The sequence below is a fragment of the Molothrus aeneus genome, chromosome 3, assembly GCF_037042795.1.
Source record: "Molothrus aeneus isolate 106 chromosome 3, BPBGC_Maene_1.0, whole genome shotgun sequence".
NCBI lineage: Eukaryota > Metazoa > Chordata > Aves > Passeriformes > Icteridae > Molothrus > Molothrus aeneus.
Genome location: NC_089648.1, coordinates 30,343,459 through 30,404,406, shown reverse-complemented (window position 1 = coordinate 30,404,406; position 60,948 = coordinate 30,343,459). Strand labels below are relative to the sequence as shown.

General features: G+C 43.1%; 2 protein-coding genes and 1 long non-coding RNA gene across 4 annotated transcripts; 2 read left to right on the top strand and 1 right to left on the bottom strand.

The window, feature by feature from the left end:
- Positions 1 to 4,805: 4,805 nt before the first annotated feature.
- On the top strand, positions 4,806 to 23,410 carry RSPH9 (radial spoke head component 9). Its single transcript, XM_066546583.1, has 5 exons — positions 4,806 to 5,040; positions 5,216 to 5,378; positions 6,104 to 6,233; positions 6,799 to 6,951; positions 23,150 to 23,410. Exons 1-5 carry the CDS (start codon positions 4,814 to 4,816, stop codon positions 23,308 to 23,310), a joined length of 834 nt encoding a protein of 277 aa, XP_066402680.1. The 5' UTR covers positions 4,806 to 4,813; the 3' UTR covers positions 23,311 to 23,410.
- Positions 23,411 to 24,668: 1,258 nt separating this feature from the next.
- On the bottom strand, positions 24,669 to 47,402 carry MRPS18A (mitochondrial ribosomal protein S18A). 2 transcript variants are annotated; one of them, XM_066546586.1, is made up of 7 exons: positions 47,285 to 47,402; positions 47,081 to 47,112; positions 43,538 to 43,642; positions 35,457 to 35,580; positions 34,625 to 34,691; positions 25,309 to 25,475; positions 24,669 to 24,828 (listed from the first exon to the last, which is right to left on the bottom strand). In XM_066546586.1, the coding sequence occupies exons 1-6, from the start codon at positions 47,382 to 47,384 to the stop codon at positions 25,331 to 25,333; spliced, it is 573 nt and encodes a 190-aa protein (XP_066402683.1). In that variant the 5' UTR covers positions 47,385 to 47,402; the 3' UTR covers positions 24,669 to 24,828; positions 25,309 to 25,330. The 2 variants fall into 2 exon arrangements, with proteins under 2 accessions (XP_066402683.1, XP_066402681.1); XM_066546584.1 differs by having other exon boundaries at positions 24,669 to 25,475.
- A 119-nt stretch (positions 47,403 to 47,521) lies between these two features.
- Positions 47,522 to 50,846, top strand: LOC136554549 (uncharacterized). Its single transcript, XR_010783350.1, has 2 exons — positions 47,522 to 48,665; positions 48,782 to 50,846. It is a non-coding gene; the product is annotated as an uncharacterized lncRNA (long non-coding RNA).
- Positions 50,847 to 60,948: the final 10,102 nt, after the last annotated feature.

Here is a 60,948-nt window from a genome sequence, read left to right as displayed (position 1 = left end):
GGAGATGGCTAAGCTTTGCTGGCAAGAGTCAGTGCCCCAAAGATGGGCATGCAAACACCTCTCTGCATGTTTGATGCTTGGAGGACACAGACACTTATCTGAAGCTGCACACCCCACCTGAGCTGGTCTCAGGCTCCTGTACATTTTTAAAGGTTAAAAGACATAAGCAGGTGCCTTAGACTGAGTAGAAATTTCATATTTAGAGGTATTTTCTGAGGGAAAAAAAACCCTGTTGACAACAGCAATCTATAGAAACTGAGAAAAGGCCAGTGGTCTCTGGCTATCTGGCAAAGAGAGACATGCAGATGTCTCCAACAGGAATAAGCTCTGCCTGGATAAAAACCAAGACTACTACAAGGAGAATATTTTCTGGAAACTGTATCTTTAATTAATGAGATCTGCCCCATCAATCGTTCTATCCCAGAGCTCCCCTGCATGCACTTCCTTACTTCTGCTCTGGGCTCTCTGGTGCTAGGCCAGAAACACACATCCCATCATCAGCTTGCCACATGCATCAGGCATCACCCCGGTCTTTGTTGCTTTTTTGCTTAAACACTTTAGAGAGATTCTGCCTGGAGCCACCTGAAAGCTTCAAACTTGTTGAGCTCTCTTCCAAGGACAAGTTGATTAAACCTTGTTACACCAAGACTGTGGTTAATGCTGGCTGCTGATTCATTACACTCTGTGATGTGCAGTCTTGGTCATGGCTCTGAAAAGCCTAAATCAGTCAGGTCCCTGCATTATAAGGCATGCTCTTCTACCATTTTGCTGTAGCAACTTCAGCTTGTAGAGTTGAGTGTCAGTCCTAAAAATTGAACTTATAAAGACCAGGTTGCTTCCAGGGAATTGCCAAAACAATTTAGCAATATTCCATGCACTGCTCATCCTTGTAGGATGTCTGAAAAATCCTGTATTAGTTATTTGTAAACATATTAAATCCTAGTGCCAAGACACCAAAATGATGGGCTGGATAATACCCACACCAAAGTGGATTACACCTATACCAATGCATTAAATCCTCCTGAAGCCTAACCACAGTCAGAACTACACTGACATTGCAATTTCTCCCTGTGCTGTTCTGTCTTTCCCAGGATTCCTCAACAGCACCTTCCTGCTCAGGCTGTCAGCAGTCCAACTGGCAGCATGGTATGTGAAAAGTCACAGTGCTACATCTCACCCCTCTGGGCACCTGAAAAACAACCAAGACAGACACATGTGTGCTCAGCTGTCAGCTAGAAGTATCACAGCAACTCGAGTGATGCCCAGGCACGATGATGTAATCAGCACATTGGTTTTTCTTACCCCAGAAAACTCTACTTGTCCCCTGTGCCAAGAGCAGTCAGTATGATAGATGCTGTTAGGGGAGTGATGAAAAGCATGAAACAAACCTTAAAGACATAGAAAATTTCATGTCACAAAATGACAAAGCTCTTTGGCTCTCGTGCTTGTCTTATCCTGAGTAAGGCAGGATAACCACCTTTTTTGGGCATATTGCCTGCCCAGGATTATGCCAAAGAGAATCTCCAGGGAAGGCTTGTGACAGTCATCCTGCAGATTTTCTCTATATCTCAGCACATCTGCTCCCATCCTGACCTACTAGCCAAATTTCTTGCTGAGTTGTTCCTGAGAGTGATATTGCAGGCATTCCAGAAGTGGAGGAGTCCAGCTCACAGCACACACTGCATTTTCACCCCCTCCTCTCTGTGTCTCCCCATGACTGCACACAGCTAGCTCAGGCCCACTAATGGAGAAAATGGCATTGGTCCTGGACAAGCCAAAAGACCCACAATCTTTTCCTTTGAAGAGTGGGCAGTCAAGGTATTTCCAGCATTTTTCCTTGTTTAGTACAATCTCCAAGAGAGAGGAGAGTGTCTGCACTATATCAGGTAGGAACACTCCTGATCCCTTCTGTTGCTGTTAAACAATCACTTGGCTCTAGTTCCTTACTTTTTATGCTCAGCATAGCTCAAGGCTTCACTTTGCAGTTCTTGAAGTTTGCTCAGCTGTTTGTCATCCACAGTCTCCTCCCCTTCCAACAAGCAGCCATCTATCTTTCCTTCCTTATTGAGAAAAATCCCATACTTTCCTCTCTGGCTTACTATCTTTTACTATCCTTAGCAGCAATGACTTACAAGCAGGAAAATTATTCAAAGCTGAAATGTTTATGAAGTCAGAGACAGTCTGAAATTTTGAGATTTTTTGAAGGAAAATTAGATTTTATATTCAACACACCTGGGAGGAATAATGCTTATCCATTTTTTTTGCTGCATCAGAACCAACTGCAGATTTGCCCCCACGGCACAAAAAAGCAGGTGATGGATAGCACTATACCTTGTGATCAGTGTCAGCCCAGTGGATGCCCAGGACAGTGCAATAGTTGTTCTGCAAAGGGATTTTGAGGACAGCCTTATTAATATCTGTACCAGCAGAAATGAAAGTGACATAGCTATTTTTCTTTCTTTGGGGATGAGGTATACTAAAGGACGTGTAGGAATATGAGTTCACTTCACACATCACTAAAAGTGTTTTCAAATATTTTGTGAAAGGTGTGCAAGCATCCAGGAGCCACTGTGCACACACCAGCAACTCACACATATTTAAAGATGCTCAGTTCTGTAAGCTTTGCTACCTTGCCTGGGATGAGTGGAAGGGAGCCTGAGACTGTTTTCTCCCCCAAAAGGATGCCAGCTCTAAAAGGTGGAGCTAGGAGAAGCAGAAGCTGTTTGGTACACAGGTATGTGCATGTTCTGTGCAAAGGCAGGAGAACTCAGTTCTCTGATGGGAGCTGCTGGATGGTGGACATCTCCCTTGCTGAAGCAGGTGTCTCAGAAATGCCACCTAGCCAGCTGCCAGGTGAATGATGCCTGGTGCCTTTCTTCCCTCCCATTTGCCCAGTGCTGAGCAGCTCCTTGTTTCAGCCTGGGATGGCAAGGAATGAGAGAAACTGCTTTCGAACTGTTTAATAACAGTGATGGTAACCTTTGACCTTACTGAATAGCAGCGCTTTTGACCTTTCATTTGTTAAATAATGCAACCACTTACTTCCCGATCCTTATCAGTGTTTAGTAATTGGGGTCAAGACAAAGGGGAGCAGAGTTACCCACCAGACTTTACTGAACCAGGAAGAATTTCCTTAAACTATAGATATTATTTTTGATAATCGTCAGTCAGGGCAGGCAAAGACTAGAGACTAGGTGGCTTGGAAGATCCATAACACGCTAAAGAGCCTCTCAGCTGTTAGCATCTGGTTTGAATCCAGCTGTGGTTGACAGTGGAAGAAATTCATTATGATCTTGGGTTGCCTCTCTGACTCATGTGAAATGAGTCTGGCTTGCAGTTCTGCTGTTCACTGGACAATCGTAGCCCTAACATAAAATACTAACCCACACTCCTAGAGAAATCAGTGATTAAATGAGTCTACAAAGCCTGAAAATTCCTATTCCATTGAGCAAATCAGGCACAGGTAGTTGGCAGCGTGGACAAAAAGTCTGCGGTCACTCCTGTGTGTTCTGCCTGATTCCCGTCAAAGAAAAGGTGGTTAATCTTCAGGAATCTGAGTTGCCTTTTGTACAGGGTAAGTAAAGCTAATGGGTCAGCTTGTGTGCTGTACAGCCCATTAAACATCTCACTTGACAAAAAATCAGGTGACAATTGTTACGGGCAGCGGTCCCAGGATCAGTGTTCTCCTTAGAAGTGAACAGGAAACGGATGAAAAAGAAAGAATTTATGACTTTACAATGGATTTAAATGTAAGTGCATGCACATATTTATTTATATAACACACATATATAAAAGCTTAAATTTCCTGAAGACGTCAAACAGAAATTCTATTTGTCTAAGCAGCTGCACAATCTCATTACTTATTTATTGTATTTTGTGTTAAGCCAGACGGCAAGATTTTTAGGGCAGGAGCTGTTTCCTGGATGTCTGTGATTCAGCAAAATGAGCTGCCAAAGAGCAATCCAAATGCTGTAATTTATAAATAAGCCATTTATTTATAGAGGTACATGAGCTAGATAAGATCACAGAATCATGGAATGCTAAGGGATTGGAATGGACCTTAAAACTCATCTAGTCCCAACACTCTCTGCTATGGGCAGGGGCACTTCCCACTAGACCAGGTTGCTCAAGACCTTACCCAACCTTATTCAACACTGCTAATTGGGGCTTCCACAGCCTCCTTGGGCAACCTGTTCCAGTGTCTCACCATGCTCACAGTAAAGAATTTCTTCCTAATACCTAACCTAAATTTCCTTTCTTTCAGTTTGTACCTGACATTCCTTATCCTATCACTACAGTTCCAGATGAAGAGTCCCTCTCTGACTTCGCTGTTGGTAGTAGAAGGTTGCTGTAAAACCTTCTCCAAGCTGAAGAGTCCAAACTTTCTCAGCCTGTCTTCTTCGGGAAGGTGCTTCAGTCCTCTTATCAATTTTGTGGCGTTCCTCAGGATCTCTAAGAGTGACATTGTAAATAGTGAGCTTCAGAAGGGGTTATTTTTCCCTGTTGTCCATGGAAGAAATTAAGCAAATGGAGCCCTTTGATGTATCCCGGTGAAAGCGCAATACAATTGTATGCCCGCCTGATTTTGGATTTGGATTTGGGCCTCCTGAAACTGAGGAACACAGCGCAGGCAGACACCCACGGCCGAATCCCTATTGGGATGCTGCTCGTCAGCGTCTCTGTGTCCCGGGCGGGGCGGGCTGAGGCCGGCACCTCCGGTGCCGCCCGCCTCGTCCGTGGCTGCGGCGGCGGAAGCGCGGGGTGACCCCGGCCGGGCGGGCCGCGGTCTCCCGGCAACGGGGACGCGGAGCCGATGGAGGCGCTGTCGCTGCCCGCGGCGCTGTCGCTGGTGGCGGGCGGCGGCGCGGGGCTCAGCCCGGAGCTGCGGGCGGCGTTGGGCGCCTCGCTGCCGCTGCTGGAGCGCGACTACCGCTTCGAGCGGGTCTGGTTCTGGGGCTGCATCCAGGGCGTGCGCGGCGCCTACTACATCGCCCAGGGGCTGGGCCCCGACCGCGCCGCGCCCCGCAGCCGCCTGTACAGGTGCGGGGCCGCCCCGGGGAGAGGGACCGGCCGGGCCGCTCTGGGGCCCTGCGAGTCGGGGGGTGCTGACCGGATCCGGGGAGGGAGTCCCAGGGAATGCCCTCACGGGCCTGGCGAAGTTGCCTCGAGCCCTGTTCTTTACCGGGCTCGACCCTGTCGTGTTTGTCGTTGGCAGCTTGAACTGCTTGGACTGGAGCCTCCTGACGCCAGCCACCGAGGAGATGCTGGCACTGGCTGAGGAGGTGAAGGGCCGCTTTCAGGGGGATCCTTCTTTTGAGTACAGCTTGGCTGAGATAAACCCAAAAGCTGCTGCAAGACTGGTTCAGAGTGGTAAGGAGGTAAATACAGCAAAACGTTTTCAAACTCTGTTCACTACATTTGTGCCCCTCACACTGCCCAGGTGGTGGCTTCTCCTCTCTTGTAATGAACAGCATGAGCATGTGGTCAGGCAAAGGATACCCAATTTCCTCTTGGTTAGAGCACAGTGCTTATAACCAAGGTTGCTTATAACCAAGTGCTTATAACACCAAGGTTGCAGTTTCAATCACTGTATGGGCTGTTCACCTAAGAGTTGAATTTGATGATTCTTATGGGTCCCTTCCAACTCAGAACATTCTGTAACTCTGTCTGTAATTCCTCGCTGTCATTGTGTAGCAACAGCTTCTTGATTGAACTCTTACTTCGGTTTTTGCTGGAGTTCAACAGGCCTCAGAAATAGTAAATATGCTTTATTATGCACAACTGGTATAGATCGTCACTGCGGTTTCTGAAGTTTTAATAGTAACTCCAGGCAGCATTCTTTATAAATGAATACATAAGTTATAAGTAGGTGAATTGACAGGGAGGAAAGAACAGATGAAGGGATGGATAGTTAGATCTCTGGTGAGTCTAAACTGTCTGCTTCTAACTGTGTTTTCTGTCCTATGTGATGAAATGTCTTTTGAGGTCCTCTTAGTGCCATTGGACTCCAAGATGATAAGCCTATTGTGTCACCTCAAGTTTATTTTCAGAAATGGAAACAAGGAAAGCCCTGCCTTTAAAATTTCCCTATTTTTCTTTAAAGCCTGTGATGAAGGAGGAGGCCCGCCTCATAGCTACAATAGAACAGATAGACAGAGCAGTTGGCATCGTCCCCCGGGGGGCATTTGTGAAGACTCCTCTTGGGTCTGTGCATGAAAACAGACACTTTGAAGGTAAATTCTGATTGTCTTTATCAGGATCAACTGTACTTTGATCATAAAGGCTGTAAACTAAGATAACTTTCTCTAACTGATGTTTTGATTTCAGTTGGGTTTTTTTCCCCCTTGGATAAGACGAACAGTGAGGAGAAAATCCAGTGATCCAATGCCACTAATGTTCAGGTGTATGAAGGTGGGAAAAGAGTCAGTAATAGTTCTGAGTCATTAAACTGAGTAATTTGTCTGTATAAGCTGTAGTTCATGGCATAGTGTTTAGCAATTGCAGAAGTAGTGAATTGTCCATTTAGATATAGGATATGACCAAATGGGCACAGAAAGTTGTCCTCAAGTCAGTACTCATTGGTTATCTGGGGCTGCAGTCTGTATGGTCTCCAATGCACAGCATCAGGGAGTGCTGACCCCTGTTTCTGACAAGTCTTCTGTGGAGTCTATTAGAGAAAGATTGTGATTCTGTTCTGGGCTGTGGGCATTAGAGAAACAATGTTATACTTGATAGTATAATGAGTGTTATCCTAGTTCTTTCATGTATGTAGTAATGTTCACCAATGGCTGTTCACAGGTCTGTCTTTGGTGGAGGCAAAAAAGTTAAGTTCCTATTTCCATTTCACTGAGCCGACTAACCTGAAGAATAAAACCCTGCTGGAAAAGGCTGACCTGGACCCATCCACCGACTTTCTAAATTCTCTGGAGCATGATATCCCACAAGGCAAAGGTAGTAAAATCAACAGATGCAATGAGAGGGAGGCAGTAGGGAAGTTTGAGTAGCCTTGGAAACACAAGGGACTGGTGGGGTTACTGTAGAGGTGGTATGAGAAGCTTCTGTGACTCTGTAAAGGAACTTTATCCTTTACTAAATATTGTTGTTACTTCCTGTTTTAAGCAATTCTAAATGCTTAAAATGGAAAGATGTAAGTGTACCAGGGCTGTCACATCCTCTCAACAGGTCTGACCACACTGCCTCAGTGCCATATTCCCTCCTGACTTCTGTAAAGCCTGTGACAACTGGTGACCCTATTGGGAGAGATAACTCCACCAGTGATAGAGAGAATTTATGTGGTTTGAAGTATTTCACACCTCTTGTTCCACCCAGTATTTCTCTTCTTTATCTAAATGGGCTCTCATTAACACCAAGCTGATATCTCGAAGAGGGTGAATTCAAATGTTCCTTGGATAAACTTTGTTGGAATAGTCTGCACTGTGGCAGGATTATACACCGTGAAAGCAGAAAAAGATACAGGCATACTGGATTGTATCTTCAGTTTACATCTCTGCTGTTCTGCTGGACGACTGCAAATATATTTAAAGTCTCTTCCAGGGATCCCTCTGGCAAGATGTTTCTCTTAAGAGATGGGAGCAGCTTGTTATTTGTTTCTGTCTGGCTTTGCTGATTTGCTGCAATTTTTTGGATTGGACCAAGTGTTTTCATGTCCTCTGTTTAGGGAGATTCTAGGGAAACAATTCAAACTTAGATTTTTTATTTTATTCCTGTCAAGGAGTAGTAGGATAGGATACTAGGTGACTGTGTCAGATGGAATTGAGTGGATGGACAGTGAATTGCCAGTGTTGTAAATAGCTTTTGAGATTCTCTCTCCCTCCCTTCCTCTCTCTTCTTCCCCCCTCCTCCCAATCGTCCCTTTGGCAAAAAAAGAACTGGGAATGTAAGCTCCTGCCTGAATTCTGAACATTTTTGACAGACCATAAACCGCTAAAATCTAAACCGCTCTTCAACTTACTGGGAGTGTCCTTATGCAGCCGTTTTCCAGAGGTGTAGTCTGGACAGACTGCACATTTTTACATACACTGGCTCATTGAGGTGGCCCTTTTGACTCAAAGCAGAATTGCAAGAGGGATTAGATCCTAGACAGCTCCTACAAAAATTTTAGCTGCAGTTCTGTATGGTAGTTCAGGTTTTGCTATGTTTGCCTTCCACTGCTCCCTCCTCTTTTTCCCTCCCTCCCTTGTGGTAGGGAGACACACCATGTGTTAGACATGAAGATGGTGGCTTTGTTAAAGTCTTCAAATAGAATTAGTCTTGTAGCTGTATTTTACCTAGTGGCAGATAGAAAGTGGGGCTCAACTGTGCCACTGTTGTGATGGTGTTCCTGTGGCAGATTGATGTCTGTGTAAGCATGAACCTTTAGCCCCTTCCTGAGTGAATGTTGCTGTTAGTGTAGATTTCAGTATCCTTGAAAAAGTTGCCTTTGAAAGACTACCTGAGTTAAAGTGCAGCTGAGTGCTTCTTAATGCAAGAGAAGATTCTTCATGGTGCCTGTGCAGCTCTGCCTGCTTTGTCCTGAATTGGGGGATAAGGTGAAGGAGGTGAGAGAGCTAAGACAGGAATTGGTTACAGGATCATCAAGGCATGTAGCCTCTCTAATTGCATTCTATCACATGCAGATAGGAGCTCTGACATTAAAGAAAGATCAACCTAGCCTCCTTTAACAAGCATTCAGTTTGCCTAAAAGTACTGGTTGCTTGTGAAAATGGGGGGGGGGGGGGGGGGGGGGGGGGGAACCAGGACAGACACAGGCTTTCTGCTGATTTTATCAGCATGGCTTTGCCAGATTCACTCCTGGTTGTGAGATACTCAAACTCTGGTTCTCAGATTACTTTCCTTGAGCTCTGACAGTGCATGTTGGTCCTGACAGAGAAGAAAACGTCGACAGTGCTTTTTCTATTTACTGACATGTTCATAGCTCTAGCAAATCCCCTCATTTTGATCTGAAGTTTTTCTTGCCTTTCCTGGTTAGATCCTGTCTTGAACAGTTATTGCCAGAGCAGAAGCAGGAATTCTCAAATTTATTGTATCTAGAATTGTGACTGAAGCTAGAATTGTCTCTTTTCTCAATAAATACATAAGAAGTGATTTGGGAGTGAGCGACATTGGAGTGACGCTCCCAGCCTGCATTGGCTAAATTCCCCTAGCATCTTAAAAGACCTAAAGAACAGAGCTGAGAGATTAAGGGCTGATTTTAACCTGTCTAAAAGTAACAACTCTGTTGGAATAATTTTCTCTATTAATTGGAGACTTAGCATCTGTGATGGCTGTCAAGGGGGTAACTGTCATAAGATATATGGTGTGTCATTATAGGAGAGCAGAGGTGTCTTACAGAATGGAAAGTTGGAGGCAGAGAGAACATTTTATATGACAGCTGAGAGGTGGGAAGAAAGGAAGTTAAAACTGGGTTGAATAAAGGCAACAATGGTAAAAGCAGAGTTTAGTGCAAAATTGGAAAACCTGGAGTTTTGTAACAAAACTGTCTGCCATTCTTATCTTTACCAATGATATCTGTGGTGTTTGCAGGTTCCAGATTCTGTCTGTGTGTCTATCAGGTTATCTGTGCACTTTAAAAGTTCGGAATATGTTGCTGCTCCTCCTTTAATCATTCTGTCTTTTTTTTTCCTTGGTGTCTTAGCTCCCACAGACAAGCAGACAAGTGACTGACTTAGCTTTTTTTTTTTTTAATGCATATCTAAAATTTTTTCTAGAGCAAAGTGGGAAATGAGAATCTTTTATCAATAGCATGAACATGGAGGGGTTGTGATACAGATCTTCTGTCACCACAGTATCAGATCATGTAATGCTTAATCCTCATCCAAATGGCCAGCTGGCCAGAACGTTGCATGCTGGGATCTGTAGGTTTTGCTGGCCATATGTCTGCATTAAAGATAAGCTTGTTTGCTCTAGTCTAAGCAGACAATCTGCTCAACTTTATGCACAATTAGACGTGGCCTTTCAGCTGCTGGCACATTGCCAGAGTTGTCCTTTCTGCTGCATGGAGCTTGGAACCATGGACACAGTATTTCAGGAACTAGGGCTGTGGCAGTTTTACATCTGCTTGTAAATAATGGAATGGCAAAGCAAATAGCAATAATTCCTAGCATGCCTACAGCATTTTCACTTGATGACTTAATGTAATGATAGACACATTTCAGGCATTGATAATAATGGGGGAAGTGAAAATGGAGGGGGAAGGTTGATCTCAGTGTGACCCTGGTATCAGATCAGACTGTGCCCCATTCTGCAAGGATAAAGAAAGAGGATGAGTGAAAGCCTGAGGTAGGGTGTAGAATGGAAAGCTTGGAAGGAAGTGAGACAAGGGATGGAGAATTCAGGTCTTTGGCACTTTCAAACTGCAATTCAGAAAAGCTTGACTCTGAGGGTTTGTTACAGATTACTGAATCAGATCACTTTGATATGGAGATAAGGGACACCAACAGAACACTGATAAAAACGGATGTAGGCAGGGAGGTATGTCTAGATAGGAAAAGATATGAGTGGAAATAGGCTTTATATGAGAAGACTTTCTTCAAAAGTCATGACCCCCAGTTAGTGAATAGCTGCTTCTGGCTGAAAAGCTATCACAGTTCACTTGTAGATTAAGAGTAGAAATTAGAATAAAAAAGACATATAAAAGGAAATGCAGAAGGTTTGGAATGATTAATGATTGATATAAATTGGAATTTATAATGAATAGAGAATGACAAAGGGAGCCAGAATAACTAGAGTAGTCAGTGACAATAGTAAGGCAGATATTTTTTTAAACTATATTGAGAAGAAAAGAAAGCATAGTAAAGGTACTGGAAACTGTCACTAAATGGTGATGGTAAAAAGACTGATAAGCATGTGGAAGGGCAGAAGAGCTCGATTTTTTTTCTCTTTTCTTTTTGGAAAGAATACGGACTTGTATCAAGCAAAGACAATGAAATACTGTTTCAGACAGTTTTCAGACTGTTTGCTAAGGGAGGGTAGAGTTAAACAACATTTACTGTGGATCAAAAACATTAAAATGGCAGAGTCAGATCAGTTACTTCTGAAATCATTATCTCAGGAGACTTGCGGCATAATAACATTTAATAAATCCGGCATTGCAGAATTATTCCCCTAAATTGAATCTTCCTTAGCAGCTGTGATTCAGAATTCAGTGAATGGGTGTTTCTGGGAGAGGTCAGAAAGGGACCAGTGCCAATATTGATATCCTTCAACTTATTTATAAATGGTCTAAAAGTAAAGGGTTGGTGGAGAGACAAATAATGACAAGGCAGGATGGATACAGACATCTGGAAAACTGGGCTTACTTAAATACAGTACATTTTGGTGTACATACCTGCAAGGTCACATGAGGCAAGTAAGGACTGAAAGTCAGAATTTGGGAATTGTATTCTAGAAACTGTGGCTCTGAAAGGAAATCCAGGCACAACCCACTGAACATCAGTACGCAGGCTGATCCTGAGACTTAAAAGGGTGACTTGATCTGCAGATACATAAACAAGGGTGTGGTAACTAGGAACGGGGTGGGGGGGGGGGTGACTTTACTTTTGCATATACTGTTAGTGGAATCATAACTGGATTACTGCACATTGAAAAACTAGAAAGAGTCACAAAATGATTCAAGGGCTGGTGAGAGACATAAACAGTTCAATCTGTTTATCTTGAGGAAAAGCCTGTGAGAATGGCTGTGTTATACTGTGTAAATACTCTGTGGAGTTTAAGTACTGAAGATCTATTTATTATAGCAGAGAACGGCATAACAGGAATCAGCAGCTAAAAATTATATCCAGAACTAAAATGAACAATGAGATACAATTTCTAAGAGTGAAAAGATTACCAGTTAGCAAGGGTAATGGATGAGCCTATGTGTCTTGATATCTTAACATCACACTGGATGTCTTCCTGGGAATTGTGTTTCAGTCAAATGCAAATACATGTTGATAGTCCCAGATATGCGTAAGTGACTTGAGTTTAATGGGCAGTGGTTTGTAGGAGTCCAGATTCCTGGTATGCCTGGCCATAAACTTGATGGCAGCCATGGAGGGTGATGTTCAGCTTGGACTTCTTCATTGTCAGTAACAGTAACACAAAGGTGACAATGGGTTCCAAGTGCAAGTCAGCTCATTTCGGCTGGCATTGCTTTCTGAACTATATGTGACGGCTCAAAAGAGGGCTGAGGAGATTCCTGACTTACTGCCTGACTTATTGCTCGAGAGATTTTATAGCATCAGTCTAAATGGGTATACAATGGCAGGATGAATCAGTGAGTCTTGTCTACTTGCCATTTCAAGATGAAGGTAGGGTAGAAGAAGTGCCTAGACAGAAGATCATTCCAGCTCCTTTACCATTTGACTGTGGAGAAAGTGACAGCCACTTGGATTGTAGCATTTTCTTCACCCGAAAGTGCAGTGGTTTTGGAGCACTCCTTGTACAGCATTACAGACAAAGAGATTTGTGGCCATTTCTTTGGCTGAAAATTTTAGCAGGAGCTTTTCTGTAAGCTTGCTGAACAGTGGCCTCAGCTAGAACAGTAACCTCCTGTCATCTGAGATTCATTAGCACAGTCTTTATCGGTTTAGGAAAAGCTGGTGCCTAATGGATCCTTGAAGATGGAGGGGCTGCCTTTCTAAGTGGGAGATAGTTTCTGTGGCGGCTCTCAAGGGCCATTTTGGTAGCCCCATCATGGCTGTCCCAAAAGTCAGGGTGCAGGAAGGAGGAAGGCCAGGAGGCACGACCCTGCTTTATCTCCATACATTAACACAGCTAATTAACTTGCTTTCGATCCCCTTCCCCCCTCCCTCCTCCTTTCTAGGCGATTAATCCCCTATCAGCCTCGGTCTCCAGCCATTTGAAGAGTCTGTGTCTGCAGAGGTATTTACAGCCCTCAGCCAGCCACCAGAGGCAAGGGCCCTTTATCAGGGCTCTAAGACAAATGGCTGCCTATCTCCCTAGTGGCCTTGCAAAATCCAGTGAAGTGCTATGCTGTGCTGGCCACCTACTTTCACCCAGCCTCCCTTCTCCACTAACATTTCACAGATGTGACCTGAGCCCTCCCCTTTCATTGCTTAACAATAAGCAGCACCTCCCCAGCTCTGTGAAAGCCGAGAGCAAGAGCACTTTACTCCTTAGCCTGCCAAGAGCCACACGGGGACAAGGCTTTTCAAGCTGTCTCACTGAAATCCAAACTAAAAGACTCATAATAAATGAGAGGGCAGTACTTGATGTTTGCAAGGACAGAAAGAGGTAGCGAAAATGTAGACTGAAATACCTAGCATGGCTCACAGCTATCCTCATTCCTCGTTAGGAGATGTGATCCTTAGGCTTGGTGAATGTGTGAAACTGAGCTACAGAATCCCATGGCGTTACCTGACATTAATACAAGTAGTTTTGACAAACAAGCTTTAAAATACAGTGTTAGAGAATGAGAAAACCAGATGAGCGTGCATCAGAACAGTAGGATTTCTGATCTGAAAATCAAACCCAGTAGCTGGCTTAGTGGATTGTTAGTAAAAGCATTGGTACCTGAATTTCTCCGTTCAAACTGAAGTCAACCATCCCTTGAAATAATTCCAGGATGACTCTAGCTGCTGCCTTCCAGCAGGGTGCACTATGGTGCCAGCATTGTCAGTGCTGAGTACAGAAAAGGAAACCACGAAAAAGTAAAATGAGAAAGAAAATCACCAAGAGCATCAAATCAAGGAAGAGGTATGTCCTGAGTTTCCAGACTGTGTGTGGCATACTGGCCTCCTGAACTGTAGGTATAGAGAAGATATTCTCTCCCTTTCAAGCTTAGCCAGTTTCTGGAATGGTCACTAAGCTTTTCTATGGCTTTCTCAGCATCCTTAGAGATCACATGCATGTGAATGGACATACACAATATATGTCTCCTACATTCTTCAAAAGTAGGGTCACTCTTAGTTTTTACCAGTGATATGTAGATGCTGTTAAGGCCATTCCTGCAGTGACCCAAGAAAGTTGCCTGGGAGCAAGACAAGATGCTATCCCTCCTACAAGCTGGGTTGCTGCCTGTTCAGGAGTTCAAGATCAGACTGGAACCTCTCATGTGGCAGCATGGTAGGAGGACTGCTGGGCCAGCTAGTATTAGAGCTTCTGACTGGCTGATCATGGTCTGCTTTGATTACTGGAAAGGAGCTGTTTTCCTTGGGCTTTGTGTCTATGGGTAATAAAGCAGCATATTCACTGCTTTGGGGTCCTGGGTCTGTATCACCTCAGGCTCTTGTTTAGTCAGACCTTGGATGAGTTTATACTGGAACAGGGCTGCCCATCAACTGAAAGCTGTGGTGGAGTCCTTCACCCTCCAGACTGCTGTAGGGAAAGAATGAGGACAGAAGCAGAGTTTTCATAGTAACTTTCCAGGGTTGAAAAGGGTTTTATTTAAAGGTTTTTTTTTCTCCTCAGTGAAAGAAATCATGACCCACCCTGTCTCCATTTAAGCTTCTGGTTCCTTGGACATGAAAAGGAGATGAACTTCTTGCTAAAATGATGGGAAATGCTGCTAAAGCCTTATAGAACCAGAAGCTGCAGGTTTATCACCACATCAGTCTGCCTTGGCCTAACCTTTTCTCTAGGGAATTAGGAAAAATTACTTGTGGGGGAAATCCTAGGACAGTTTGTGTGTCACTGAAGTCAGAACGAGGTCAGCTTTTGCTAGGAGGGATCTGTTTCTGAAGGGGATCCAAGGAGTGGCAGCTCCTGCCTGTGCAGTCATTGGCATGGGTGCCAGCCCTGTGTACAGCTTTGCTTTGCTGTTTGCTGCCCATTTGGCCACAGGGCTTTTGAAAGGAAGAAGCCACATAGCATCATCTTGTTTTACTGTACACAAATATCATATCGATTGAAAATCTGAATGCTGAAGGGGTGTGTGGCAGTGTGTAAAGGGAAAAGGACAAGTGACAGTTCATCTTTGGGTATATTTGTACAGCAGTTATGCTGAGCAGAAATAGCTAGGCTATCACAGGCATTAAAAAATGCTTAGCCTTTAGTGTTCAAAATTAGCACTGCACTGTGCTATGTGTGACATTATAATAATGTCAGTGTCAGAATAATGCTCAGTGTGACATTATTCTCAGAAACTGGTAAACTCTTTGGGTAATTTGGTCCAGAATTCGTATCTAGTTTAGTACAAAAACATCAACAGTTTATAATCCGTGCCATCTGTTCCTCATCCCAAGCTCTTTTAACTAGCCTTGCTAATTTGATGATGAGGTAAGAATTACAACTGGGGGATGGAGAGGGCTTGTGGACTTGCCCCTCCTGCAGGAAAGCGAACTGGATGTGCTCTAAGCATTTGGTGGGTTTTGAATCCCAGCATCCACTCCTTTGTGTTTTCTCAGAATTCAGAGATCAATGTGAGGTTCTTTGCCCCTAATCCAGCCCCTGTTCATCATTATCACCTCCTCAAAGTGGCCAGTGCTTTGTTACCAGGAGAGGAAAAATCTTACAAGGTGGCCATAATCTCCTCTGAGAGTCAGACAGATATTCTCCCGTGGGTAAGAAAGTGACAGTGACCAAAAGCTCTAGGGGAAGCAGGCTAGAACAAAGCTGCCCATTGCATCCTTTCATCAAACTGTTAATCTTTCTTTCAAAGACATCACATTTGTTTGGTGACAAAAGCCCCAAAGAAGCTGAATTGAGCCTGAAATCCTGTAGCAAGATTTAGAGGAAGCGTTTTTCATTCAGAGCAGGGAGGGGCGAGAGACTCCTTTTTCTTCCCACCAGCCAATGGGCTCAGAGAAACCCACGAAGGTGACGGATTAATGCAGGGGCTCCCCAGGTAGATGCTACGTGACTCCTGGCACGCTCCAAAAACGTTTCCACAGCGACCAGCTGAACAAGAAATATGGAGTGTGATGAGACCCAGCATAAACTTGTGCTTTGGAAGGAGCTGATTTGCCACTCTGAAAGATTTCTAAATTTACTACAGAAAACCCAAGATTCAGTGATTTGTACTGTAATTGTCAGAATACAAATAGCATGGATTTTAATCAGTTTTTCCTACTCCTTATAAGTTTTGATTTCATATGGTCTTGCTGTTTCCTCTAGTGCACAGCCCTATTCCAAGTCTTTATTCTAATGCTTTCTGTGCAGTCTATGTCTTTCTCTTAATTAGAATATTTTTGTTTCATTTTGATTTGTTTTATCAGGTGGATTTAGGACTAAAGGGCAAACTAACAGGGCTATAAGGGAGGCTCTAATTTGATGTGTATTACTTCAGTGCTAGCTTTTTCAGTCCTTCCCATCCTCTGGTGCTCATTTATTTCTGTGTATTGTCCCTTCTTTTGTGTTGGCATTACTGGCTGTGCAGATTCCAGCTGGAAAAATAATGTTATTTCTCTCTAGTATATTTTTCAGCCAGATTATTTTCCCTACCTGACTCACCAAGCAGTAAATAAACACTTTTGTGGTCTCTATGATGGAAGAATGATGAGGGTGGGAATAAGGGCAGAGGTTGCTTCAGCTGGATTAAGCAGCACTGTTGTCAGATGTCTAAATATCATTTAGGCCTGAATTTCATTTTTACTTGGAGGTACCTGAATACCGTGTATCTGGGACAGCACTGCAATCCCTGGGTCTTCCTTGTCAGCAGGAAACAGGTTCTTCATGTGTAAATAAAAGGCCTGGGCCTGTTGAAATCATTTCTACTGCAGAGGAATCCCCAGTGGAAGAGGATAATGGAGAGGAAAAGCCTCTAAAGTATGACCATTTTACTTTGGGTTTTGGGCATGGCGGTGTTTGTGTGTCAAGGACATGGCAGGCATTAGGACCATGCATGAGCCACTTGGCAGCATCTGACTGTAAGCTGTGCTTTCTTGGCTCTGGAGGCTTTTAAAAATAGTACTGAACCTGCAACCAGTCTGTGTTTTTATTTAATTATTATTAAATAGTTATATGGGGAATTGGAAATATTGACAGCAGTGTTAACATATGGGGTGCAGGTGGTGTGTCAAGCAAATGGAAGAGATTTAGTTTGCAGCCAGTAAGTGGCACGAAGGAGTTTGGGCCCCACACAGGACTGTTTGGATGTGTCCTTATGGCTGGTAGGCTGTGCGTGAAATGTCGGTGTGGCACAATTTATTGAGAGCCAAAGCACGGTGACCTTTCCTTACAGCTGCTCTGGTTTGCAATTTGTCTTTGTTCCCTACAGACAACAAATTAGAAGTAGGAAGCACTTCCCCGTGTAGGATTTTCTGTTGGAGTGAAATGGCAGCTAAAGCCCATGGGTGTAGTGAGGCTTTGTCAGCTCTAAGTGCTTGGGGTCATGCAGCCAAGCAGCGGCTGCTTTTGCAGAGGGAAATGGTTATGTTGTCCCTCTCCGGGTGTTAATATTTGTCCTGTGACTCCATACTTCACTCTCACTCAGGACTAACTGCAGCAATAGATGTTCTAACCTGCTCTTGTGGCAGCATGATGTGTTAATGGTAAGTGCAACCACACTGTGGCTGCTTTTCCCTTGAGACATTTCCTCTTTGAAGAAGAATTGATAATGTCACTTTTATGACCCTCTGTGAGCTTTTGCAATGTGGAGCCTCTCTATCAGGCTGTCTAGCTCTTAAAGCTGTTTCTTCTCAAGCTTGCACTGAGATGAGGCACTGCTGAATCACCTCCAAAGCAGCAGTGTTATGAGAGGTCATACTGCAAGTGGACCAGTTACAGCAGGAAAGTTCTGCAAACAGCCCTCTTGGAAGGGTTTTGTTTAAAAGCTCATGTCTCACGCACCCTCTTGCTTCTGTGGATTACAAGATTCAGCCCATAGCTGAGGCAGACATGGGGGATGAGACAGGGATTTCTATTGGCGACTGGAAAGGAAGAAGAAGCTGAGAAGGAGGTTGACTTTTGAAATTCAGCCCTGGTGTTCTGGCAGCTGTTGAAGGGCCATAAAAAAGGCAGTGGTTTAACACAGGGTGAGCATCAGGATCTTCAAAGCACTTTCTTGTTTGGGAAAGATGTAAGGAACTCCTCAGAATTCCTGCCTGTGTTTGGAGGGGTGGAGGCTGCAGCCTGATCCAAAGTGGGATAGGAAGCTCCAGATCTTCATCCAGCGGATACTTTTCCCATGCTCTTTCCTCCCACACAGCAGCTCCCTCCCTTCCCTTCTGGAGCAGCAACAGGCAATACTTTCAGCACAGAAAGCCTGCTTGGCTTTCTTAAGTTTGCTGGGTGCAGCCTAAATATTAACTTGCTCTTTTAAGAAACGTATTTTGAACTTTGGGAACCTCACCAGAGCAGTGTTACTGGTAGGAATCTCTTGTGTGAGAGCAATGAGCAGTTCCCTGCACCTCAGTGAGCTTTACATGATGTGTGCATTTAACTCTGCTGCCTGATTTAGAGACAGCACACATGGAGATGCAAGTTAAAATCGGTATTTAAGTCTAGGAAATCCAACCTTAGCTTGCTGTCTCCTAGTTTTAGTTGTATTTTCTCCAATGAAAATAATATTATTTTAAAATCTTTTTTTCTTGACAACTTTTATCTAGGAATCTTGGTGTACCTTACAGACTGATGGTTTGAGCTTCCCAGTCTCTCAGTAAGAGACATATTGTCTGACACAGGGACTGCCATGGAATATTCTCAGCCAGTGATGGAAAGGATTTGAACTCAGCAGCCTAATTCTACATTTTTATAGTAATACAGACCTGAAGCTATCTATGTGATGGTTTTACCCCAACAACCATCTGTAATAGCACAGAAGTTTAAAAAACAAAAGAGAGAAAAAGAAAAAAAGAGGATGAAAGTAGCATTTAATTTTCATAGTTCTCATTAATTTTTATATTGCATTATTAAATGCATTTCTAAGACTTTCTCTTAAGGAAAAAAAGGTAGTATATTTATTTTAAGCTATTATTGCATACTGTTCAATACTTACTGTTCAATACTTACTGTTCAATAGTTACTTTTCTATTTTTGCATACTGTTCAATAGTTACTATTTTCTGTCGTAAATAGTAATTTACGACATCAGTATTTCAAACTCCGACAAGAAAGGTTGGGCCCTCCCAAAAAAAAAGCATATTGTTTGAGTATTGTAGTATTGTGAGGTTTGAGCTGTGACAGAAGACAACAGAAGTGTCCTGTATCTTTCTGAGAGAACAACTCTTCCTCAAATACAGCTGATGTGGTGAGGTATGGGGGGAAAAAAAAGTAATGAGATAACAGGTTCTAATTTTTCTTCCTTTATGAAAAAGTCTAAAGAACCCAAAGAGGTTACAGAACTTTAGTGTAATCTCTTCTTAGAAGATACACCAGCATTGTGTATCAAATGCCGTTTTTGAATGGGTTTTGTGTATTGCAAAAGTCCAGTCTGGAAAAGTATATTGAAAAAACACCTTTGATGATTAGAATAGAAAAATGTCTCTAGAGATCCAGTTAGTAGAAGGTGGAAGTTGGCACTGCTGCTACCCTTTGGCTCTGCAGAATAAAGAGCAGCTCTAGGATTAATCATCATTGTGGCTGAAAACAGGATGCCAGTGAAAATGACATTACAGTTCCAGACAGCTTCTTGTAAATTTTTCCTGTTCTCAACCTATGTTGTGCTGGTCCAGATGGGATTGCCCTTACGTAACCTGCCTGTTTTTGTTCAGGCCCTCACTTCACAGGAAGGCTTATGCAGCATCAGCAAAACTTTACTGTTCATATTTTGTGTAGAACTACGTGCAGAACGAAGGGCCAGAGAAGAGCTGGAAAGTATAACAATAATAATTAATATTCTCCAATGGTCTCACCTTTATGAAATGACAAATTCAAGCTCTTTGAGAATTGGCAGCTTGGACGGATGATAGGGAAATGTAGAAACTGTACATCACAGCCTTCAGAGATGTAAGTGAAAGTGAATGGAGCCATCTTCAATTGTATCTGTCCATTTCTGCCAGGTGTGAAGGTGCATGGGAAGTTCCTTCGATCAGCAGAGTTAACTGCTGATGAATACTCTGCTGAGATTGATAAGCCTGTGTGTCACTGGGTAAATGTTCTGAGGAGATCATGGATCCATGTACTCTATTGCCCCAGAGCACAGACATGGGCATTTAATTATGTTGAACTTGATTTACTCTACCTCCTCTGTGAATTTATCCAACAAAAAGATGTCTAAATCCAGATACAGTTCCTAAGAGCATTGAAAACCCTGTTCTCCCTCTTACCTTTCCCAGTTGTCATGCTCCAGGCATTTCCTTTTGTTCTGTAAAAATGGTTTGGGGCAGAGGTTCATCTGTATAGGTGAACATATATAAACAAGCTATCACACGTACCCAGGTTATTAGATGCTTCCAGTATGTTGAGAGGCATTAACAAATTAGATAATCCCTAAAGGTTTTCACCACCCAGCAAGGCAAGGCATAGTCCTATTCTTGACAGACTTGCTTCTCAGAGGACTGGTCCTAAATCAAAGACAGTAAGAGTTCCTTATTGAATTATCTTTTTGTCAGAGAAACTTCATGAGAAGTTTACGGCGTGTCATCATCCCCTTCCCCAAAAACCAGTGTGTAAAGCTGCAGCAAGTACCAACAGTATTTGGAAGAAAGACTTGTAGGTCATTTATACAAATTCAAGCTGAGGAACCACATGCTGGGAGCAATCATTCAGAGAAGAAATTGAGAGTTACTTGTCACTATTACATTCAGACCTAGTTGCCTGCTACTTGTTGATCAACACTCCTACACATGGTCATGCTACTGTCACTAGCAAATGCTGGAAATTTTTAGAGACAAAGATGAAGAAACTGAAAGCTCATCCTTTGACAGCAAATGGCTGCAGTGCTTCAGTCACTGGATGATCTGCCTTGTAGCATAAGTGTTCCTCATGTGGGTTTCCATGCTACCCAAGTGATGGAATTTCTTAAGAACACACTGATCCCCTCAGTCAGGATTTGTAATCCCAGTGGCTGAACCATAACAGACATTTTTACTCCAGGTATGAAAAAAATCCAGGCCAGTTTGTGTCCATAAGAGTGGCACTGGAGAGACTGGATCAGAGATTGGGGTTGCCTTGTATGTGAAACCACTGCTTGTGAAGATATTAGCTCATGTTGTATCTAGGACTTGTGTAAAGAATATCACAAGTGGAAGGTGGAGAGATGGCACACACCTGTTTTGACTGTCTGATATTAAGTAGTCCTCTGCTTTACTGCAACCCCAGTTGTTTGTCTTTAGTGGAAATGTGGAAGAGAGTGAGTTAGAAGTAAGCTCTCCAAAGCAGAAATCTCTTGACTGTGAATGTCTGTTTTGTACTTCTGTCCAGTCTGTCAGGAAGGAGGTAGGCATTCTTGCTGTTCACTGAGTTCCACATTTGCACATGACTGAAGAGGGTCCTTTGAAAGGCAGCACATCAGAAATGACACAGGACTTGCATATTATAGTATAACAAACATGTGGAATTTACTGAAGGAGGAGGCAGAGGAAACAGTGGTGTCCAAGAAACTTTTGAGAAGTACAGAGATAGGAAGTGAAGAGTTAGGTAACAGGTGAGCAGCACAATTCAACACCTGGTTTTACAGGGTTTTGAATTGTATTGTTCCTTTCTGATTCTGTAGCCACCACATTAACATTTCCCCTCAACTCCCCTCCTTCCCTCAGCTACTGTAGTTTGCCATGAACTGCACGTGAGACAACATCTACTGCCAGGGAGCACACAAGAGCCCAAGTTGCACGAACGTGGATTGCCCAGCTAGCTGCTGTCTCATGGCTGCAGGCAGGCCTGACAGCCTGTGCTTCCTTGCAGCTGCTGGAAGACCAAAGCTCCAGGAGCTGCAGTCAGCCCTTGGGAGACCTGCTGTAGGAACCTGGGGTGTTAAAGCCCTTCAGCCCTTTGTTGGATGTGACTAAAATTGGCCCAGAGTCACGAGTGAGTGGGAGCGGGAGGACACGCAGCTGACAGCAATCACAGAAGCCCTTCCCCAGGCTAACCGTGACATGAGTAAGCATGAATCATAGCATAAATTGATGAGCCTAAAATTAATGAGCCTAAAATTATCTACAAAGATGAATACTGCCTAAATAGCCCGACACATTATGTGCTTTCTGCTTATTCTGGAATTGGCAGATTTTGGCTTTGGGTACAGAGAGGCTGATTGCTTGACTCTAGGCCAATGGTAGCCTGACAGTTCCAACTACATTTTTTTAATTTGGGCCTGCTCCTGTTTTTTTTAGATGGAGATTCAGGAGCACCTTTCTTCCCTACATTGTAGCCTCTAGGTATTACTGATTTGGTGCTGAAGTTGGTATTTTCTTCTCCTGGCAGCTCCTTGCCCTCCAGCACTGAATCCAAGCTGATTCTTCAGCCCCCTCCTCTGGCACAATTCCCAAGCTGTCATGTCAGATGCAAAATAAATACTCAGAGGCTCTGAGCTCCTTGTATCCAGAAGAAACTGCATTTTCACACTGGCTCTGAACCTCTTCTGTGGAGCCAAAACAAAATTAATGTGGAAACTAATCTCTTTGCCCCTACCACGCACATCCTCTTCAACGGTGGAGCCAAGAAAGACTGAAGAGAATTAACCTTTTCCATATATTTCTCAAATAGGAAATACCCTACTTTTCATTCTCTCATTTTTTTCCAGTTGCTGCATCAGAGAAACCAGTCTTCCCTGAAGAAGGAAAGCACCTTCTTTCTCTTCCCACTACTAATGCTAGAAGTTTATTTTAAGGTCAAATTTAATTCCTATGCAGGCTTGCTATAGCTCATCTTGCCTCTCTACAGCTATTAGCTACATCAAGTAGGTGGCAGAGCTTGTTGGAGTAACTGCTCCCCACTCAGATAGAGCCAAGAATAGCTGCAGCCTCTCCTGAGGATCAGCTATACCAGTCTGGAGCTTGAGGGTCCCTTCCTGTGACGCATACGACATCACCACCATAGCCATGGGAATATGCTACTATGTGAACGCAGACAGACATCTGGAAATGAGGGCAGCCTGCAGTGCTGAACTGACAAAAGGAAAACAGGGCATCGAGGTTTAAGTTGTCCCCAACTTCCCTCCTTTAAGGTGTCACAAACCCCAGTGCAGCCTTGTGCACTGTTAACAGGTCAGGCAGAACCCATGGCAGCCCTTCTCTCAGCTTAGGTTAACTTGCTTGCAGGAGTGCTGCCTCTTTCTCTTTTCTAGGGATTCACTTGCACATCTTCTCACACAGGCTCCTGGAGTATCCAGCTGGAGAAGGGAGGCAGTGTGGTGGTGCTGCGGAGCCTGCTGTGGCTGGGACTCACATTCTACCATGTCCCAATGACCAAGCAATTCGGCTACGTCTACTTTGGCACTGGTGAGAAGAATCTCGATCTGCCCTTCATGCTGTGACTCTTCTGTCTGGGAGAAGGACTCAAGAACTAGAAAATATCTACATTTTATACTTAGGAAATTTTGTTTACTGCTTGTTCTAATAAAAATGTGAAACCTCTGCACTTTGAGCAGGATTCTTCTGTGCCTGGATGCTGGCCCTGGTTCTTTTCCTAGGACTTCACTGTATGCAATCCTCCCTGAACTCCAGATGGAATTCAAAGAATCACAGAATATTCTGAGTTGGGAGGGACGCACAAGGCTTGTCGAGTCCAGCTCTTAAGTGAATGGCCCATATGGGGATTGAACACAACCTTGGTGTTATTAGCCCCAAGCTCTCCCTGTAATGTGTCACTGCAGATCTTATAGATAATGACAAGTGGCATTTTCTTCCCTGACAGGCAAGCTCTGGGTCAGAAATCAAACCCAGGCCATCTGTCTGATTACAAAAGCACCTTGCTTACACAAGAACTAATCTGGAAACATGAATGAATACCTGCTGTCATCTATGAATGACAAAAGCAGGGCAGAAAGCTGATGTATACTGTAAGAGATCTGTATGAAACCCTGAACTCTAGAAAGGCATACTGAAGACAGTATTTCGCTTTTCAGATGTTAAGATTTCACCAAAATTAGAGGGGTCTTTCCACCTCATGTCACTAAACTGTAGGAAACAACCAGCAGTAGGCATCACCTGGTCTTGAAAAATGTGCTTTTTCAGGTTCATCTCAAGACAATGGTTTAATCCAGTGACTTTTCTTTTAGCAAAGCTCACTGAGTAGAGCTACCTGGGCTAGAAGACAGAGTAACTTCTGTGTGTATAAGAATAAAGAAAAATATTTTCCTTTCTGAAGGGTTGTAGCTTTCAAAGCTTTATAAAACAGATACAGTCAGCCAGAGATTTTATCTCAGTATGGTTAATGAAGTCTTGGCTCTGTCTCCCAAAGCAAAAGGTCTTGGCCAGCTCAAGGGGCTGAATCTAGGGCTTTTATTTCACAAAATAAGGCTAAAAAGAACCATTTAAATCTAATTTGATTTCCTGGATAATACAGGTTTATCCTTACCTTTTGTTCCTGTCCATGCTGATGGTATTAGCAGATGATTCCAATAAAAGCAATACAAGATTAATTGGCATAGTAGTACATAAAAATTTTGTATTGATTTGTAGCCCCCAGATAAATACCAAAGAAATGGAGCCAAAACAATAATGACCAAGATAAATTTAATGAGCCTTTCATACCAGGCCCATAATTAGCAATGGTGACTAGGTGGAAGATCTGTATGTGTACTACAAAGGGAGATAAATGGTGCCACCTTTTAGTTACAGGATGGATAATCAGTTCCAAACTATCCCAGGAAGCAACCATATCACTGACAGGGAAGATTTATGAAAAATTTATTTGCCAGGGGGAAAAAAAAACAGGCGGTCATCAAGGATGTCAACACTGTGTATTTGCCAGATTCAGGAGTGAAAAATAAGCCAGGAATTCTTCAGGGGACACGTAAGATACACACTTGTTTGCCACTGCCACAGGTGTTCTGCTGAAAATTATGGATAGAACAGATGATAATAATAATAAAAAATTAATTTCAGTAGTCAATAACAATTTCTTTTACTGCTGAGAAAATACAGTGCTGCAGAGAAATTTTTCTTCCATCTGTGTCACAGGTACAAAAGCTCAAATGAGGCAAATCTGACTTGAAACACACCTCAATGAGGAAACACCAGTCACTGCTGGGAAGAGAAGGAAACATCCTTTTCCAAACCTATTTGTGGAACATAAAGAAACAAAAGCCTACAGATCCTTTCTGGCTTTGAGGTAGAAGCCTTTGACCCTTGCTTTTATCAAATCATCCTACACACTGAACTTTGCTTTGATGGCTCTTGTATTCTCCCAGAGGAAAAGATTACAGCTGGACACAATATAGAGTACTAAAGACAATTTTGGAATAAGAAAATTGGAGATATTGACAAACTTGAAAAAAACCCCAGCAGAACAGTGGACAACATGTGCTTACTTGACTATGCTAGTTCTGGCCACTAGTGGTTTAAACAGAGAGGCTTTTGTGTATATTTGATATTATCCTTCAGCAAAGGGTGTCCAACTGGGTAGGGCTTTTTGCACCACTTAGGGCCCCTCTTCCAAATGGGCTTTGCAGATCTGATGGGCCAGCGGGTCAGGTACCTGTCAAAACAACACAAACACATTTCAGTTTGAGACTGATCACTGAGAAAATGTTCCAGCTGAAGCAAGGCACTATAGCCTTTGCCTCCCTAACACACATCTTTATAAAAGGAATAACTATGAGCAGAGCTCTCTCAATTCAGAAGGGACCACGGGAAAGGAATTTTTGTTTGTTTTGGAATTTCCAAGCTCATCTCTCTACTGAACCCACTGGCACCTGCTTGCTTCCATTTTCACAAAACAAATCAGGTGTAGTCTCCAGGCTGCTAGCAAGTTGTCCACCTGCAGCGAAACAGGAGTGCCAAATCCCTTCATTGCAACTAAGTCCAAGACTGAATGCATCCAGCCTCTAGGGGAAGTGTTATTTCAACAGCTGGTCTCAATAAGGTAAACTAATTACAAAGGCTAAATTCTGTGAGAAAGCTTCTAAAAACAAATACATTTACTTTGGGGGGATAATTAGCTATTACTTCTGCATGCAATGGGTTTCTGGCCTAGTCTTGTATTTTTATATGTCCATATTTGCTCTAGTGTTCTCTGTACAATGCTGTAAGAGCTTGCTAGTGCAGGAAGTCAGCACCTACAGTGTAAGAGGTATTAAAATGGAATTATCATCACAACTACAAATCTCTGTGAAGAGCAGTATCTGGCAAATATCCTCTGCTTCTTACCATTTGAAGTTTTAGACTTGGCTTTGCAAACAGGCAGGGGATTTCAGATCCAGAATCAGTTACTGGAAATCTTACCCTGTGGCTGGGTGGCCTGGAGTTTTGTTAGGCTTTAAATCTTTTGCTACCAGTAGAGAGGGGAATAGAGGTCCTTAGAGAAAGAGGAGTCTTTTCAGACAATGAAGATCCAAAGTAAAACCTTAGCATAATCTGTACAAACAATGCTCCAACAAATTAGAATTTGGAACAGACTGATAAACTTTGTCCAACAATGTTTGCACGCCTCTGTTGAGTAATCCCATGGTCTTAATGTAACCTCAATCACTCATCCCCTCCACAAAAAGCTTTGTTACCTTTTATTTGCATCGTGCAAATTTGAAATATTAAGAACTTTGGACAGAGACATTTGTTTGAAGGCATTTGGCACATTCCTGAGAGCTACAAAGAAAGCCTGCTATGCCAGGCAGCTACAGACTGCAGAACAGCAGCCCATTTAGCACTTTTCTTCCTCAGTTCTCCCTAATAGCACAAACTGAAAAATTAATCACATGTGGAGCTTTCTGCCTCTGAAATCAAGGCACTTTCAAAATGCTTTGCTTTGAGGAGTGTAGGACAGTTAAAACACCTAGAAGTACCAGCAGGAGGGGTCTGGGTGACAACACATAGCAAGATCCAGCCACTTGTTTTCCTATACGTGCATTAAACTCATCCCTTCTGACCTGTAATGCTATGCTAGTGCATTAGTGGAATCCCTTACATAACAGCATTGGGACAGGAAGTGGTAGAGACTTTCCTGTCTCTAATTTCACATGCAAGGGGAGTTCAGGGAGACCAAACACAGTCCCCAGTTTGGAATGTGGCAAAGGACTATGCCAAGACAGCTTCTTTGGGAGAAGCTGAAGAGCTATTAGATGAGCACATGAGCTAGGTCCTCCTTTTCATATTCCCCTTGCTGCAAGGGGGGTGCTGTAGCACAAATTTTGCTATTGCAAGACTACACTTACAGAAAAGGAGGGAAAAAATCCCAAATTGTTTTAATGCATCAATGTGCCAAGTGCAATTCTGGTCACGTGTCCACACGATTATGGGAAAGTGCTCCTGTGATAATAAATGATCTCACTGGGAGAGTAGTGAATGTGTGAATGTGAGATACACATCAATGCTGTATGCAGGTTTAGACAGACAGTGGCTTTTTAAGAAATCCCTCTGTTTCTGTGTGGGGGCTGGAAGTGCACACCCCAATTCTGCATAGGAAGGAGGATTTAGTAATGGCCTGATTTTAAAGCTTTTGTTATTTCTCTTTTGAGCAGGTCTAATCCAGCCCTCTGGTCCAGGCTTTTTGCTTCCTTTGGGGACTGCAGGCTGGGGCTTTTCATTGTTAGCTGAAACAGACATTTGGACGCTTTCCCTTCCTGGAGCACATTTGCTTTTAGGTCTTTTAATACTTGCTTTGTCCCAAACTCAAACTTGTCCTATTTTGTTTGCTGCCTCTTTTTTTTTTTTTTCTTTTACCTTGATTCAGCAGGGCAAAAGCCTAATGCCTGGGAGCAGTCAGTCTACAAAGTTCCTTCTCCTCTTTGACTAACTCCGTTTCCTACCGATTTCACAGATTTGGGGGTTTTTTTTCTGTGGGTAAAAACAATCCACAAAATTCACAGAGGAGAGCTCCAAAGCTTAGCACACAGGACTTCCCTGCAAACTGTGCCATCCATGTAAGGTAGGGTACACCCTTTTCTCACCAAGTGCCCCTACTTTTCATTGTATCTTAATAAGGTTTGTCTTGGGGAGTTTTTATGATCACCTACAAACACACACTGGCAGAGTGTTTGAATTTTCTCGAGTAGCTGAAGGTTGTCAAGACAGACTCTTCAGGTGGATGCCAAATGAGGCTGGTCCACAGTGTCCTCACCTGTCACTTCAGTGTGCACAGCTCCCACTTTAGGCCAAGGGGGACATAACTGCCAGTCTTGGGAATTGTGACTCACCTCAGGGCTCTGCTTGCCCCCTTGACTAAGGCAGGGTCCTGAGCAAGAACAAGAATTCCTGGACTCCAAGTGCACAAATTTATGCAAAAAAACCATGATAGGAACTCTGGTGGGATTTCCCTGATGGGAAATGGCAAGATATAATCAGGATGGAAACAACTGTGGTTAATTCACCTGCGGTCTTTGTAATAGCCTAAAATCTCTGTAGCATGTGGAAGTCTGTTTTCATGGATTCTATTCAGTGGGCAGGCCTTCCCACTTGGAGGCTGCCACTTCAGACCTAGGAGCAGGCACAAGGCTTTCATGTGCAGGGTAAGGGAAATGGGAAAACCACATACACAGCTCAAGCAAAGGCCATGTTGGTACAATTCAAGTCTGAACTTCTGAACCCTCACTGAATTTTTTCAATATGGCTTTTGTTTGGATTAAGAGCAGAAGGCAGAGGGCTACAGACTGCAGGAAGCACTCGATCAAAGTGCTGGCGAGACTGCCTCCTCCCTGCCACATCCCTTCCCATGACACCTCTTGGCTTTGCTCACCTGCAGCCCCTCTGGCTCTTTGCTTTTGAATACACATGCTATGCACAACACAGTTCCCATGCAGATGAGAGGAACCACACGCTGCTGGAGTGAAATGCTGATAGCAGGGAAACCAGATTCTGCTCCCAGGGATGAGAGGTGTCCACAGAGCCTGAGAACTTTGTAATTCATGAGGAATTTGTAGGGAGCTTGCCTCTTGCTTAACACAGAATCACTCCTCCAGTTCAGGTGATGGAGGCGGGATTGACTTGGATACTATCTGTGCCAAGTTATGCTCTTCCAGTAGGAAGCTGGAAATGGAGTGGCAGCTGAGCAGTCAAAATCAAGTACTCCATAATCTTACAGCACCTCTTGCTGACAGACCCCAGAGTCAGGGAACCTGTGATATCCCCTTGTCCTTTTGGATAGGGAACAACTTCACAACAGTGTTGTGCTTTAACCAATACTCTGGACTTGCCAGAAGAACATGAGTGCTATATTCATATTAAAAGAGCATCTAGATGCTGGCTTGAATTCAGGGACTGTTCTGGATAGACTGTTAGTCCACATTTTCCATGCAAAAACTTCCATGCTGAAAAGAAAACTGCTGAGCTATTCAGGTTTCCATTACTGAAAGGAAGACGTTTGACCTACAGCTGAGCTTGACTGTTTCCCAAATGGCTCTGGTGTGTGGTGGCCTGCACATACATTACTCTGGAGTATGGGAACAGTCTGTCACCCTACACAATGCTGGTGAAATCACTTAGAACTTCCTCAGCCTCACAGGCTAGTGAAAATATTTTGTTGCTGCAGCACTTAACTGGAACATGCCAGGCTGGAGCATGAACAAATGCAGAAATAACAGCAGGAAGTTTTGAAAGGGAGAATACAGGCTGAGGATGAGGGAACAATCCTTGGCTGCATGACAAATTTGCTTGTGAAATGATCCCCTGGAAAGAGTGAAAGCCCCAGACTGGGCCAAACATGAGGAAAATTAACTGTAGGGAGTAATTCTGCATTGACAGGGTAAACTTCATTTGTTTTAAATGTCCAACTTCTGCAGACAAATGATACATAAGAGAAGGTGAGGACATGAGACTCAAGAGTTCATGGATGATGTGGGTTACTCCGACGGCCAATTCTTCAAAAGCAGCATAGCTAGTAAAGCAGTTAACTGGTAACATTCATGAGCTATCACTATCAAAAATGAATCAGGCAGAAAGCAAAAAGGCAAAGAACTGAAGTCCAAGAAACGAGAAACATCATGGCAAGTCTCACCTGGACAGTGTTCAAACTGCAGAGGATAGAAGAGGGAGATTTGGAATGCTCCCCAGTCGAATTCTGACCACAAGGTGTTCTTATATATCTCCTACCACCCTCAGCTTAGCTGACCACAAAGCTTAGCATTTCACTTTCATCCTCTGCCTTCTTCTGCAGTTCCCAATCTCCTCCTCTGTGTTACATTACATCATGGATGAATGTTCCATACTATGCTAGACAGCTATATAACCAAGTACAAGGCAGGATTGGCAGGACAGATATTCTCAAAGCATTCTGCTCCTCTTGAATTCCAGAAGTGGACACAGGATAAGGAGATGGAGTGGGTAGAGGAAGGCCAGCTGCCAAATGACCCAGTACAAAGCAGGGAAATCCTTATCGCTTTGCAGAGAAATCTGGGGCATGTAGAAGGGAATGTCCAAAGTTCGTACAGTTGAGATAGTACAACCAGTTCAGAAAACAGAGCAGGAATTCTGCTTTTTGGAAAACATCACTGAATAAGCACCAGAAGAGCACCTTCTTGAGAGGCAGAGGGGTTCTGCATGATAAATCCACACTTCACAACACTAAATCGATAGCATGTCAGCACCCCTGACCCTTGTTAAAACAAGGCAGTTTGCTGATAGCTCCATATGGAGGCATGATACCTTTTAATCCCAGCTAGGTGCTAGCCAGTGCATGCCAGACTCTTTGGATTTGAAGTAGGCTCACTTTAATCAGGGTGACAGTGACATGGGCCACACATTCTGGCCAAGACAGCCACAACTGCAGTAAAAATATAACTGAGGAACAGCTTTTTTTTTAGTGCTTTCAAAAGTATACATTAATGCAGCTCCTCAGTCCTTTATATACTTCCTTAGTACATTTGCCCAGGAGCCATAGAGTTCCTCCTGTGTAGCTGGCCTTAGACAATGTACACATCAATGTACACATTGTATACATTGTCTACGGGACAAATCAGTTTTTCATCAGGCTCATTTGTCCCTCTTTTGGCAACAAATGAAGCTGCTCTCAAAAATACTGACACGGCCTTGGAAGAAGCCTGGCCACAGGAAGCACCAACCAGAACTTTGCCAAACAAGAAAAAAAATGCAAGGCTCATCCAAATGAAGTAATCTGCCACACTTCAGCCAGACCAGAGTTGCTGCTCCTAGTCTACATGCAGTAGTTCAATGCTCTGTATCATGGCAGAGGCACTGGGCTCTGAGTCCCAATTGACACTGAAGTGATGAATCTCCTTCAGTCTCAGGTGGTGTGAGCAGAATCAGTCCCTAAGGCTATCTTAGGCTTTAGTCCTGTCATTCTAGCCATTGATGGTGTAGTATGTCAAGAGCTCTACCATGAGCAAAACATTCTTCACCTCAGTGTAAGATGGCAGGCAGCTCCCAGACATTACAAATTCACACAGATGTGAGTGAGGTAACATCTGGAGTAGACAGTGACTTCTCAGAAGCCCTTCCTTTACAAAAGTGAAAACTTTCTCCATTCAGAGTAAAGAGACAGACAACAGATTGCTTACATTACCTGTGCTTGTCTTGGAAAAGCTTTAACAAGGGGCCCAAACATATTATGAGGCATCTCAGTTTCTCCCTGTTGACATTCCCAGGGCCATAGCAGCAATGCAGAAAGGCACTGCTACCTCTCATCTAAGCAGAGTGGTAAAGATGGCTAGAACAGCCAATACAGTGATCTCAAAAAGAGATGAAGCTCAAAGATTTGGAAAACACATCACTTAACTGTGTAATGCACTGCCTGCTATAATGGGCTCTCTTTAGATCCTGTTGATGTCTTCTTGGCACTTAAAAATCCAGTAGACATAAACACAGTGAAGGAACAAGCTATGTCAGGTGAATAGCCCTGATATTACATGTTTAGAGGATGATGCAGACTGATGGCATTGAACTGTAGCAAACCCCATAGATTTAGGAAAAACACCATGGAGAATATGAACAATAGGAATGCTGAAACAGCAAAAGAAAATTCCTGTTTCCCTGTCCTCCGCCCTTAACCTATCTCTGTAACCCTATAAGGCAATGTCATGTTAACCTCTTGCCATTGGTCAAGCTTGGATCCTTTCCAACCCTATAAAAGAAGCATACTGTACCCCATTAGGAGAAAGAAGAAGAGCAGAGACCCTTCACGGACCTCCCCAAATAAAGCCATCTTCGTGGAACAGCCTGCGCCTTCTCCTTCTCCTCTCTCCCCATCTGCTGCAGCCTCCAGCCCGGGGTACCACTACCTAGCAAGCAAAGCTGAAATCCTGAGAGCTTGCAATCACTATAGAGCTCATAATCACCATGCTTGCTAGATGGCAGCCCCGCGGCGTTGGCATGAGCGAGCTAGCCTCGGGCACCCGGTCCCTACCCAGGGACTGAGCTCCTGAGCCCTACTGCTCTGCTTTATAATAACGCCAAATCAGAGGCTTTATTATTGAACAAGGCAGCTTGTTTGACTCCAAAGTTCAAGCTCACTTCTGCCACCTTTCTCCCCTGTCAGTTCACTTGCATTTAGCAGCACCACAGATTGAGTGCTTCCCAAGTTACTGCAGACTCACAGGAAGCTTCGGAAACAAGTACAGAGGCAAAGACAAGGTAAGCTTGGACAAGTCATTTATGTGGGAAACTTCTGATAAGAGCTCTGGCTTCATTCCCAAAATAAGTACCAGCTAAATGACTTCAGTCATTCAGCATGTGGGTGCACTTCAGGCTAGAGGAAGGAAGCAATTTGTAACTCCTGCCTTATGCCATGCCAGCTACTGCTCCAGAGAGCAACGAGGGAAGTACAGGTGGGGGTTCACATGGTCAAAATTCTTACAGAATGGCCAAGATTTTGCAAGGCTCCAACACACAGAGCTTTCCCCTTCCAACAGGCTGATAAGACAATATCATGAAGGAGAAGGAGAACAGAACTCCTGAAGTACTCCTGCACTTTATCCTAGTTCTTGGGATACATTTTTATAGTGTCAGCCCCACCATCAAAACTTTCAATCCCATTTCTTGATCTTATTCTCTTATCTTCACTCAGACCCCAAGGTCTGCCTTCTTCAATACTACTCCGTATTGTCAGCAAACAGCTCTGCTCTCTTTTTCTAAACTGCTTCCACTGGGCCTGCTACATTCCCTCTTTGGGAAGAGAAAAACAAGGGTAGTGTAGGGAGGGGCTAGCAATGCAGTAATCTCTAGTTTAATTAATTTAGAGGTGTAGCACACCTACTTGCATGCAGAATGTATCCGGAGGTATTCAGTCTTTGCTCTTACTAAAGGTCTATAGAACAATTTGTAAGAGTCAGGGCATCAGATCTGGAGTCCTGGTGTGATTTCAGCAAGATGCTGCATTTACCATTTCCAGTCTCAACCTGCTACTCAGGGTTGCAATGTGAATGCTAACAAGATAATATGCTCCACCCCACAGCTGCCAGATAACACAGAGATACTAAATACTCAAGACTTGTAAGACACAAGGAAGAAGTTATTACAGTTGAAGTATCTGATGGCTACAGGGCTGCATCAAATGTAGAGTCCTCTAATTTGACCCTCACTGATACCCATTATGCAGCCTGCCAGCATTTCCAGGAGCCTCTCTCAAATCTCCACTGTAGAATCAGACCTGAAATGCAGGAGTCTCCAGCCTTGCAGTCTAAGCTCTCCCAGCGACAGCCCCATGGCCTCTGGTAACCCCACGGTTTGCTAATGCGAGGTTCGTACATGGCTCTGACATCCCCATGGAAACAAAGTGTGAGGTTATAAACAGGGGATTAGCACCTCCAAGCGCCCAGCACGGAGCAGGAGGCGGCTGCAGGCTTTCCCTTTGCCCACCAAAGGCCAGGGGCCATTCAGGTTGGGGAGGGGGAAGAGCGGGCAGAGGGCGAATCGCTGACTGGAGGAAACCGGAATGGGGCAGAAGGTAACAGACCTGCCATGAGCCCCTGCTGGCTGCTCAGCCAGCCTGCTGCTATCGCTGCCTGGGCACCCTCCTGCTGTTGGGGGCTAAATAGGCTAAGAGAGAAGGGACTGCTCAGCCTGGAAAGAAGAAGGTTCAGTGAGGTCTTACCAATGTTCCTAAGTACCTGAAGGGACAGTGTAAAGAAGAGAGGGGAGGGCTCTCCCCCGTCACTGGTGCTCAGTGACAGGACAAGAGGCAATGGGCACAAATTAAAAAAGAAATTCTGTCTGAATGTAAGAAACGCTACCTTGTATGAGGCTGGTTCTCTGGAACAAGCTGCCCTCAGAAGAATCTGGGGGAAGTCTATCCTTGGATATACTCAAAACCTGGCTGGACATAGTTCTGAGTAAGCTGCTCTAGGCGACTTGGCTTAAGCAGGGAGCTTGGACTAGATAATCTTCAGAGGCCTCCCTCTTCCAACCTCAGCTACTCTGCACTGCTGTGACTCAATCTGTGGCATCCTCCTGTGACTGCTTTACTGATTCTTAGTGATGAGGAGGTGAGCACAGCTGAGGAAGGGCAGGCAGACTCTAACATGTGTGGCAGTTTTAATCTTGTGTGAATAAATGGTTTATATGAGATACAACTTGTCCTTAAAAGACTGCCAAGAGAATATTGTGTCAGATCTTCTCCAAAATCCTGAGTACACTTTATGAACCCTGCTGCCTGAGGCATTTCTCACCCAGCTGTAAGGAACTGCTTTTCCCTTTCCAATTTATTCTTGAATAAGAGAAATGTGGAAAGACAAGACTATTCACCTGTTCAGCTTGGGTTTCTTGGGAACATGCCCTTCAGGAAGTGGAGGCCTATGGTTTGGCAACAAACCTGAAACAGAAAAAGATGTGAGAATATTTTGCAGTGTCTCTTTGCTTCTATTGCATTCAGAAGTCACATTACACCTCATAAGCCAGGCAACAGCACAACAAAAGCTCAAGTACATTAGAAAGGGTATTTTATCTTCAGTCACTTCTGAACCTGCACCCCAGCCAGAGAAGCTGAGAAGTTGTGCTGGGTATAGGGAGGAAATATACACCAAAGACACTGTCACTTGGGCTTATCACAGAGGCTTTTACAGAGGACATGGGGCACTGGTGTCCCATCAGATTCCATCTTCAGGATGGAAAATCTGACTATTAAAATTCTCAGTCCATTTAACTTGGATACAACTCAGGTACCAGGCACAAAGATCAGCACAACACTCTTGACTGTGTCAACCTGGGAAAAGTAAAAAAGTCATCACATGGCAGATGGCAGAGTTGCACGTTACTAATGGGGTAGGTCAAGCTTAGGTAAATCAAGTAATTTCAGAAGCAGGTGTTTAATCATTAGTTACTGGAGACTGAGCCATTTCCTAGATCTTTCTGCAACACTTGTCTCATCTACGGGGATAAATGTCTGCTGTCAAGGCAAGAGTCAGGACACAGAGAAAGCAGAACAAGTATTCTCTGTTCCATCACCCTGTCCCAGCACTTGGGACCATAACAAGTTTGCTGGGTGACTGGACAATGACATCTCACTGAGCTATACTAACTGGGCAGGAGACCCCTCTCAAAGGGTTCAGTAGGTACCCTACAGTCAGGGGTTATGTACCTGCACGGTGAGCCATCTGCACACACACAGCAACCTTCTTGTGCTCCTCCAAGCAGAGGCCTGTGACCCTTCGCGGCAGCATCCCTCCATCTGAACGGATAAACTGACTCAGCAGCAAGACATCCTGAGGGAGAGAGAAGGGCAAAACCATCAGTTCTCCAGCTACCTTCACTGCTGTGACTGCAGGTGTTGTGCTGAGCCTTGTGTTGTGTACAGAACTCAAAACAATGTAAAACAAACAATGATTCCTCCATACGCATTTTGTCTGCAGCTTGGCAACAAGTGGCTTTTGCTTGCTATCACTGCCTGCCAGTTTAGCTTAGTAAGGTCACTCAGATGGTTTGAGTCTTTCCCTGACTTCACTAGTGTAAACACATGATGTCAGCTGCAATCCCTGCTCCTTCACTGTTTCACTACTTGCTCCAAGATTCTTGCTAAGATAATGTGTCCTAGGTACTAAGAGTTACACAAGACCTACAGATGGATATTGTTTACACAACTTGAAATGCCATCACAGCTGCTGTCCTAAAGTTCACAGATATGTTAGATCACCTCTGACTCCCTCCTTGTTCCCTCAGAGCAGGACTGTTCTCTGCTATCTACTCCTCAAACTTTATCTAGTTTCCCATGGTAGAGCTTCCCTCAGGTCTCTCCAGAGGGGTGGAGAGCAGGGAAATGGTCTAAGATGTTGCATGAGGAAGCTTTATGTAAGAAAAGAATATGTGCTGATGAGAAAGGACTAATAGGATAAATTGCTGCAGTCAGTCCTTCAACTGTGTGTGCATTAGGTGGGGCTGTGACAGTCATGGTGCACGAAAGGAGCACTCGAAGCGTGCTGAGGGCTTGTCTGTGATTCAAGAACAATTTAGACTATGCTGCTGTTGATCTTTAAAATTAAAAATCCTAGAAATGTAAAGCAGCCTTTTTAATAAAAACTATTTAAAGGGATCTCTAGGATCAGATAGTATCACAGGGCTGGAATGACAAATTTTTAAACACAGCAGCAACAGCTGTTGCACAAGTGTCCCAGTAACTGTACACAGTACAACAGCCCAGGATTCAGATCCATGCTCTCCATTTCCACGCACAACACCAGCGCTAGATACCCCTCAAGGTGGTATTCAAAGATACCCCTCAGGCCAATACAAGCAGGCATTCTTGACATCCTGACATCAGCATAAGTTGGCCCAAATGGACTCCAGAGACTTCCCACTTGTTATTTCCCCTTCAACAGACTTGTTGCTGGTTGAGAGTTTACTTCTCCACGGCTGTTTTAAGTATGTTCCTAGTGGAGGCAGCAGGACCATGCAGAGGCTGCCTGCAGGCTGAGGGGAGCAGCCAGCGAGCGTCCGGACAGAGCGAGTTCAAACGAGGCATGGCAGAACTTTGCACCCCTCAGCCAGGGCACCAGGCAAGAACAAAGAGTATTTGTTGCTTTCCATGTTGGGTGATCCTGACTGCCAGCTCACAGATTCACAGACCTGCTGCTAACCCCCCACCCTTGCTGTTCTACAAAGAGCTCCCTGGAGCATTCTTACCTTCATTTACTGGCCTTGCAAAAGCAAATAATCACGAGTGAATATAAAGTGAGTATTCAGAAATCTAGCTAACTAGGAATTATTCACCCAGCCTATTGCACAAAACCAGCTGTCAAGGGGGCTGCTGGAATTTAGGACGCCCTTCTGATAATGATGGATTCTGACAGATGCTGTCACAGAATCAAAGAATGGTTTGGGTTGCAAGGGACCTTAATGATCATTGAGTTCATCCCCTCCCTTGCCCTGCTGGCCGCTCTTTGATGCGGTTCAGGACAGAATTGTGTTTCTAGCCTGTGAGTGCACATTGCTGGGTCATGTTCAGCCTCTCCTCCACCAGCATCCTCAAGTCCTTCCCAGGGCTGCTCTCCATCTGTTCATTCCCTGCCTGTCTTGATAGTGAGGGCTGCATTGACCCAGGTGCAGCATTTTGCACATGCTCTTGTTAAACCACATGAAATTCCCACAGGCCCACTTGAACATGTCCAGGTTCCTCTGGATGGCATCCCATCCCTCAGTTGTGACATCTGCAAACCTCACAAAGGTGCACTCAATCCCTTTGTCTATGTCATTAATGAAGGTACTAAATAGAACTGGTTCCAGTAAGACCCCCTGATGTACACCACTTGTCACTGATGTCTATCAGACCTGAGCAGCTGACCACTACTCTCTGGATGTGACTATCCAACCAACGCCTTATGCATCTAACAGTCCAGCCATTGAGTCTATCTCCCCCCAATTTATAAAGAAAAATGTTGTGGGGACCACATCAAAGGCTTTACAGAAGTCCAGAAAAAATGATATCTAAAGCCTTTCCCTTGCCCACTGATGGAGTCACTCCATTGCTGAAGGCCACTGGGTTGGTCAGGCAGGACCTGCCCTTGGTGAAGCCTTGTTGGCCGTATCAAATCTTCTCCCTGTCATCCATGTGCCTTAGCACAGCTTCTAGGGGGATGTTCCGTGACCTTCCTAGGCACAGAGGTGAGGCTGATAGATCAGTAGTTCTCAGGCTCCTCCTTCCTACTGTTCTTAAAAATGCATTCCAGTCACCTGGGATAAAATGCTGGTTACAAGTGTTATAGACAAAATGTTGAGGGTTTTTATTTGTTTGGGGGTTCTGTAGTTTGTTTTTGTCCTTCCCACCCCCAATCAATACTGTCCTCACTAATATCATTGTGACACGCAGCTTCCCTCTTCCCATAGTTCTTGCTTTCTGCATCCACTTGTCTACAGTGAACACATTCAGACTGATTCTCAGATCCAGCTCCTTTGAAAACATGGCATGTCATGTAGGGCCACTGACATTTAGGCACTGACTTGAATACCTCACTGATACAAAATTACTGACCAGGCACCCTACAGGACTATGCTGTATCCAAAGGAGAAAAGCCAGCTGAGCAAGTAGCAGTAGGCTCCTGGGAGGCCATCCATGGCTAAACGGAAGCAGAGTATCCCTCAGCCCAGCTAAACATGGCCCTGCCAAGGAGAACAGTAACCAGGGCACCAGATGGTGCCAGCTGCACTAGTAGAAACTGGATGGAGGCCAACCAAAATGTCGAAGAACACTGACTTTTGACCACTCCTGAAATACACTGGATTGGATTCAGGAAATCAGAGTAGGACTCTATCCCCCTTTTTCCTCTTTTTTAGCTGTTTGAATCTTCAAATCACCAACAGCTCAATCTGCCATTTAGCACATAACACTTCCCTAAGTGAAGAAGGACTGTTCAGCTCTAAGTACCTAGAAAGAGAAAAATTTGCAAGACCATGCTACTAGCCTGCCGCATTAATCTGTGGAGAAGAGGAAGAAGAAAGCTGATGGCAAATTCGAGGCAGTTTCAGTCTTTGCAGCCATGAAAGCCTAAGTAGGCCACACACTCTTCTGAAGGGCGTGTGTGTGGTCCAAGTGATTTCTCATATTATCACCACACCTCATGGAGTCACAGGCTTGTTATCAAGTGTTTCCATGCAAAGGGGGTGGTGGGAAGCAAATAGAGATAATATTTTTTTTCTCCTTATGGGGAAAAAAAAAAAAAAAAGAGAACAGTGTCACCAACTGACCAACACCCTGGTGTGGCAGTCATTTCTTGACTGAAATCATCAGTCATGTCCCAGCTGCTACAGTTTCAAATCATAGTCACGCTGCTTGGCTCAAAATGCTGCACTCTTGACCAAAGGTTTGTCCATTTCTGAAGATTCCCCACAGTTAACAGGCCAGGTGCCTCTCCCAGAATATTCACACAGATGTATCTTACCACTGGGACAAAGCAGACAGGTACAGCCAACTTCATGGGGCAGCTGTGGAGGGAAGTGAACAAGTACACGGAGCGGTCAAATTAAAAAAAATGTCTGGCAAGTTCTCATGGTGCCGTCATGTTCCATGCAATTCACATTTTGTGCTAGTGGACAGCCAAGCCTGTAACCACTGATTTGCTTTAATCACTGGACAGCTCCCATGAGGCTGGACCCAGATTCCCACCCCTGTAATCTGCAGCATTTGATGAAAACAACTTGGACTGAATTAATCTAGGGCTAATAGGCAAAGCCTGCAGTTTGATTTCCCCTAACTGTTGCCAAAGCAAGATGACATATTTACTGCCTACTCAAACTAATGATGTTTGAAGTGGATAAGGGGGGGAAATGAAAAACAAGTTTAGCCTCCACTTCTAAAAGGGCTCGACAAACTTGCTAGATGGAGCACTATGTACCCCATATTCTTGTGAATAGATGGTAACCAAAATGCAGAGGCACCTGCATTTCAATGTCTGCAGACACTTGCAAAAGCAGGATCCTTGACTGACGCATGATTAAAACTTTTATTTACCACAAGAACAGTTCTATCTGTGCAGCCAAATTACTACTGGGCTGTATCAGACAGGTCTGTCAGTCATTATTTCCAGTTATACAAGAATCTAGTTTTTCCTCTCTGCCTTACTCCTGGGAGCTGCACACCATTGTCCACACATTTTGTAAAACAATTGCAGGTTTCAATCCAGTTGCATCCATACAATGACCAAAAGAATATTTTTATCTCCGATGGATATGAAAAAAATCAACTGAGATCTCAGTTTTACTGGACAGACAGACACATGCAGACCACAAACTGTGGGAATTTATATATTAAGCTCTGTTACCCTGAGCCACACCAGAGGATCAGGATTGAACTGGGAAAGACAACTGCAGCCCTCTACACCATAGCTGAGGCAGGCTGGAATCATGACCTGCTAGTGCTCACAATGCCTGTTCAATTGATTAATGGCTCTGGAGACACTGGTCCCCCAGTTCTCTGACAGCCAGAGTAACTCATTATGCCACTACTTTAGACTGTGCTAGCTGCACAGGACAAAAGGAAAGTCCTGTGAGGTCATATTACTCAACTCCCTCAGGGGCTAATTCAACACTTCCCTTTTCATAGTGCCTCATTCAGTCCAATTACAAGCATCCCAAGCAAAAAAGCTCACACTTTCCTTTCTGTGCAACAGACTGATCTCAGCTTATCAATCTCAAAGGAACCGCCAACCAGGCTATATCTTTTGTTAAGATATAGCCTAATTCATACAGCATAACCTATAAGATGAGCTCTCATCAAGCTCATCTTATAGGTTATGCTGTATGAACTAGGCTATATCTTAACAAAAATAGCTGCTCTCAATTTACAGACATTTAGGACAATTAACCAGCATTGAGAAAAATGTCCCACTGTTTAATTGCCCACAGAGTTAAATGCCTGCACTTCACTAAAGCATCTCAAGATTCTGCTGCTCACCACAGCTGCAGCAGAGAATAAAATAGCAGAGAGTACTTTAGTGCAGAAAAGGGAGATTTTTAACATTTGAAAATCGTGAAGATATGCAACTAGTACAAAGCATTCAAAAACATAAGGGACAAGTGAGAAGTGGTCTACCCCAGAACTCAAATTTCTCCTAGTTCTAATCAGCCCCACAGAGGGATGCTTCTAAATATGAGGTAAGAAATGTCTGCAATTTCAAAATACCACTTCACAGTGCTCTCTTTAGCTCTTTGTCCAGAAAGAGCACTGGATATATACACACTAGATGCACATGCATTCAAAATCTATGTGACAGCTGAGATGAATCTACATTCATAGATTGCCTCCCAGCACCACAATTTCTTATCTTAGATAAGAAATTATCTTAGTAATGATTCTCAAGATTGGCTGCAGAATCTTCTCTTCACATTTCATTTTCTCTTGCCTCCTTAATGCACAGTAGAAATCAGGATCCAAGAATCAAAATGAAGTGTGGAAGAAAACTCATAACTTAGTTCACCCTACAAACACATGTAAAACTCATGTTTCACACTGTCTGTTGTGAATTTCTAATTTCTAATCCTGGAACTCAGACTCTACAGAATCACATAGTCTAAAACATCTTTGGTTCTTGATGGCATTATCTCTCCAGATACTCAGTGGAGTCTTCTACCACACATGGCAGCAGGAACTGAATCTATGTAAGTCTACATATATATTTATATTTCTAAGATGTAATCCACTGCCATAACTTATTTCATCCTGAACATCAGTTTATAGTTTCTCAAGGGTTGTAAATGTGTGACTCATGGAATGCTTTTTGTAAATCTCTAGAATTACTGAGTTTAATGATGCTGTTTATGTCTTGCATTTATAAGTCACATAAAATGATATGAACCTTAAAAAAGTATTTTCCAGAGTAAGTAACAAGTTGGTTTTGATCATTACACCATTCAGTAACCATGATAAAGAATTGCAAGGAATCTCCGCATTCAAACACAGGCCCCACAAAACAGACATGATCCAGTTTTGTAGTACTTTACAAAATGGTATTTGTCATTTCACCTAATTTATTATGATCTGCAAATTCACTGTATATCCAGGTTTCCCATGTTGTTGAGAAACCAAGCCAGGAAACACTAAATACTCCCCTGCCCCCAACTTATTTCACTGTTTAATATTGTACCCAGCCTGAGTAAGAATCACTGACAACATCAGATTCTAAATGCCTCTATTTCTGCAACACAGGCTTTGAAAGACACTTAATGTATATCATTTACACCTCACATCTGTTGTTTCACCTGTCTGGAGTAATTGCAAGTATTTTGTCTTGTACTATTGCTGTATTCATATTCTTCATAATTCATGAATCTTAATTAGTCCTATCCAACAGGTTATTTGCTTTTAGTCCTAGCTGACACCCTTTATTTGGAATGTGCAATGTTTTATTTACCAATCAGTAATCATCAGCATCATTCTCCTTCCTCTCTTATCTACTTAGTATGTCACTTACATTTTTTAAACCATTTGGTGATTCCCTAGGATTATTTTTTATGCTTTAAAAAAATCCTGTGATTGAAGTAACGTATTTGTTAGCTAATTCCTTCAAGACCTTGAGGCAACATGCAATACAGGCCTGCTGGTCTGTACCCTATTCAATGCTTAAGTTATTTCTGTATTTGTTTTTCCCTGCTGTTTTACATTTGCAAATTGCCATCAATATGCAGATAGTAAAACATAATTTTTCCTTTGCATGTGTGCACTAGGACTACACACAAGCAGCACAGTCATTTTGCAACCAAAGTGGATTTCAGTCCCCTTCTCCTCTCAATAATGGACTTTCCCACAAACATTTCTTTTTCTCCAATGTATTTGTATCCCCCTCTCTAATCCTATTGACATCAGCTTATTCTGAGTTTTCTGTTGCTCTATCTTAGTAACAGCATGTTCCTGTCTGTTTTTCTTCTTTTCTAATTCCAGTGCTGGGTTTTGAGCATGCAAGGGGGTAATTTAGTCCTTTTGTAAACTCTGTGTCTGAGTGACCTCCTGTAAAGTTACATTCTGCATCTGCTATATCATGCTTCTTATTCAGAAGCATTCGTGACTGTTATGCTTTTGTTTTATAGTACTACAGGATTTCCTTCCCATATTCTAGGTTTACTGTTAGTTATCCCCTCTTTAGGTGTTAGTTATCCCCTCTTTAGTTAATAACCTTCTCATTAGCACTTCCTGCAAAATGCTTGAATAAAAATTGTTTTTTTTTCTCTTGCAAGGTAAGTAAAAATGTATGCTCCTTCATACTTATAAAGTTTCAAAAGCTGTATGAAACAGTTACTAACTTAGTGAAACATGACAAATAAGAAATCTTAGTGCTTGAAGTCATATAAGTGACCTATTCAAGTCTTCTGGCCTCTCTGGAGCTAGGGCTGTATCCACTGACTAAATGCTACATTCCAGTTTGATTCTCTGGGAAGTGCAATAGTGAAAGGCAGCTGGGCACAGAAGAGCTATATGGCCTTTGCAGATCAGATGGCCGTGTGAGTAATTCCAAATCTCCTATTTGATACAAGCTCATGCTTTTTCCCGGGAACACCATCAGCCAAGGCATACAATTACTGTGTAGGAGGCTCTTGCTGCACCCAAGAGAAGCAGAGCTGGAGTTAAGTATCTTTACTACACCCAGGAAAACTCAAGAGGGACAGGCTGTGTGGGGTGTAGATCTGAGAGCAATACTTGTCCAGCAATGAGGCTTGGGGGAATTCCCTCGTTAAACTTACCACATAATCATACTTATGCTTCAGGTTCCAGCGACAGATGGGACACTGGCCAGAGGGGTTTGGAGGAGGTGGTGCTTCAGCATCCTCTATAATTCTCCCTTCAATCTAGGAAACAATTCAAAGCATGCAATGATCAGGCACGGCTTACAGCTCTACCTGCACCCGTGACTTAAGGAATACTTTTCATCAAGTCCACAGTGTGAGGATATAAGGGGAACAGTACCTGCATCATTTAATTCACTTTTATAGAGATACAACAAGTCCTTTGGAATGCTTATGCCGCAGACTATGGGGAGAAGGACAAATTCAAAGGGCAAAGAAAACCCTTTGGCAAATTCTTGTGTATGTTTTTCTAAATGTAAACTAGTCGACAGTCAGTGTGCAGTTCTCATATTCACCTGAATTCCACTTATTGCAGTACTCTTTTGAACCACCATGCCTTGAAACTGTAGAGGCCCTTTAGCCAAAAGCTTTAAAATAACTTTTCTTCAGGGAATATGAGAATGCCACAGCATAGCAGATGCATATTATAGTTGAAAACATATAGGGGCTTGCTGGATTAGAAATCACCAGCAGGGAAAACTCTGAGCAGAATTTAAATTTAAGAAAGGATAGTTAGGAAATGTCTCTGGGGCTTGTAGATTTATTTTATAATATCGATATTTTATCCCATTTAATTCTCTGAACAATTCTTTTACGAGATTATAAAATTATATTTTGTACATCACTATAAAGTGGTGGCATCTAATACTCAAATTTTCTCACAAGTAACATGCAAAGAGATGTACAAGGTGTGTAAAGGAAGAACATGACAAAATTGTTTCCTATTCATAGATGTGTTAGAAATGCAAAGTCTATCTGCATGTGCACTTGTCTTTTTTTTCTTTTTTGAGGATTTACAAATGGAAACAAGAGCTATCTCAAATTGCACCCAAATGAAGAGAGAATAAAACTAAGCTATTTTTTCTCCAAGATATTTGAGTTTCCTCTGGTCAAATTAAGATTAAAAGCCAATTCCGAACACTAACTGCCAGCCTCACAGTGTGCAAGCACCAGAGTTTGAAAAGAAAACCTGGGTGGAATGAAAGATTACTTTTAAGAAAACAGCAGGTTCTGTGCCTGAAGACCTGAGAAGAGAAAAGCATGACCTTTCCTGTAAGTGTGCACTGGAAACTGGCATCCAGCTGAACTCACAGATCTATTGCATATGCCAGATTTCTGCCTTTCTGATGATAAAACAGAAACAGGTAAGTTACTTGTAGTTTACATCTCAGATCCTCAGACGAAATTGTCAATTTTTAAGTAAGATTCCTCCCCCCACAAGTACAACAACCAATTTTACAAAAACAAATATTTAGCTATGAATATAAGATGTAGGCCAGTATCAAATTTTCTATTAACCAGTGAAGTTATTTTCAGGGAAGCCAGGGTATCTAGTCTTGATTCTTGCCAGTCTGGCTTCAGACTGTACTATGACTGTAATTCCATGTTGGAAATAAATAGAGATTCAGAATGCTATGTCAACATCAATTTTTCTTGAGATAAATTTCATTGTACAAGCTTTGGCAATTACTTCCCAACTGCTGAGGACTTCTATACTGTTAATCCACTCAGTTGCTAATTTTCTATTAAACATCTAAAAGGGAGTGTAGGGGTTCTACATTCTCAGTATGCTGATTAAATCTGTATTTCTCTGGGATTTATCAACTGGTTCACTATCAAACACTTCCTTCAATACTGATTAAAAACAAGGACACAGAAAGATGATCAGGGAAATATGGATTCAGAGAAGGCTCATGTAGAATTGGCAGGATAAATGGAGTGACCAATGGATACACTGAGAAACATATCAGCCCTCTGGTTTGTCAATTTACACAATTTTTAACAACATCTTCCTCATCTAGGGGCATTGATGGATTCCAGACTGATGCTAGGATACTACACAGCAAATATATCCAGATCTCCAGGAAGAGTTATTTTCAAAAGGGCTCTGCTTATGTAATGCTTACTTTTTCTCCTTCAAGCCTCAGTTAATGTTTTGGACTTTTGAGAATATAATTTACATCCCCTATGAAACTGATTGAGTGCAAAATACAGCAATCCACTGAGTGTGTTTTGTTGGTGTGCATACTCCCCTGTTGTTTTGGTTAAAACAACCTCAGGTCACACTTGCAAGCTCTTCTCTTCAGGTTTCTGGGCAAAGATTAGTAATTTTGCACTTGAAGGCAAGAAATAGATGCTTTTCATCTTACCTACTACCGCACCTTAAACTTATTTTTTGTCGACAGTCTTAGGACATCTTGCTAACTGACATATATTTTAGATATGTAGTATCAAATAGAGTAAGTTATCTGATCCACGCAGGTTTCACACATGACAATGTCTGCTAGCACAAATACAACAAAACTTTCAACAAAATATATTTCTGACAAAAATACTTAACAGTTTCAAAGGGATCAACAAGCAGATTTAGGATAGTTCATTTCTTTCCTATTATTTATATATATACAGATTAACATTTAAGTGCACTCTCTTCTAGCTATTTCCAAATTCCTCCTTCACTCTCATCTTATTTATATATATAAATATGCATGTATGTAAATAAATATATATTAAAAAAATCTGTGTTATCTCTCTCCAACCAAGACATATAGTGCTACTGCCATATGCAATGTGAGCAGAATAATGCAATCTCCTTTCCCTTTCAGTAATTTCTGTGCTTCTAAAAAATGACAGTTCTCTTGATAAAAGTATAACACATTAGATGGTGCTAACTACGCAAAGTTCTAATTCTACTGCTTTAATCTTTTCCTTCCTGCCTTAAACTGTAGCTAAGAAGATACTCTTCTTTATCAGTTACTTCAGAACTTCTGTTTCATTTTCAGGAGTTTTCCTTTAGTATTTAAGGTCTTCCTTTGAAAACATCTTACACTTTGTTTTTTTTTCTTTACCATGTGTGTTATAATATGGAAGCTCTGTATCACCTGAAGCCAGTATGGCACACACTGCAGTTAACTAACACAGCACAGATCAAAGGCATGAGATGTGTGTGGCATGTAGGCGGTACAGACACATCCTGCAATGCCACATCGCACTGCCAGCACAGGATGAAGTGACAAAGCCACTGGCAATCCTCCCTAGTGTCTGTCCACACTCAAGACGATGCCAAATGGCATCAGTTTAGGAAACAGAACCGTCTGAAGAATGGCCTCCAGCGTTTTATATCCTGAATGCCTCTGGTCAGGGATCCCGACTTTACCCGGGCCGCAGTGAGGGGTTTGGTGCTCATGAGGGCTCTGACTGGAGGTACCTGTCACCAGCAACAGGTGACAATCCCGTCCTTTAGCAGCCAAACCCTCCACTGCTAACCCGCACTCGCAGCAAATCCCTGCCTTAGCTCTGCCTTCATACCCTGAGAGGTCTTTCAAGCAAAAAAGCGTCCCCGTTTCTCCTTTATGGGTAGGGCACGGACACATACATGGCTGAAGGAGCGAGAAACCACGGCAGAGGCAGCTACCAAGGAAAAGGGGTGCAGGGACTTACTGTGGTCGTGTTGCCTTCAGTCACCTCCACGACTGCAAAAGAAAAAAGAGACGGGAAGCCACAATGAGACCCATGTAGCCTGAAAGAAGTAGCATTTGGGAGGGGGCGGGAGGAGCGGGCAAATTACAGTGACCGCGACCATCTCTCAAGGACAGCGGCGAGGCAACGGGGCGCGGGGCCGTGCAGAGCCCCCTGCGGACTCACCCTGGCGAAGGGCCCGGGCCGGCGGCGCGGCCCAGCCGCTCCCCAGGAGCCCGGACAAGATCCGCCGCAACCCCCCGTGCAGCAGGCTGGGCGCCGCCATCTTGCCGCGGCCGGCGCTGCCGTCACGCCACTTCCGCCAGCGGGGGGGGCGGCGCTGCCGCTGCCGCCATTTCGGGGCACGTCCCGCCCGCCCCGGGGCCCGAGGGGCAGAGCCGGGGGTGCAGGAGGGGAGGAATCTGTTCTCCTGCCCAGCGTCTTCTTCGCGGGGTGGTTCTTCTCTTTGTTTTCTTTTGTTTCTTTTAAGTTTATTGTGGTTGGTGCTGGGCTTGGGTTTTCCTGTTTTTTTTTTCCGTTGGTTGGTTGGTTGGTTGGTTGGTTGGGGGCTTGGATTTTCTGGCGGTCGTATCAGCTCCGGCTCACAGCATCACAGATTCAGCTAGGTTGGAAAAGACCTCTGAGGTCATCGAGTCCAACCTATGACTGAACACCACCAGACAATGGTACTGAGTGCATTGGACTGAAAGACGTCCAGTCTTTCCTTGAGCACCTCCAGGGATGGTGACTCCACCACCTCCCCCGGTAGCACTTTCCAATGTCGAATCACCTTTTTTGTAGAGGAATTCCTCCGGCTGTCCAACCTGAACCTCCCCTGCACAGCCTGAGGTTGTGTCCTCTTGTCCTGGCACTGATGGCTGGGGGGAAGAGGCTGATCTGCACTTGGCTACGCCCTTCTAGGAGTTGTAGAGAGCGATAAAGTCATCCCTGAGCCTCCTCCAGCCTAAACACCGTCAGCTCCCTCAGCCATTCCTTACAGGACTTGTGCTCCTGACCCTTCACCAGCTCCACTGCCCTTCTCTGGACCCTCTCCAGCATCTCAATGTCCTTCTTGCAGTGAGGGGCCCAGAACTGGACACAGCACTCGAGGTGCAGCCTCACCAGTACAGGGGGACCATCCCTGCCCTGGTCCTGCTGGCCACACCACTGCTGATACCGACCAGGATGCCACCAGCCTCCTTGATCCCCTGGGCACATCTGGTTCATGTTTAGGAGGATGGAGATAAATCTAGTGGTAGTGATGCCTTTGTGTTGTGGAAGCCTGAGCTATGCTCCTGCCACAGCTCCTGAATCTCCTAGGTCTCCTGTGAGGGAAGGCTGAGAGATGGTTTTCCTTCAACTATATGGCTCCTCTGTTTGGATGGACTCTGGAATGCCTCCTGCATCAAGGAGGGTTTCAGGCCAGCTGTGGGATTCAGGGAGGGGGTTTGTTTCAAATCACTATTATCACATCTGTATGTTTCAGGGATCCTGAGGTTCCTGCCTGTTCCTGCAGTGTTTTGTGTGTTTCAACAGGTGACAATTTGAAGCAGTGTGTTGCCCGGCTGTAAGTCTTGTAAACAGTCAGTCTAGTTTAAATACTTTCCATTTTTGTTTGAATATCACTTGTCTTTGACAGTTTGAAGGCTGCTGAGAGATCATTTTTCCCATCATCTTTCTTAGCATACCTCATCGCTTGACTTCTTACACCTGCCTTTGGTGCAAGGTAGCCTAGAGGTGCTGCTCAGACCCACGTAGTCCACTGGGATTTCAGATACCAACAAACAATTTGTCTTAGATGGTAATGCTGCATCTTCGTGAAGAGCATACTTGAGTTGAACTGTACTTGAGAGCAAAGGTCATTCATGGAGTTTCTCCAAGTGCTTGTTTGTTTTCTGTCATTTCAACTCTTTAAAAAAATCCAGAAAGTGAAAACTAACAGAGTAAATTAAAATCACTTGTGATTCATGCACGCTGATGGACATTCATGCCATTCTGTTTCATAAGTGGTCAACAGTATTTATCCAAGATGTATGTTTTTCTTAGTTTGTATATAAAATGTGGTGCAAAATGTAAACTGCAACATACATGTAAAATTTATTGTAAAATATAATTTAATCTTCCTGTCACAGGAGGTCCTTCCATCTCCTTCCTCTTGTGTGTTGCACTTGTTTCTTGTTATAGTCTACTTTGTAAATCTCTTTCACTTACAGGTCTAAGCTCTCAACTCTGGGACTTTCCAAAGAAGTGGGAATGAAGGCAGGGCTTCTGTCCAGATTCTTGTGCTTTATGCCAAGCAGTGAAAGCAGGGCCATCCCATTTATTGAGAGAACAAATTGAGAAAGAACGCTTGCCGGAAGAGAGCTCTTCCTCTCTCACTGCTTTATGCTATATAATGATTTCTAGAATCAGGGTGATTTTCAACTTGTCCAAAAGCTTAAACATAGGAGCCAAACAAAATATTTACTGCCATCCAGTCTGGGAATTATTTCCTTATGAGGAGAAGGAACATCGCTGGGTACAGTGGTGTAGTGAAGTCACAATTTTATGGGTTGGTTGTTGTTTTCTTTTCTTTATAAAGTGAGTTTTATCCTAGGGGAAGAAACAACCTAACAGAAGAGTTTATTCAATGGCTTAAAATAAATGCAGTTTCTTCTGCTGGCTTTGTTGCCTCTTGTGAGTGGGAAAACTTAATTTATGGGATGGAAATCAACAGTTGATAAGCGCGGTGCTGGCTCACCATGGTAAAGTTATGTAGACAGAGGATTAGTGGCTGTTCAAAAATTTCTCCATGTCATGGGACTTTTGAAACAGATACTTAAGCAGTGGTGTGGCTTTTGGTCAGACAGAAGGAGACCAGCGACATGGTGGTAGTTCAAATGCAGTAAGTACTCCACTTGCTTGCCTCACCTTCAAACAAATGCTGTCTCTAAAGGAGTTTAAGCAACAAATAATTTAATGCAAAGAAGGAAGATCATTGCATTCTTAAAAACCTGCATGCTTGGGTTGAGCGATTTGTCTCTTCTCCTGAGAATTTTTTTTTGTGTTGTGCATATTTCTACAACTGTTAGCAGTGCAGACCATCAAGTCCCAAGGAGAAAAACAAAACATGTGCCAATTTGAGTTGAAGCCCATAATCTCTTTCCAAATTTGGAAATTTGACATATTTCTGATTTCTTGCAGATAATTTTTGAATGTGTTTATTTCATCAAGCCCTTGTGTTCAGGGAAGAAGAAATATAGCCCTGAATACGATGTCCCCGTACATGAGAGAAAATAAAGTGATTTTCTTGCTGTAAGCTGGTTCAGCTGTAGTCTGTGATTTGTCAGCACTGTGGTGGGTCATCCAGTTTAGATAGAACTGGATGTTTCCAAGGAGTAGAATGCAATGTCACTGGCAGTTGAAGAATTAGTCATTTTCCTTTTGAATAAAAATTGAACCTGTGCTCCAAAATGTGGATCTGGTCAGGAGTAAGGAAGTACCGTATTTTACTTGAGAAACGTATGCCCTAACTGCTTATAGCCTCCAGAGCTTTTATGGGACTGTTCTCAAAGAAATTGTATTCTCTTGTTTGAGCTGCTTTGGCATTACACATTGTCGATGTTCTGTAAAGCTCCATTTTTCTTTTCATACTAATCTGTGTTATGTTCTTGTCTGAAAATGGACTATGTTTTGTTGTTTTTCTTGTTTCTTGTAATGTATTAGTGTATCTGCTTCCATCTACAAAGAAACTTTTCTGGTCCTGTGAGCCTTTTCTGGTCTGCTGGATGTTAATGGATGACATGTATATTTGCTCCAGAGCCTTACCCATGCAAATAGCTTCTGAAGGCTGAGGCTGTTCCAACCAAACATGATTAAAAGTCATAGGAATCAAGATGGAAAAAGCTATTAGGTCAAGTAGTTCCCACACGCACCCCCAGGACCAGTGCAGGTTTCCAATGGTACATTCTTGGTGCTTTCCAGAAGGGGTCAGTGCAGGTCAGCGCTCACTTTGCATCCAACAGCCCTTCCCCCTTCTTGAAAAATTAGGAAACCTGAATCTGGTTACAAGTAGGTTGCAAAACGTCTAGAATTTATGTTAAAGTCTGTAGTTTGATGTTGGGCGATCAAAAGCCAAAGAAATGTGCTCAAATCCAACAACTGATCATCCAAGATTTTAAATGAGGAAAATTAGTAAACTCTTCAAAATCACTTGTTAGATACGTACATATGTTAGATGATACAGATCCTAAGAACTGTTCTGGGAATGCTCAGCTGTAATGAGAGGGACACAGATTCACAGGTTTATCCTGGTGAGTTGTCCATACTTAGAAAGCACATATTACTATAATATTTTATAGTTACACAAACAAAAGCCTGGATAAGTCAAAATTCTGATCATAAAAGACAAATGTGACAAAAACTCTCATGAGTCTAAATAAGGGAAGAGAATAACAATCATCCTGCACCACAATACGGTTGTATTGTTCTACTCAACCACTGAGATACAGTAATGTCCTTGAAGATTGTCCAGGGTCACTAGTCCTTTAGGGCATGGAGGCTCCTGCAGGGCTCATCATGTGTGAATCAGCTCTTTGGTCAAGGGTGGCCAGATCTCATCAGCAGGAAAGGCTGGCCCATTCCACACCACCACAGTGTACCCCAAATGCCTGTGTCCATGAAGAAGTGACAGCTAGCTTCTCAACTGACTTTAGAGGGTGGAGGAGAATGTCATTGGGAGAAAAATTAATAGTTGGAAGTGTGAAGGTGGTGAAAAGGTGGCTGGAGATGGTAAGAAGGAAATGCTGCAAAGAGAGTAGAGAGAGATGGCACTAGGATAGAAGAACGAGTGACTCACTTGAATATAACTTGTTTATATTTTTAAGGTTTTCTTGTTTTCCCAGTGGATATGGCTATTTTTCAAAGTAAAATAACCAAGGAATAATTTCATTACATTTCCTTCCAAGATTTCAAGCTAAGTGTAAACAAGAAAAATCCAGTGGGAAAATTAATCTAACTTCCTTTTGTGAGAGCATTTCAGTTCTGTTTCTCCCCCCACCACACTCCTTATATTTTTTCGCTGCTACTGTTATACCCAGTATCTGTGGCATTGCTGACACCAGCTAAAATACCTCAGTGGTGGCATTTATTAGAGGGAGAAGACTTTAGAATCACTCAAAATTACTTCTGATATAGAAATGATAAGTTCTGAGCTACTCAGTGCTCAAAAAATATTGATGACTTTTGATGCTTTGGGAATGTTCCATATGGGCAAGTTAAAATGATAGAAAACAACTGAACCACTTGCACTGAATTTGATCTCTGGCAATTAATATTTGGGCTGCATGGAAGAATCATAAGGAACAAAAACTCTGTAACAACACCATGGCAATCAGACCGGCAAACTTCCAAAAGCTTTAATTTTTCCAGATGTTAAGTGCCTTGATTTTCCAACCCAGGTAAAGGAGGGACTTCAGAAAAACAGGCAATAAAAAACGATTAAATTTGTAATGGTTGGCTGGCATAAAGACCACTCCTTTGCTGAGTGTTCAGATACCAATGTTCTGAAACACAAGCAGTCTTAATTTGCATTAAATGAAATCAGAGGCTTTATCTGAGACATAAATCAAGATATGTTTTATAAGTTTTAAAATACATTTGTATGTTTTTCTAATAAAAATATTGCTTCTTCAGATGTTTCCAGGCTGCACTGTAACAAATGCTGCATCTGCCTTCTACAACAAACATGCTTGTAAATGGCCAGGGTGAGCAGGAGGAGACCGGAATCCTCTGGTTCGTTCACATTAGGAGAGCCCTGGGGTGGTCTTTCACTGGCGAGTCATGGAAGCCTGAAGACAGCTGTTGGTGTCAGTGTTCTGTGCTGTTGGCTGCAGCATGTAGAGCCTTGACTCAGTTTCTCTCTTGTTGCCACCAAAGCTTGAGATTTATTGGAGAGGCCTTGGGACAACATACTTTGTGAAAAGAGTAGGAGCTATCATATGAGGATGAACTTTTCAATCCTCTTTTTGCTCATCTTCCCATATTTCACTCCATGAGATTGGAGTGGGGGAAGCCCATGCTGTGCTCTGATGTTGGACCATGATGGGACGTGATGGGGAGATCTCCAGCAGGGTTTTACTCTTATGGCTCCTCCAGCCAGATGGCTTCAATCTACTGACCAATTCTCTGTGCTTTGTGTGAGGTCTGTATGCAATTTAAATGGAGCCTGTTCTCAGCTAGTTTTGCCTTTTTCTTGTCCCCCTCCCCCACATGCACATATATTCCCAACTGACCCTTTTCATGCTTCCCTTTTTCTTTAGCCATTCGGGGAAATTATGCTGGCACCATACTACAAATATATCAGCTGGATTCGCCTCAAAATCCTTTACTTTTGGAGATTTTCAGTCATCTAACTCCTCCAAGTATTTCTGAGAAGAGTGCTCACTTAGCCAACTGTGCTGTTGATGTAGTTCTCAGAGTGGTATTTCTTTGTGATGCTGCTGTTTTCCAGCTGGATAGAAATTTTAAAACATGGCAGTTCTTGTACACACCTATATGTGCTACCACTCTTGAGTCTCAGCAGATTTGTCTAATCCACAGAGAACTGTTATCTGAATCTTGATTTAACTTTGCATTCTGTAAATCTGGAAGGAATGCATTTGCTTTCTAGGTTTTTGGGTTTCTTTGATTTTTTTTTTGTTTTTTGGTTTTTTTTTTTTTTTTATTTTTTAAAAATCTTCCAGTATTGTTCAGCATGAAAAGCCTCAAATATCACAACAAATAAAAGCAGGGAATGCTCTTCTCAATGCATTTTTATCACTTCGCATCAGAATTGCACTGAGTAGTAAACAATAGGGGACAGTCTTTTTAGACAATTGTCTAAAGAGACGACAATAGAAGAGTGATAACAGTGCAAGACAGTAGGACATCTCTGTTTTGTTTTGTTTCAGTCATCATCAAACTTGCTTCCTGGACTGGCATGTTGGAAAAAAAGTTAAATGAGCAGAAGTGATTATTAATGGTCCATTGAAATCACTTTTACTTCATTCCTAACTGTATGTACTTTCTGCTTGGCAATCTGGTGCATTGCATTTTTAGTGAATTCTGTACTTTTATTAGTCATCAACTTGAAAGAGACCTGGTGGCTGCTGGAAAACTGTAGTGATGTCCTCCTTGCCATCAGGTGAAAACACAATATGATCTTGCAGTTCCCTTTGTCTTCTAGGGACAGGCTGGATGCCTGACCTGTTTAGAGACAGATAAGGGAAAAGAGAGTTTCCAAAAGAGTACTTTCATGACACTTTCCAAATCTCCTGGTACATTGGACTGTAGGATCTACATGGGTCATGTTGTGCAGCTCAAAAAGCTATTCCACTGCTGAGGATTACCAAAGTGTATTGCCGTGTGGTGCTTTTCATTTAATGTCTGTCAGTTTGTTTTTGGGAAAGATATTCTGTGCTTGTTTGTGTGAGTGATAATGACTAACAATTCCCATTTTGACATCCAATACATGGAAAGAAAATCCCTTCCTGGCCTCAAACATACTTGTTTCTGGTACCCTGCAGATCTAGTATATAAACTAGGAATTTTGTTTGTGTGTGGTGTGTGTGTGTGTTTTTCTCCAAACAACAAAACAAAACTATTAACTGTAATCTCACTGAGTGCATCAGAGAAGAATACAAGTTTGGCATACAGCAAGAAAGCTGAGGCAGTGCTCGGCAAAGATGAAAGTGAGACACTGATGGCCATAGTTTAATTGGGTTTTCATAAAACATGCTGTTCTTCACAATTTGGCTAGCACATGATAGTTTATTTTTATGAGTCTGGCAAGACAATCAAACTTCAAACCATTTGCTTTGCAACTGGAAAAATGAACTAGAGAGATATTCAGAAGAGCACTAGGACTCTTTGTCTCTTGTATTAAGAAGAAGCAATTCAGCAGCGAGGGAATGAGAGCCTCCTGCAAACATACAAGCACAGTTTAGCAGTAAATCAGTTCAGCTGCAGTCCTTACCACATGATGTTCTGTAGTTGCCACTGGGGGGAATTCTGCTCATCTCCAGACAAGATGGTGACTTGAGTTTAATATTTATTTCCCTTTTTACAGATGTGCTGTCCAGTGATTGATGGGGTGTGTTAACCTTCTCCTTTTTCACACCTGGTCCACACCTGTTCTACTGGGCAGCAGCTCTTGAACTTTGTTGGATCCTGGATCTCAGGCCAGTGGAGGGTGATGAACAGTTTTGAAACTCTTGGCCAGAAGGCTTTTTATTTTTAAAGTCGGAGAGGTTGGTAGGTTTTGTTTTGTTCTTGACTGAATATTCATTCTCATGACAAAAACATTTCACAATAAGCTATTTCCATTTGACAGCTTTTTGGCAGTACATGTGTGAAATAAGTTGTGTTTTTTGTAGTACAGTTCCTAGTGAGAGAGAATCTCCCTTTCTCTAAAAGGCCTTGTCATTGACTGTTTAATCAAAAAAGTTGTGGACTAAATGTTACTCGGAGTCTAAACTCACTAGGGAGTGTAGAAGTCGATTCTCCACCACACTGTGAAGAATCTGTGCGGCTCCTTTTGAGTTAAGAACGGGACTTTGGTCTCCAGGGTTGTAGATTCAATAGCATGAAATTCAATACCAAAATTTTAAACCAAAAAACAAATAGTATTGTTTTGAATCCTTTTATAGCATGTTTTTTTCATTTGCACTGCATGAGCTTTAAATATTGCTGTGTGAGCACTAGCCAAATTTAGGTTGATCAAAACTAGAGAGGAGTTCAGAGAGACCCAGCTAAACTTACGGAAGAGGAGGCTCCATGGCAAAGAATTCCCCTGTAGAATGCCAGGAGACAGTGCATGGTTTGAGAGAAAACTCATTTGTTCAGACATCTTGAATTGCTCTAATTTAATTCTATTAGTTTAGGAAAAGACCTGAGTAGTGCTACTCAGAGCACTTAAAGTATTACTGTTTACTTGGTTGGGCAGTGTGTGAATGGCAAGTATGTGGAGAATCACTGTAGTTATTAACAACATAATTGAAAGCCAGAATAAACATGATCATGATTCAGGCTTCTAAGCTAATGTCAGTTCAAATTCAGATGGCAGACAGGCTACTGAGTGGATTTTAAATCCTCCCCTCTCTAGTCTGGTAGCTTTTTCAGGAGGAAAAATACTGAACTCTGGGCACCTTGGGACTGATACAACAGAGGGACTCCCATGTTCCACATCTGCTGATTTCTGTCTGTGTGAGCTAAAGAAGGTGGTGAATTGGGACTGAAGTGCACGGAAGTAGCTGTGCTGTGAATGAGGGACATTTGAGGGAAGAAAGGGAAGAGGGAAGAGGGACATGAGGGAAGAACAGTTGGGATATCATGAGCAAAGGCCCAGGTGTGCAGCAGAGATGGGTTGTGAGATGCCAGAGCTGAACTGTGATTAATTTTTGAGTAGACCAGCATGTCACTGTCACACTGGCTGTTGATCAAGGCTCAAAGACAACTACTGGGGAATATATTGTGGTCCCAGGGCTGGAACAGTAGGGAGAGCTGCAGGTTCACAGAGATTTTGTGGTGACATCAGGGAACAACAGAGAGAGGAGGGGAGTTGCCAGTCAAAAATTATAGATGCTAGCAGAGCTCACTGGTTAGTGCTGAGGTGCTTTCTTCTTCTTTGGATGCCATTATGTGTCAGTTTTCCCAGGTTTTTTGAGTTGTTTGCAATTTTCCTTTAATAATTGGAATCTCCTTGAGCAGCAGGTGATCTTAACTATAACGTAGAGGAATAAGCTTGGGAAAGTTTTGTTAAAAGAGAGTGGGTTACAAAAACAACCATCTCTGCATGGCTTGAAGCTGTCAGCGTGAGGCTGCCGACGCTGCAGCTGGAGGGGAATGCGACAGGCTCCACAGCCCTGAAACAGAGCAGCCCACACAGCCTGCAAATGTTATGGGCCCGACGTGGGCCTGGGGGAGGTGTGCCTGCTTTGCCAGGTGGGCCATGCATGGAAGTCAGATGCTTAAGTAGCTGTAAGCCTCTAATTAAAGCAATAATTTTGAATCACAGTTCTGGCAAGAGTTTGAGAGGGGTGAGGAAAGTGCCTGAAAGTCCTGTTGGCCTCATCTCCAAAGTACAGCGTGCTTTTGAGTGTCTGTTTTGGGCCTAATCTTTTGGCCCCTTGCTAGATGAAGGAACTCTTTGTGAGAACTGATAGTTCTCACTGCAAGTGGCTGCAGCATGCAGTTGTGCTAGTGTCCGGACCTGGGGCAATCAAGTAAAGCTAGAAAGAAAGTGGCCAGGAGCTGGGAAGGTTTGTGTCTCTGTGGCATGGGATGCTGCTCTGCCCAGGATGTCTTGGTGTCCGGCTCAGATGCAGTAGCTTTAGAGCAGGGGTTGCTGCAAACATTTTCATCCAGGCAAATTGACTCAATTTGTTCCTGTTGGCTTTGTTCCTGTCTCCTCTGTGTTCCAGAAAGGGAGAATTTACCCTCTGCAAATACAAGTCTTACACACAATTTTCCTGGAGCTCAGTCAGTCAGCCAAATCAGCAGGAGCTTTTTGGAAATGACAGGAGCCAACTGAGGTCAGTTTTGATCTGGTGGGAATTTTACTAAACCAGTATTGGTTAGGAGTCACTTTCATTAGACCAAATCAGTAGGAACTGCAGAGAGCTGGCTGAAAAGGTGCAATTCCTGAGGAGCTCTTGGATGAAAATCACCTCCTAGATGGAGTCAGGGCCGTGCCCATTTATTGCTGCTAGGAGGGTCTTTGTTCTCGACCAGCTGAGCTAGACTAGTCTCTTCAGGATTTTTTTTTCAACTTTCCTCATTGTATACCAAGACCCTTTCCAAACAGGCAGCAATGGCCCTACAACTGTTGTGTAAGGAGCATCAGAAGTTACTGTGCCCTTTGTGGGTGCCCAGAGGCCAGGCTGGAACCTTCTCTGCTCCCAGCTGCTGTCTCAATCCCAGTGTGTGGTCCTCACTCTGGCTGTGTGGAGGCCTCTCTTGATCTTCAGGGATACTGCAGGAAACTCTTTGCTCTCACTGTCCTCAGAGCTGTCCATTTGGAGAGGAGGTATCATAGCCTGGCATGACACACCAATGTAAGTAGTGTTATCCTGTGGAATATTCAGCAAGCCATGTCTCTAGCCTTGCAGCACCATGTGTAAGCATGCCCTGGAGTCTGTTGGTTGAGGTAGCTGATCCTTTCTCCCAGGATTATTTTGTGTTCTGTTTTCTGGGTTGTTACATTCTGATGATGGCACAAATTTTCTCGGGGTGCTTCTAGGCTGTCCTGCTTCCCATGCCTCATCTGATCCATGTTCTTAGGTGACCGTATGGGGACACAGACCACCTAGCCTCAATTCTCTGCTTTGCTACAGACTTTCTGTATGACCTTGAAAAGTCATGAGGTGATTTTTCCAACATGTTTTTCTTGTGAGCAATTAAGGGACACATTTTTAGAAGCCAAATTCAAACTACAAGAGAATAGCAAGAATAAATTTTGCATTCTTGAAGAAGAGAGTACCTACAACAGTGTGGTTTTAGTGGAGGAATAATAAGTTAACTAGTCTGTGATCTGCATAACAACATTGGCTGAGCCACCTAGGGAGAATATGGTCTGCATGTCTAGAAGGTGGACTGGGCATTATTTACTGCCTTCTTTTCCCAGCCTTGGGCCATTTCCTTGTTTATCCAGTGACAAAAATGAGGACAGTATAGGGTTGCATCAGTTTGAAGATATCTACATGAGAGGTTTTGCTGGCACATACATCAGCAGCCCTCTTTGGCTGAATGACCTTTGCAGTGTGGGATAAGCCTTAGTCTTTTGAGTTCATCAGGGACTTAACCATAACTGGGACATAAGTGTGCCTCTCTCTCGTGTAGGCCTGTATGAAGATGAACACATTAAAATTAAGAGTTGCACAAACTGTAGCTGAAGGCACCGTTGAAAAACTTGGATAGGTGCGGTATCATTTAACCAAGACTTCATAAAATGTCCAATTCATAAGATGACTTGAAACACGTGCTCTTGATAAGTGGAAGTAAAAACAGGCAGAAGGTGGGAAGGTAGATCAGTTCAAACATTTCCCTCACAATAAATACACCTTGCAATGCTACTAAGTCACTTATGTTTGTATGCAAGGAAAGAAAATGTAAAACAGAGGAGGTGATGAAGGTGATCTGTTTACTTCTAGCTACTTACCTGGCTTTAACATTGCTTTGGTTGTTGGTGCTCAGTCTTGTCTCTCAACCAGTAAAATCATTGAATTGGGGATTATCAAGGGGCAAGTGTGGATAATGCCCCTTTACTGCAAATTTGAGGCCTTTCAGCTAATCTTTATTAGTCTCTGCTACAGAGCTAGTAGTTCTGAGCCTTAGTAAGGAATTAGGTTTCTTCCAAAATAAAATTGTGAAATGGATCAAGCTTTAGGCTTGAAAGCTACTGCTGGAGGAAGCTCTGTGACCTGATCCATTTCCTCACAGACCAGACTCTGTTATAGGAGCTTTTTCCAGCACAGTCTGTAAAATCTTTCTCATTAGCCTAAAAACTGATGGCCCAATTGACCTACCACTTTTGGCTTCAGGGAAAGGCCCTGATCCCACTGATTCCAAGAAAAACCCGCCATTCCTTATGGCTGCTTCCTAAAGTCAGCATTTCACATCAGTGCATACTTGGCCTTTATATTTTCAAAGCTTTTTTTTTTTCTCTCCTTCCACATCCTTGGGAACAGGAGGTTCAGAATGTTTGGTGATGCAAGAGCAGGGTGACGCCAGGGGCTGTATTGCTGGCAGCATAAACACCCTTGATGTATAAGCTGCTGCCAAATGAAGTTCTTAGAAAGGCATGGAAAGACTATCTGTAAAATCAACAAAGGTGTGACATGCAAATTATCCACCTTCTTTTTTGTAGCTCTCAAAACAAATCCTTCTTCTGCAAGGTGGTTTGGGCATTTTAGGGAGTGGTAAGTGAACCACACCTCTTCTTCCAAATTCTTCACACTGACCCACCACTAGGCCTTAATTATGCCAAGCAAAAGTCTTTTAAAGTTCAATGTCAACAGACAAGTGTTGTCTGTTCTCTGTAGGGACAACATGTATCTGAGTGATCTAAAAATATCATTCAGTGTTGAGAACAGGAAAATCTGTGTTCTTTATAGGGACCCAAGTTACACAGAGTAAATGAAATACAAAAATTATTAATTTGGTTCAATAATTAATTGCTGGTAGCATTTGAGGACAGTTTTCAGGAAAGACCAGTTTTCATTCTTGGTTTCCTGAACTGATATAGTGGAACTGTCAGTCCACTTACCCGCCTACCTCTGCTGGACATGCATGAGATTATGGTGAAGAATACAGACCTGAGTTAGATTCTGAGTTAGATTCTTTTTATATCAGCTATGCCATGCACATAAAGCTGGGGGAGATCAGGAGGCCAAATGCAACTTTCTTGTCATATGGGACAATCACAGTGTGAGTGAGTATGCTATGGGCAGTTCTCTCTTATATTACTGATGGTTAAACTCCATGGATTCTTATTCTGATGAATAATCACATAATAAAACAGAATCTATGAAGACTTCTGGCCTGTTAAAGCATCTCTTCACTGTCCTTTTACACTCAGAGTCTTGACAAAATGCATTGAGTTATGCAGAATGGCAGGGATGGAAAAAAGACTGACAAGTGGTATGTAGTTTCCAGGCCATTTATCCCAACCCAGAAGTCTTTCCATAACACCTCACTCCCTATGTTTTTATAAATGGCAGGGAAGAACTGGACTGTAGCATACAGGTCATGTTACTTTCTGTTGGTTTTTCTATTAGTATACATTGTACACTGAATTGTGACATAAACTGCAAATGTTCTGTAAAGGGCTTTTT

Coding starts and splice junctions, on each gene's coding strand:
- RSPH9 (XM_066546583.1), top strand. CDS start 4,814: ATGGAGGCGCTGTCGCTGCCCGCGGCGCTGTCGCTGGTGGCGGGCGGC. Junction 5,379..6,103: donor TGGTTCAGAGTGGTAAGGAG/GTAAATACAGCA, acceptor TTTTCTTTAAAG/CCTGTGATGAAGGAGGAGGC. Junction 6,952..23,149: donor TGATATCCCACAAGGCAAAG/GTAGTAAAATCA, acceptor CTTCTCACACAG/GCTCCTGGAGTATCCAGCTG.
- MRPS18A (XM_066546584.1), bottom strand. CDS start 47,384: ATGGCGGCGCCCAGCCTGCTGCACGGGGGGTTGCGGCGGATCTTGTCC. Junction 35,581..43,537: donor AGCATAAGTATGATTATGTG/GTAAGTTTAACG, acceptor TCTCTCCCTCAG/GATGTCTTGCTGCTGAGTCA. Junction 25,476..34,624: donor AAGAAACCCAAGCTGAACAG/GTGAATAGTCTT, acceptor TTGTTTTGACAG/GTACCTGACCCGCTGGCCCA.